This window comes from Cavia porcellus, unplaced genomic scaffold (genome assembly GCF_034190915.1).
Source record: "Cavia porcellus strain 051 isolate PalLab524CR breed Dunkin Hartley unplaced genomic scaffold, mCavPor4.1 scaffold_13, whole genome shotgun sequence".
In the NCBI taxonomy this organism is placed as follows: domain Eukaryota; kingdom Metazoa; phylum Chordata; class Mammalia; order Rodentia; family Caviidae; genus Cavia; species Cavia porcellus.
In genome coordinates, this window is record NW_026947496.1 from 15364229 (window position 1) to 15435038 (window position 70810).

General features: G+C 48.6%; 1 protein-coding gene across 4 annotated transcripts; it reads right to left on the reverse strand.

Moving 5' to 3' along the window:
* Positions 1–34967: 34967 nt before the first annotated feature.
* Positions 34968–57412, reverse strand: Tfap2a (transcription factor AP-2 alpha). Of its 4 annotated transcripts, XM_063259864.1 has the most exons (8): positions 57190–57411; positions 48298–48355; positions 47921–48158; positions 44800–44851; positions 42677–42908; positions 40709–40827; positions 38679–38820; positions 34968–36917 (listed from the first exon to the last, which is right to left on the reverse strand). In XM_063259864.1, the coding sequence occupies exons 1-8, from the start codon at positions 57260–57262 to the stop codon at positions 36629–36631; spliced, it is 1203 nt and encodes a 400-aa protein (XP_063115934.1). In that variant the 5' UTR covers positions 57263–57411; the 3' UTR covers positions 34968–36628. The 4 variants fall into 4 exon arrangements, with proteins under 4 accessions (XP_063115934.1, XP_063115933.1, XP_003468768.2 ...); XM_063259863.1 differs by having other exon boundaries at positions 47921–48355; positions 57190–57412; XM_003468720.4 differs by lacking the exon at positions 57190–57411 and adding an exon at positions 52945–53222 and having other exon boundaries at positions 47921–48355.
* Between the last annotated feature and the right edge of the window lie 13398 nt (positions 57413–70810).

Consider the following 70810-nt stretch of genomic DNA (forward strand, 5'->3'; position numbering starts at 1 on the left):
GAGGTAAGCAAGGAGGAACTAGACACAGGTCCTGGCATTTTGCGTAATAATCTGGGTATTTGGCAATTTGGAGAGAGTTGACGCTTGAGAGAAAAGAACAGTTTTCTGTTCCCAGAATTTCTGCCCCGTAGCTTGGTTAATGAAAGTGAACTTAAAGCCAGGCATGGTGGTGCACCCCTGTAAGCTCAGTACTCAGAAGGCCAAAGCAGAGGATTGCCATGAGTTTGAGGCCAGCCTGGGCTCCAAAGTGAATTCACGATCAGCCTGAAGTGCATAGTGAGACCCTGTCTAAAAAACAAAATCAAACATACAGAAGTGAACCTGAAGTAACCATCCCAGCGCTGGGGGAGCCACACCCATCTCATGGCCACGTCTCTGCTCTGCCACTAGAGGGAATGGTGGCTGGTGGTGGCTGGTCATAGGCGAGCTCCAAACACAGCAGTCTTTTCTGTGGTGGATTTACCTTTCCTCCCTTTTCTACCCGAGAACCAGCCCGTCCTCTGTGTGGGGCACAACAGCACTTCTCGGCCCGGAGCGCCACCCACGAGGAACAGCTCTCCCCTGCCAGGAAGCTAGTGTCACTGCCGCCCTGCCTGGGGAGGAATGTTTATGTTCGCCTCCTGCAGCATAGTTCCCATGGGTGCTGATGGGACTTCCCCACAGACACATGAAAGAGGGCTTAGACTTGGACAGATAGGCCCTCCTGCTGAACCAGACGGTATCTCATTAACTACCTTCGCATCCCTGTGCTGTGACTAGGGGCCAACTGTTATGGGTGTCTGGTATCTGCATAAAGAAACAGAACTACGTCATCCAGTTGGTATTAAGCATTCCACAAAGGAGCTGGGTTGAAACTCCATACACTCCAAGAACCCGCAGCTGTGTGTCCTGTATTGTGGCCATGTCAGAGCACTTTGAAATGAGGCTGCTAGGGATGAGACACGCCACAAGTATAAAATGCACAAACTGTGGGCAGGGGAAAGAGCTCAGCGGCACAAGCACCTGCCTGACAAGCGCAAAGTCCTGAGTTCCATTCCTGGTACAAAAAAGAAAAAATACATAATAGCTGGGCGTGGTAGTGTATTTCAGGGATCCCAGCACTCTAAGAGGTTGAGGCAGGTTGGGGTGCACGTTTGAGTCTCAGCTGGGCAACTTGACATGACCCTATCTCAAAATAAAAAATTTTAGATAGGCTGGAGATATAGCTCAGTGTTGAAGGTGCTGGGTTCAATCCCCAATACTTTAAAAGAAAAAGACAATTATTCAGGACAGTGTGCAAAAGCAAAATATCTGATTCATAATTATATATGGATTACACATACAAATGTAATACTATTTTGATAAGTTGATTTACATGAAAATATATTATTAAATTTCATTTCATCTGTTTCTTTGCTTGGTATTATGTAGCTACTGAAAATGGCACATTTATACCTTATGTTATTTTTCTGTTGACAGAGCTGATTTTTTTAACCTTTACATGTAGTGCCTCAGTTAGACAGAAAAAGATACACATATATAACCAAGGGTTCTGAGTTCGATTCCTGTCTCTACAGCTGACCATCAAACTCTGTGACCTTGGTTAAATCGCTCTCTCCATTTCTACAGGCTTTGACTTCCTGGTAAAATTATTTTGGGTGATTGATTTCAAGGAGCTCTCCCAGTGCTGACGGAGAATAACTTTAAAACTCTTCTACCTCCTCATGTCTGGAGCCTGTCAAATTCCATGCAAGCCCACAGGTAGTCATCTTGGGCCCAGGTGCAGAGGCCTCTGTTGTTCAGGGGTCTGCACTGGCCTGTTGGGCATCACTTCCAGGAGGAAGGACTGACTGGCCATAGGGATTGTGGCACTAACTTTTAAGGGTGCAAATATGTCTGAGGAAGACAGTTTGGTTACATGACATACTCAGATTCAGCTGTCTCTGTCCCTCAGGATGGACATGCCACATAACAAACAACCCCAGAGTATCCAGGGAGACTTGAGAAGGATTTATTCCTTGGTCATGCTGTGTGTCATCAGGAAGGTCTGTGTTGTAACCACTCAGGAACTCAAGCCAATGGACAAGTTATTATCTCAAACATTGCCAGTGGCTGTTTGAGGAGGAAACTCAGAAAGCAGGGTCTCACAGATAATGATAAGGTCTGGTTCAGAAGTGACTCAGGTCACTTTCACTTCCATGGTCAGAGTCGTCCCTGGGCCTCTCCACCCCCAGCAGAGCAATCCTACTCTTAGTTTGTTTTTGGTTGCTATAGCAAACTGCCTCGTGGGATTGGAGATACAGCTCAGTGTTACAGCATGCGCTTACCATGTGTGAGGCCCTGAGTTCAATTCTCAGCACCATCAGAAAGCAAACTACCTCAGGCTAAGTACAGGCCAAAGAAGAGAGGTTAATGGAGCCAAAAGTTTCCGCGGTGGGAAAGCTCAAGAACGTGGTGTCGGTTCTGCTCAGCCTCTGGTGAGAGCCTCACACCATGTCACAATACAGAGGGAAGGAGAGAAGAAAATCTGTAGCATACGGGAAGGTGGGCAATCCTACCTCATTCCCCTGAGAGCTAACCAAGCCTAGGGAGCTCCCCCTGTCTCTGGAGAGGGAATTAACCCCTTCGCATGCAGTGTGCCCCATGGCTTCCCCTCGGTCCCACACTCTGAAAGGTCTCTCTGTCTCTCAACACCATTACACTGGGGCCCAGGCTCCCAGACACAGACCCCCGGGGACACACCATGTCCAAGCCGTCACACTGACTGGTGCCCAGAGGGACATACCTATGACCACCACTTGCCCTAAGATGGTGCTAAACTTGTCCTGTCTGAGCCTGAACTGGCCGCGCAAGTCACAGACAGTTCGAGTGTCTGCCCAGGCTCCAAGCCAGGGGGAGATAGGGAGCTAAAATGTATAGGAAGTACCTGATCTCTCTGTTGCAACCTTTCCACCAAAAACAAATGAAATAAAATAATTTTTTTTTTTACTAGTCATGGTTCGGTTTTTATTTGCTTGGCATTTAGGAAGGAAAATCAGTGATCTTTGTGCATGCTTCCCATTTTTGCCAAGTTTATCTTTATTCTATAAAACTGTCCTCCACTAACAGAAAACTAGTTTCTCTAATTGTCAATGGCCTCGTTGATCTATATGCAAGCTACCTTTAAACAAATGTCTCACCGCCATCAGAAATGCCACCAACCAGTTCCAGAGTCACGCTCATCATGTATCCCTGCTCAGGGCAGCTCAGATCCCCTTGCTCAGACGTCCTCTCTGTGGAGGGTTCCATTCCAAGCAAACCACTGTGCTCTCTACAAACCTGCACTGAGAACCCACCCCCCAGTGCAGCCCAGGGGACACAGATCTCTCCAGCGGCTTTCACAAGCACCGATGGCACAGTCCGGACACTGGACTTTCTCATTCAGCTAATTTGTGCCACACAGACTCTTCTGTACACTCCGAGCATATACACAAACAAATGCAGCAGGTTCACCAGCTGGATAACTCAGCTGAATGGCTCCGCACAGCACGTACATTTGCTGGGCGCCTCTGCAAAGCGCTCTACTCCAGCCAAGGGGTGATGAAGTGGAGGAACCTTCATGTGTTCTGAGACTGATGGTATTTAGGGCACCGCCTCCTGCCTCAAGGCTACACATGCAGTGCTTTGGTCTCAACAGAGCCCCAGTGTGCACGCACCAGGGTGACCAAAATATGTGGTGAAAGGTGAAATTTTTTAAAAATTTATCACAAAGACACACTGCCATCAATTCCCCTCAAATCACTCCTCCTTCTTACAAATAAATACATTCATCCCATCATGCTTGCCACTTTCTGAGACGTTCCAGAGTCCTCTTTCATGACTGTCTTTATAAGATATGATCAAAAAATACAGTGAATCCTGCTGCCAAGGGCCGTCTAATGGAAAGAGAGGCTCATACAAACATTATGGTATGGGGCTGGGGATTTAGCTCAGTGGTATAAGTGCCTGCCTGCCTGGCAAGCGTGAGGTTGTGAGTTCAATCCCCAGTATAAAAAAAATTATGGTGTCTTCATCAGCTTATTCACCAGACCTGGAACTGTGTGACTTTTGGCTCTTCTCCAAAATCAAAATGACCACATAGAAGTAAACGCTTTGAACTGCTTCAGGACATCCAGGCTGCCATAACAGTGCAACTAAAGACACTCAGGAAAGAGGACTTCCAGAGCTGCTACAGAAAGTGGCAAGGATGATGTGATGTGTTTGAGGTGTGTGTGTGTGTGTGTGTGTGTGTGTGTGTGTGTGTGTGTTGGGGATTGGTATTTTAGGGAAGGTTAAGAGCAATGTGTCTTTACCTGTGATAACCTCTTAATAACTTAAACATTCACTGGACTTTTTAATCGCTCTTCGTAGTCTAAACTCTGAGTCACTGCAGTCAACAGAGCTGACGCTCCCCACATCCAGACTGTTCTTCCCAGAATCATCATCCCCCTGCGGAATGGCCCACTTTACTGGCTCAGTAGCAGCTACAGAACAATCTTGTGGCTGTTCATACAGCTTTAGAAAATACTGGGGCAAATGTGATGCTTTGTCCTCCAGAAAAACAAAAGCTAGCCTGATGCACAAGTTTGTATTTCTTCCATGCCTCAAATAAATTAAATTGAGGAACAAAACAGTAAACTAACATTAAATTGATACCTTTCCTTAGCCCGTAATAGGCAATTTGTTAAGTGCTTTCAATGCATTAATGCATTTCATCCTCTCAGGAGAAGAGTCTAATGATTCTCATCTTTCCCTGATCCAGCGAAATGCTTGAAGTATCAATTGATCAATTAATCAATGCTGAGTGTTACAGTCTGGATAAGAGGCCTGGTCCTCAGTGTGGCACTGTTGCAAAATGACAGGCCCCTTAAGAGATGAAGCCTATTGGGAGGACATTAGGACTCTGGAGGCAAAAAGAAAGAAACGACATTAAAAAAAACAATGCAGTAAAAGGGTACAAATAATACAGTATTTCTAGAAAAAAATATATACAGTACGAAATCACCAGGTAATAGGTTATATAGTGATATAGTGGGGGACTCTGGCTCCTTCTTATTGTTCGAGTTCATCTCCTGGCTGCTATGAGGAAAGCAATTAGAAAACTGCCATGTGTTTGCACCATCGTTTACCTGCCCACCACAGACCCAAAAGCAATGGAACCAACAAACCATGGACTGAGCCCTTTGAAACTGTGAGTCAAATAAGCCTTTCTCCCTTACGAGTTGATTGTCTCATGTATTTTATCATAGTAGCAGAAAGTTGACCTCTGCACTGAGTTACAACATGGATAAACACTAGCTTAAAACTTGGCAGGATTTCTGACACAAAATAAATTGCAGAATTTTCAAATCATGGATCTTTAGCTTTAGGTCCTTCTTTCCTAGCCAACTGGGTTCCTGGATTGGCTTCAGGAAATCTCCAGGAAACTCCAATGCTTTTGTGCACAATTTTGTAAGCAAAAGCAACTACAAGTTTTGTTTAGAGGTTAAGAATTCTAAAACTGATTACTTCTTCAGACAACCTCAGCTTGCTCCACGGTAGTTTAAGGCATTATTAAAAATTGCTTTCAGGGTTCTTCTCACTCTCTAAAGGATTCTGGTAAACACAAAAGTAAACCCCATCGTAGAAGACTTTGTGCATCTCCCTACCGATGGCTCTGAGATTTGAAACATCTGAACCAACAAGAAATTTTTTCCTAGTCTAACCCTGCTCTGTGTGTGTGTGTGTGCACGTGTGCATGTGTGTATGCACGCAGCTGGTAGCAGCCTCTGCTTTGTACAGAAGTTGGTTCTCCACACAAAGCTTCAGACCCAGAAACTTCCACCCTTATAACTTACCGGCCACTGATCATAGGCAAAACCAGGTCAGTTAAAGAATCAGTAACATCCCTGAAAATCCATGTCCTGCAGTCAGAGCATCAGCAGAAACCAATGCAATCCCAGTTTTTAAAGGAGGAGACCTCAGGCTTTTCTCTGGAAAAACCTACTTTGATAGGTGATGAGAATGCTCATCACCTTCACTAACAGGAGAGCAGGCACTGGTGTGGACCGTCGGAAGCACAATGCCCTGTGAGAGGGAGGGTATCGGCTACCACAACTGACTTGGAAATTGGCGACCAACCGCTCGATCAGTATTGACATATTGGCGAAGTGTCTTTGATGAGGTACCAAGATCATGTTTTCTGAACCAAAAACAGAGATTCATGTGTTAAGAAGTGTTCATGGGAGGGGTAGGGGCTGGGGATTTAGCTCAGCAGCATAAGCGCCTTCCTTGCAAGTGTGCAGTCGTGAGTTTGATCCCCGGTACCGATAAAAACGAAAAAGACAAAAAAAATAAAAAATAAAGAAGTGTTCATGGGGAGAGTTGGGACTGTTTGCCTCAGACCAAGAGCTCGAGTTTCCAGCTGGAGGGTAGCTCCAGTGGTGGAGCACACACCTAGCACAAACAAGCATTGCATTCAATCCTCAGCATGGCAAAAAAAGTTCTTAAAAAGAACTAGATTTTGCAAGAACAATATAGAAAAGCTAAGCATATATTAATTCATTAATGCATTTATAGAAAAAGCACTCAAAAGCAAAACTAACTAGTCAAAATAAAATTTAAATGGACTCCCTAGAAATTGGTGAGACAGATGAGGCAAAAATAACAAAACAGATAAACAGCCAAGGAGAGAAGCATCATGAGAATTCATCCAAGACATCAAACTAGGGAAACACCAGTGGACGTTGGTAGGTTTATGGATGAGATTATGGGATGGGGGATGTCTTTTGAAATAAGCACAACTCACACATGCGGAGAGAAATGGAAAAGGAACATTGTCAGAGGACATTGCAGGCTCTTACTTTGTCATTGTTCATGGCAGCTAGAGATGCTAAAGGTCCACCCGAGAACCGGGTAGGGGAAGGAAGGGGGAGGGGGGCATTTCTCTACTGTCACCATGAGTCGAAACAGCCAGTCACCCTCAGCCACAGGCAGGGAAGTTGCCCTCACTGGCTGCCTATGTTTCTCAAGACTCTGAGGAGTTTATCTGTCAAGATCCTCAACTCTTCCAACAGATCTCTGGGCATGTGATTCATGTCCTTTCCAATTCACCAGGGGGTGATGGCTATCACTTCCATTTCCCCCGTGGTATTTACTCTTGTAACAACTCACTTTGCAGCCTCTAAGAGACTGTCACTTTCTACCAGTGAAGAATAAAGTCTTTGTTGCTTGCTGTGATCTGTCATCTCAGGCAGGAGGCTATTTCAAGGCTTATTGGTCAATGTTTCAGTAACTTATTTTATCTTTCTGCATATTACAGACTTTGCATCTTTTAAAACGTTAAATGATAATGCTAGAAAATTTCTGCAGTTTCTGTAGTTCGTATTCTCACTAAATGTCTGTCAATCATTCACTGGTTCCTTGATCCCTTTTTTCTAGTGATTTTCATGCTAAAGTTGTTGACCTTGAAAATTATGATCTATTGTTACATCTTGGAACCTCCTTGCCTGTAGGTTTTCCAAAGTTGCTGCCACTGCTTTCATATCCTAAAAAAGTAACACTTATGACCAAACATAGTTTTTATAAGGAAAACAAAAGACATATGTTTTGTGATAAAAACAAAAGAAAGTCGATCATAAGAGTAAATCAATAAGGCATCATATTTCAATGAGAAGGTGGAAAGAATATTGGAAATCCAATGAGATTCTGGAAGATCAAATCAAAATATAGCTTGGGATTTTACAGAAGATGACTGCTGGGGTCCCCCAAGGCCACTTGTTAAAGGCCTGGGCTCCCTGGGGGGAGGCACTGTTGGAAGATGACAGAAACATTAAAAGGCAGGGCCTCATGGAAGGTTTTTGGGTGCATCCCTGAAGGAGACAGGAGACTCCCACCCTGTTGTCCCCTTCTCTTTCACTTCCCAGTTTTACTCTTGAGATGATGTCTTGTCTGGGGCTCAAAACAATGGGGCCTACCAATCAGGAACCAATCAGGAAACCTCTAAAACCAAGAACCCAAACTAACCTTTCCTCTGTGAACTGACTGTCTCAAGTATTTGTAATAATAACAACCAAAAGCTGACCAACACTGGCTACAAACTGTGGAAGAGTGGGCCTGACATCATTTATTGGCAATATTCTAGAAGAGTGAACAAAGGGAGAAAAAGCTTGCAAACATGAGAGGGAAGGCACAAGTCAGCACGAACCCACTGGACACCTTTAAGAGAGGGCTAAGTTCCCTTCCTCTCCATGGAAGAACCAGCCTAAAGAACATTCTGGATGCCAGGATCTCAACTATTCAGATGTTTTTTGTAAGGTCTGTTTGTGATGTTGATGGAGGGTGTTTGTTGGATGATAATATAGTTCTAGATGGACATAGTCTAATAACTTACCCTAGAATACTTACTTCTTATGGTAGATGGTCCTTGGATATATGAGACCCTCTGCTCACCAGTCACCTGGATTGTGTGTGTGTGTGTGTGTGTGTACACGTCGCATGCTGGGAATCAAACCAGGGCTTCAGCTTCCTCTTGCCTTAACATTATTGCCCACGGAGAGGCTGGACCTTCTTATTCAGGACTGGACTCCTGTCCTTGTCATCTCTGCTGCCCCTTCACAGAGGTTCTCATGTCACGAGATAAACATGACCTTATCATTCCTCCGGACATGTGTAATCTTCTCTGAGAGGCTGAGGCAGGAGGACTGCAAGTTCAAAGGCAGCCTGGACAATTAACAATTTAGCAAGATCCTGTTTCTAAATTTAAAACAATTTAGAGGGTTCTGTGTGAAGCTCCTGGATTCAATGCTCTGCCCTCAGGAGGCCTATTATCTGATAAAGAAAACAAGCATAAACAACTAATCAGACACCCAATAGAATGAGAGGATTCCTCATGCTTTGTTACATAGGGCTTTGTTGTACCCGAAACATGTACAACACCACATTTTATTAACTTTAAAGTAAAGATAAAAGATGTTCTGTATATAATGATGATGGCTGTAGGTTCACAACAGAAAGTTTGAACAGAATTAAAGCAGGGTTAAATAAAGTGACAAGTTTAAAAAGAGGTAAGGATGAAGTTCAACGTGAAGGCTCGTTTTGACAATGTATCGCTTAAGCATAATGATTGGAGTTGTCCAGTGCCCTTTTTATATACAGCTGTCTACTTGAGAAGCCTGCCACGTACTGGATATTTAGTTGAACAGTTGTTAAACGGACAGGCCAATGGTTGTATCTTTCTTGCTACGCCTTCATCACCCTGTTGTTACACAGTCCAGGCTGGTCTGACTCCCGATGTAGCCCAGGCTGACCTCGAGCTCAGTTTTTCTCCTCCCTCAGCCTCCCAAGTGCTGGCCACCATAGCCAGCTGGAGATGGACCCTTTCCTCAGCTTGATTTTTCCAAATATCTGAATTAAGAGGTGTTTGCCCGAAAAGAGAGCCGAGGAGAACCACTCTGCAATGATCTCTGAAGGGTAGAACTCCAATTATGTGCAACTTTAATGGGGATTGTGCAGTGAAACCTCAAGGGATGCTTTGAAAGTTGTTAAGCATATGCATTATGAATTCAACCTCTTCTCAGTCATTTTGCTGCTGTGTTTTAAAAGGCAACATATTTATTAATTTATGAAAAGCCATATAACCAATTCAAGAAAATGAGGAGGCTTACAAGGGCAGTCAGGATTGGAGCAAAGAATAAATATGGAGACAGTTACCCTGCGCTTGCTAAGACTGTTGGTACAGACTGATGGGGCCAAAGAAGGTCAAGGGTGATGCTTCAACCCGGGAGGGCAAAGATCAAATGGCCCGGCAAAGTGTAGATGTCAAGACTGCAAAAGCAATGCACAATCCTGACAGAAAATAATTGCTACTTATTTGCATATAATTTCTTATATGTTTTATAAGTTAATTGAGGTCACAGTGAACATAAATTCCCCTCGTCCCATTTATTTCCATTGTGGGCATCCTCCAGGCCTCCAGCTTCTGCAGAAAGAAAACACACCCCCACCCCCACCCAGGAAAAGAAAGGAGCTGAGGATGGGGTGGGGTGAGCAGTAAAGCCCTGGCTTAGCATGCAGGAGGTCCTGGGTCCAGTCTCCAGCATCAACAGAAGAAAGAAAGAAAGAAAAGAAAAGAAACCCTCCTTGGTCCAAGCTGGCTGTGGCTGAATTTTTACCTTACAGTATTTCTAAATGTGGTGCTCAATCTCCGGTGCCTGGAGTCACCCACTGAGGGGTGCAGTAGCTAAACAAGCAGAGAGAAAGTGGTGCTGCAGGAGGAGCTGGGCCACAGTGGGAGTGTCCCAGAAGGGCATTTTCTCTTTCCTTTCCCAACTCTTCCTTTCTGTCACCACTTCCTGACCTCTGTGGAGGGAACAGCTTTCTCCGCCATTTCCTTCCACCATGCTGACCTTGGACCCAGCTGATCAGAGACTAAAACCACGGATCAGAATAAGCCTCTCCTCCTTCAGGTTGTCAGGATGGGGTGTTTTGCCCCTGAAATGAGACAGTAGCTAAGCCAGTCTGAAAGTTCGAGTCTCAGGTCCCCACTCCTCAAGAACTGATCGCTCCCAACGTGGGAAGCCACGCTCCAGGCACCCCCAACCTTGGCTAGTGTATTTCTTCTACAATTTCTGAGCCCATAAGTGCCAAGAACTGGAAATTAAGCCTAACTCTGATGCTGAGATGATGGTGACCCAAAAAATCCACGCTTTGCTCGCTCTCCCGAATCATGAAACGAAAACAATACATATTCATTTCTCCGCTGGATAACTTCTGACTGGAAAATACTTTTCCTATGAGGAAAATAAAAGCATAAAATGAATAAAGGACAAGGTGATGAGCGATGTGTATTATAGATTTCTAGTGTGGAGAAGATGACAATCTGAGCCTGGCATGTGCATAAGTTTAACTAATGACACAAATGACCACAGTGGACAGACGAGGTCAGCTGAGATGTGGAATGAGCAGAGGCAAGGTGCACAGAGACTTTCCACCATGGGATAGTTCATGTATTTTTACTTTTGAGCTATGTGAGGGTATTACCTATTCACTAACAAACACATTGATTTTTAAATTAAAATAAAATGCCACCATAAGAAGTATTAAGCACCCATGGCCCCTGGATGGAGAAATCCAAAGGGTGAGAGGGTGGTGTCTTTATTTCCTTGGAGCACCGTGGTCAAGTGCTTCAAACTGAGTGGCTTAAAACAACAAAAATGGCCACGTGCGGGCCACTGAAGGGAAAGCCAGACGCCTGCCTTTTCCTGTGAGTCGGGGCCATTCGCAGACTGCAGGGGAGGATACAAGAAGTCAACAAGAAGCCAAGCCTTCCCTGCAAGGTGGCACCATGTGTGGGCAGCTAGGGGGAGAACCAGATGCCAGACCCTTTGGGCACGTGGGCTGGGAGATAAGAAAAGCCGTGGCCTTTACCCCCTCCCATAAGTGACCAGCTAATCCAGAGAAACACAGGCTGCCATGATAACAATTGAGGTAAAAATACAACTTAATGCTCATAGTGTTTCACTGACTTTGCAGGTCTAAAGCCGGTGATCTGATCATCTATTCAGAGGATAACAATATGCAATGTAGCATCTATGGGGATCTCCTTCTGAAGGTGGTGGCCAGTGTTGATTCCCTATTGTCTTGTTTTGAAGTCCTGTATCATTGTCATTATTTGTTTGGCTGGGTTTTATTCTGTTTTGTCTTGTATGATTTTGTTGTATCCAATGGCATGGACAGCTTTTTCAAAGATAACAAGGTATGTTATGGGAGCCATTTGGGACTTACTATTATCTTATTTTGAAGTCCTTTACTCCATTCATTGTTTTGTTTTTATTGATTCTACTCTGTTCTGTTTAGTTTGATTTTACTATGTCTGAGGGGATAGGCAGCTATTTTGAAGACAACAAGAGGTATTATGTTGACCATTATTGATTTCCTATTATCTTGTTTTGAAGTCCTGTGTCGCTTACACTGTTTTGCTTTGATTGCCTTTATTTTGTTTTGCTTTGCTTGGTTTTATTCTATTTAAAATAAAAATTACCAAAACATTATTCTTTTACAGTTCCCCAATATCACCTCTTTGATCTCAAAATCGAGTCATTCAAATTCAAAATCGAGTCATTAGCAGAGGGGCCACGCTCCCTCTAAAGCTCTGGACAGTGTCCCTTGTGGCCTCTTCTGGCTTCCGGTTGTGACTCCCAGTCCCTGATGTTCTGCGGGTGGCAGGTGCACCTCTACATAGTGAGGTCTCTAACCCAACCACACCCCGCCTCTGTTCTGTGTCCCAATTTCCCCTTTTTGAGATGGGGTTTCACTAAATTGCTAAGTTTTATTTTTCATGCCTTGTGCAAAAAAGAAATGCATGACGTTCAAAATATGAAATGTCTACCATCTCAAAGAAATTAGTAACAGGCTGGGAAAAGGGTGTTCTTCATTCCGGATGTATTTGCACCTCATTGTGTGGCAATTCTCCCTGTTGCTTGTGTGTGATTCCTTTAGGGCTGCTATTTGGTGAAGTTTGCTTATTTGTTTGTTTATATTCCAGCATTCTAAAAACGATTTTTCTTAAATATCTGCGAGGGAAGCCAGTGTAAGCTTACCTCAATGCCTGATCTTTCACTGCTTTGATCACAAGTCGAGAAACCCACCCACCAGGACGGCTGTAACCATCTCTCAGTTTGGGTTTACGTCCTGTCATGTAGATTCACAAAGCAGGAAAATACACAGCACCATGAGTCCTGCCCCAGCATTTATTAATTATCCAATAAAACCTAGTGACTCCATCATTAATTCAGAAGCTACCCTTCAACAGAAAGCCTTGGAAATTCCAGTGCAGAACAGACCACCGTCCACCCTACAGTGGCTTTTTTAACTGTGCTACCCAAATGGAGTTGTTTATCAAAATTAAAAAGCAGCTGGATTGTTCTTTTGCAACAACTCTAAGAGATTTAGGGAAGGTTAACTGCAAGAAACTCTCTACACAGGGATGACCCAGTGATTACAAAGTCTCCCCTGACAAAAGAATTCAACACTTGGGTTTCTTTGAAACAAATTCCTATCCATTCATCTGGTGGCGACAGACTGGCTATTTCCAAGATTGAGCTGTTATGAACTGTGCCGTCATAAAGACAGGGACAGCTGGATTCAGTAGAATTTCTATTTTAGTTTTTTGAGAAATTGCCACACTGCTAGTTGGTTACATTTACTAGTTTACCTTTGCTACAGAAAAGGAAGATGTGTGCTATTATCTGATGTTTCTTTTGTTTTCCTAAGAATCTTTTTGGTTCATGTCTTGTACTATGAGTAACTACTTTGAAGATCACAAGATACACAGTGTAGTAACATTATTCTCCTATTGGATTATGAAATTTCATTTTATTTTTTCATAAAATTAAAAAGTACTGGGGAAAAATCTCCTGAACTGAAACACCAGCTCTCATACACAAAGAATTCAGAGAATTCCTGTTTCCAACAACACATTTCTCTTAATGCACCTACTTCTCAAAATAGTTTGATTATTCTCCTTAATATTTTTCACCCTAAGAAATGTAATGCCTCATAAAGTATAACTCACTGATGAGGGTGTGGCTCAGGGCTGGAGCAGTTTCCTGGCATGTAAAAGGGCCTGGGTTCAATCTCCAGCACCTCCCAAAAGAAAAAAATGTATAGATTTAATTAACTCTCTCTCTCTCTCTCTCTCTCTCTCTCTCTTTCTCTGTCTGTCTCTGTCTCTCTGTCTCTCTCTCTGTCTCTCTCTCTGTCTCTCTCTCTGTCTCTGTCTCTCTCTGTCTCTCTGTCTCTGTCTCTCTCTCTCTCTCTCTCTCTCTCTCTCTCTCTCTCTCTGTCTCTCTCTCTCTCTCTCCCTCTGTCTCTCTATCATACTGGGGATTAAACCCAGGACCTTGAGCATGCTAGCATGCTAGGCCAGTCTCTTACATCCTAGTCTTTAGATTTCTTTTTAAAACAGAATCTCACTAAATTTCCCACATTGGTCTTAAATTTGTGATTCCCTCGTGACTCCTGAGTAGCTAGGATTACAGTTCATGCACCATCAGCTCCAACTCGACCTAACTTTTTAGTTGCTACTATTAAACCAAGGCCCTCTGACAACACTATGGAGAACAGAAATATAAATAAAACATACAGGAATTAAGAAGATATTTAAATAAATAAACAAACAAACATACATACAGGTGACAAATGCCTGTATTCCCAGTATCTGGGAGGCTGAGGCAGGAGGATCTCAAGTTCAACCTCCCACTCCCTTGGCATCTTGGCCATTTAATGAATCCCTGTCTCAAAATTTAAAGGAGTGGTGGAGGGACTGGGGATTGTGACTACCTTGGGTTCTAGCCCTAGAACAAAAAAAGTATGCCCTGTCTCACTGTCCTCAGTATGCATGTTATCCAATAAAGAAAGCAGATATAGCACAAGTATTAGAATTGCGATCAGATTGTCCCAGAAAGGCCTCATTGATAATTAGGAGTTTTTAATGTAATTATTTCATGGAGAGAAATGCCATAGTTACATGAAGAGTAGATATGAGAGTGCAAATTTAATTTATTGAAGAATAAAGTGTTGCAACTTTTTAAAAAGGAAACAGACACAATAAGCAAATATAAAACAGAAAATATTCTGCATGTTTTATTACACAGGACTTCCCTCTACCTGACGCATGCATGGCATTTATATTAGCTAACTTTGTGATAAAGATACTCAATAAATAACGATGATGGTTTAGAGGCTCACAGCAAGAGGTTTTAAACAGAATACAGCAGCGTTAAACAACGTTATAAGACATCTGCCATAAAACGTCAGGAGAAAAAGCAATTTCTGTTTTTTTCTCAATTGCTATTGGTCAGGGCATTAGCTCAGTGGCATAAGCAGCTGCCTGGCAAGTGTGAGGTTGTGAGTTTGATCTGTTCTGTTTGCCTTTAGTTTTTTGGGACAGAGTTTCAGTATGTAGTTCAGGCTGGGCCTTAAACACACTACATAGTCCAGGACTGCCTTGCACTGGATCCTCCTGCTTCAGCCTCCCAGAGGGCTGGGATTTCAGGCAAGTGCCAGCATGCCTGGTTTAAGTATCTTTTTTTTTCGCATTACAAGTCCTTCACTCAAAGATAGTTCATATTGTAGCTAAAAAGATTGAAATATTTCAAAGCTTAAAAATAATTTCCTTTAAACAAAACCGCCCCCTCCGTCTCTCCCTCCCTCTCTCTTTCTCTCCCTCCTTGCTGTCTCCACCAAAAACTTTCAACACGAAGATTTAGAGGGAAGCAAATGTTAGCAGTCAACTTTTAAACTTTTGGAAATGGTGTCATTAAAGGAGTAACACTCACAATAACAAGACTACAATAAAACAGTCAATACGAATGTAGTGTGAATGAGAAGAATTGTTTGCTCCCCTGCTGAGGAATGCGGGTTGGCCTTCTGGGCCTCCGACAGCCTTGTCTGGGTCTCAACAAGTGGCCCTTGTGTCTCTGTCTGCGTGCCTGGTAAGCAACTGGGAGGGAGCTCCTCACACAAGAAGGGCTCCTGTGAGCCTCGCGTGTTCCCAGCCCTGCTCTGGGGAGTCACCGCCTCTGTCCCGGGCTGGCTGTGTGTCCTCTGCCCCGCTTTTCCAGCACGCTCTTCTCTCCTCTCTCCCCACTATATCTTTAGGGTGATGGGGCTTTTGATTTTTTTAAACTTTGTTTTTTTTTTTTTTAGCGGTACTGGGAATCAAACTCTTGACCTCGCACTTGACAGGTAGGCACTTATGCCACTGAGCTAAATCTCCAGCCCTGATTTTTTAAACTTGGGCAAAAAGAGAAACAAACATTTCTATTCTTTGTAAATGAGGTCACTTCAAGTAAAGCAAATTTTGAGAGCATTTTCATGACCACGTACTCCCCAAGGCCGCCTTTCTTCCTCCTCTGCCACACCCTTCCTCAATCATCACCATTTCCCCTTTTAAAAGTCTAACCATTAGTATATTTCCCGTCTCATATTCTACCACATACATGTCTCTTTACAGTGCAAAATTTCTACCAATGCTTTTCCAAAATACCAGATCTTGGGCTCAGCAATTTCTCAAACTGAGCTTCGGGCAAGGTATAGAAGAGATAATTCCAGTTAGTCCAACGACAAAAACTGCTCACCAGAAGAATGAAGGACGTGCCACCTTGTGAAGGGCACTGAGTGTTTTCTTTGTGTAGAAAAATTTGTTCCTTTAACCTCCTTGGAAATGGAAGGACGCATGTTTGCCAGTCACCAATCGTCTGCTTGTGACATAAAAGTCCTTCTGTCCCAAACGTCACCCTTGCAGGAGCATCAGTATTATCCATGATCTTTGCTTTGCTCTAGGGAAGCGAGGGCCAAAGTCAATCAGTGTCTGGAGAAGCTAAAACCCAGGGCCCAATACATACTAAGCACACGCTCTACTACTGAGCTATGCCCCCAGGCAGGGTATCTTTCATTGGTAAATAATCACCAGTTTTTGGACAACTCAACTATAAAAGCTGGGGCTGCTTTTTAAGCAAATGGTTAAATCGGCCATGAGAGCTAACCTGGTATGTTGATGTCTCTAATGTTGCTACTGATGCGGTAGCATCTGGGGTTCTGGACGTGGAATCCAGCCTGTCACACCTTCTAGGCCAGCATCCAACCCCAGGGCCACACCCCCAGCCCCAAGCGGGTCACCTTCAACAGACTGGGGCTGCAGCCTGTGTTAAATGAGCCAAGTCCTTCAATCTGCCCCACTCATGTCCACCTTTTCATCCTCATTATCACCTCCCAAAGGAGAAAAAATAAATTAAGTTAAAGTCCAACAAGTAAAATTGAATACAAAGGCATCAAATTTTGTCAGGTAGGGTTGAACTGGAAGGGCCACAGATCATTGAAGTATTTGAGGTTTCTGGCCCCCCACAAAATTCATCTTTGCCCCGTGGAGGGCATTTATCACCCCAACTGAGAATAAACGCCCAGCCCAAGTCCATATACCACAGTGGTTAACAGTCCAGTCCTATTCTATCCCTAAATCTTAATAGAAATTTAGTTTACTCTTTGGCAATTATATTTTTACTCATCTTCCTCATACTAGCCTAAAAGCTGGGCTCAGTAGAATTTTTTAAATTCCAAGTAATGATGCATCAGTGGTGTTTTGAAAAAATGCATGGCCTGACACGTGAGTGAAAGACTGATTGCCGTAACCATTAGGAGGCCAGTGTATCCCCAGTAGCTCTGTCTGGTTATCCCCTGAATGGCTGATGTGAATTTCAAACATTAAAGGCAGCTCCAGGTGTTGCCCCAGACAAGTGACCGGTCTACTAAGTCTCCAAACATTTTCAAAGCCCATCGGGTTTTGCCCTTTTTTTTTTGGAAGGGTGACAGGTGCAGGAGGCGGTGACAGAGACTCGGGGCTTGTTTGATGTCTTTGTGACCATTTCTCTACCAGACACAATAAGGTTGGGAGGTAGTAATTATGTTGTCTCAAAGCAGCATTGCAAATTTACGCACAAAAATGAACACTTAACCTTTCTCACTCTTGTGCCTGGACTGGCTGGCAAGGGTGTAGCCAGCAGCGGGGTGAATGGCCCAGGCAAGGTGGAACACAGCACCTTGTAATTAGGAGGGAGGATATCCCCAAGGAAGATTGCGGAGGTGGGCGGGGCTCCCCCACTCCTGCCAGACCCTGAGACCCCACAAGATGCTAGGAGACTGGGCCAGCAGAGCTAATTCTTCTCCAATTTTATTCCCTCCATTAAATCTACGGTCTCCTATTTCACTCTTATCAAATCTGTGACCACCCACATCCCAAACCAATAGACAAATTCAATTTCAGCAGCAGCGACTGCAGAGTAGATTATGGTAGGTACTAGCAGTTATGAACAGGAAAGAGCACATCATAATTTTTCTGAGATAGAGTCTTGCTCTGTAGTTCAGGCCTTAAACTCACAGTGTAGCCCAGGCTGGCCTTGAGCTCAAAGCAATCCTCCTGTCTCAGCCTCCTGAGAGCTTGGATTTCAGGTGTTGGCCACCACACCTGGCCCAATTATATATTTTTAAAACTGCCATATATTCATGGGGCAAGTTAACATTTACAAGATGTATTCATAAATGCATTGGTGTTTATCTTCACCACAAGGGAAACACAGACTAGACAGGTACTAGCTGCGTTTTAAAAGGCTGAGGTCACAGGAACTCCTTTGGCAATGCCCTCTCCAGCCTGGCAATGTCTCTCACAGCCAGACCCCTGTGGTCCCCATGGGACACTGTCAATCATGTTATTCACCTTCGTCAGCTCTGATTTCCTCTTTTCTTTTCTTTTCTTTTTTTTTTTTTTTTTTTTTGTCTTTTTTCTTAATTGGTATGAGGATCGAACTCATGACTGCACACTTGCAAGGCAGGCGCTTATGCCACTGAGCTAAATCCCCAGCCCCTGATTTCCTCATTTAAAAAGGAAAGACACAGGAGCTGGAGGTATTATTCAGTGGCAGAGTGCTTGTGCAGGCTGCAAGAGGTCCTGGGTTCCACACCCAGCACTGCATAATATAAAAACAAAAACAAAAAAAACACTAGTGCCTGTCTTTAAAAATGCCTTGGTGTTTAAATGATGTGAAGCCTGTGAGGCACTGATCACGGTGACCGACAAAAAATAAAGACAAAAAGATATTTTAGTACAATCAGTACTTGCATTGGGATTCTATGAAATATTAAACAACACTCGGAGAGCCAAAATGACTTGGTTTTGGGGATTCCCAAAGGAACGGAGAAGTGTTCAACTTTTCCTCAATAGTTACAGAATATACAATTATCTCCTTCAACAATAAAGCCCTAAGACAAAATGGTTCCATTACAGAAACATACATCGTCCTTAAAAATATCTTCTTCCCACAACGGCTTTCACCAGTAACTTCACATCTCTGCTCTAAACTCCATGTAATAAAAAGAACTCGGGTGTGGAGTGTAGCTCAGTGGTAGAGCAGCTGCCCAGATGTGCAAGGCCCTGGGTTCAATCCTCAGCGCCACCAATAAAACAAAGAAAGAAAATCAGGACGGTGACATTTGAAGTACTTCTTATAGGGAGCCATTTGATAAGCCATGTGAAATACGTCTACCTCTGCCAGATCAAAATGTAAGCTTGGTGGGGAGTTCAGGATGGTAATTTATCCTCTCCGGCTGCTGTATCCCTGTGATATAGATAGATAGATAGATAGATAGATAGATAGATAGATAGATAGATAGATGATAGATATTTGTTAAGTGTTGAAAATGTAGCCCCAGGCATGGTGGCACATGCCTGTGTAATCCCAGTACGTAAGAGGCTGAGGCGGGAGGACCATCATGAGTTTGAGGCCAGCCTGGGCTACAAAGTGAGTTCAAGGCCAGCCTGAACTGCATAGTGAAAACCCTGTCTTGAAAAGATTTTTAAAAAGGCATATCAGTGGGTGAGTACAGCAGTCTTATCTGTATTACAAGTGAATCGCCCTGAGTCATTCAATTTTCTGTCACCAGGCCATTACCATTCACTTATCCAACACACTTACAAAGCTCTGCCTATGTGCCAAACAGCAGGCTGGGCTCAGAAATGCCAGAATACCAGCTGGAGAGGAGGTCAGTGCTAACGCTTGGGACTTGGCTTGTGCCATGATGGTCCTGGGTTCGAGCCCTCTCCCCGCCCAAGCAAGAGAGAGAGAGAGAGAGAGAGAGAGAGAGAGAGAGAGAGAGAGAAAAGAAAGGTTCGAATAAGACTGCTGGATCCAGAAGAGGACAGTGATCTGTCGCCCTCTCTTTCCCCTGGACATTGTCTCTGGGCTCCTTTTTCTACCTTCTTTCAGAAGACTGCGTATATAGCAAGCTTTCAGTTGCAAAAGAAAGGAAACGGAAGTGTGGGTGATTTTATTTGCACCCTGGCGCCCGGCTCCTGCAGCTCCACGCTGCCCTGGTCGTGTTCCTGCTGCCCTGGCTTTGGGCTGGAGGTTGTGGATCCGAGCAGGCTGGCCTCTGACCACGTCGGCCTCTGCATTGTCGCTGCGGCTGCTGCTATTTTAATTATGACCGTGCGTTAACCGCCACCTCCCTTTCCCTGCCTCCCTTCAGCTGCAGTGATGTATGTTACTTTTTGGTAACTGGATTTCATTAACATTTATGAACTCTCATAAAGTAGTAGAAAAAGCAATTTGTGTGGAAGAATTTTCCACCTCATTAAACAGTGTTCTTTTGGGGGTCAACCTGATATTTTTGTTGGTGTCGTTGTTGCTGGATTTTTTTTTTTTTAAACAGGTCTTTCACTGATCCCGGGTGGGGGAGGGGAGGGGAGCCGTCCACACTGCGCCCGGGCTCGCGAGCCCTGTAGAGGGCGCTGGACCGAGGTCGGACCTCGCGCTCCTCCCGCCGCCTCTCCAAGCCCCGGCCGGGGTGCGCGCCGGCTCACCGCAGCCTGGTCACTCCTTGGCCAAACCTGACTCCTGGCCGCCGCCGCCTGCACGCGCTGTCGCCTGGCTGAGGGCCACGTGCAGCTGGTCCCGGGCCTGCATACCGCTCCCATCTGGGCATAAGAGGGTGCCCGGGGCGTTTTGCAGGGCATGTTTGTGTACCTGTGGAGAACAATCCCAGCGCGGTGGCAGCCCCTGGACACCTCCTCGGCACAAGCGCCCTGATGCGCCCCATCGCGCCCCCTCGCCTTGACTCTAACCTCGAGGAAGACAGGTGCGGGAGGCTGCTGAGGCCTCTGCTCAGCGTTCTGCAGCCCAGGCCCGCGTGTGTCCAGCGCAGTGATGAGGATCAGCCGCGGTCCCCCCACCCCGGCCAAAGCCCATTGTTCGCTCTCACACCCGGACTGCAGATGGAGCCGGCCTGGGCGCGCGCGAGCTGCAGGCGACGCGTCCACTCGCCAGCTGCCCCGAGCCCCGCATCCACCGCCTGGGTCCCGGCCCTGCATGGACCAGGGCGCGCCCTGGGGCCCCTCATCTTTCAGGGGCGTCGGTGGGCCCGAGAGCCGTTTCCCCTATCGGGGATGAGGCCTTGAGAGGAGCGCGCTCCCATCTCGCTCTGCCCGGTGCCCTGCCAGCCACCCCGCTCCAGGTCCCCCAAGAGTAGGTGAAAACCGCATCCTGGACCTTGACGCCAGGGAGAATAAACCCAAAGACACTGTGGCCACAGGGAGGGAGCCGTGACAGGGATCAGTGACAGGTGCCCAGCAAATTAACACGCAAAGCCCCGCGCTCCCTTTTAGAAACGTAAACAGGCGAAACAGTAGTTCTAACTCTGTGCCCACCTGGACCAGGGAGGTGAGGGGGTGGGGTGGCTCCCCAAGATTTCGGTCATTTGAGACTCGGGACTTGCTGTTAAGCCAGACAGCTCCCAAGCCAGAGCTCATGAAGGGACACCTCTAAGGCCTGGTAGCAGGTGACCCAGGCCGGAGCAGGAGCGTTCAGTATCCCCGTCTTGGGAGATGCTGTTGGCTTGCGCCAGTGTAGACCGGGACTCGGAATGTAGACCCGTTTTTCCCATTTGGTGAGTGAGCCGCGAGCATCGCCGCTGCCAACCCAGGCGACTGAGCCTCGCTGACTGGTGTGTGGAGTTGGTGGTGTAATTATTGTTTTGTTTTTGAATATGTAATTACTCCTTGTCGTCGCTAGTATGAATCCACCGAGCTTCCCTGCAGCAGCAAGATGGATTCAAGTGTGGGATTGGGATTCGATGCGTGGGAAAAATCGGCTTCTGCCCACTTGGAGGACAACACGGGGCCCATGCGACTCCCCCAGCTCAGGCTAAAAAAAGGGCACCCGGGGTCCCCCCACTACAGGAAGTCCTCCAGTCTGCTCCCCTGTCCACAGACCCATTCTCTCTTCCTGAGCGCCTAGAGTTTTTCTTTCATCTCCTTCAGATTTTTTTTCTTTTTCTCTCCCGCATATCAGAAAAGGGGAAGGGAAAGAGAGAGGGGGAAGGAAGATAAACAGAGAAAGAGAAGGAGCTGGAGGATTTAGAATAGAAAAAAAGAGAGAGCACAGAAGGAGAAACAGAGTCAGGAAGGCCAAGGAGAGCACAGGTAAAGACATAAAAAGGACACACAGGCCGGCTGCGTGAGGTCAGTGAGATGCTTGGCTGACAGGCCTGAGGCCCAGGGTTCGAGCCCAGCTCCCCGAGGAGGAATCTTGCTTGTGTCCAAGAGTTTTCTTCCAAGGTTTAAAAAGAACTGAAAACTTCCATGGTGTCCTCTTGTTTTCCACGACCTGCTTAGCCCAGCCCTAAGCCTCTCGAGGTTCGGGCCCCAGCTCCAAGTTCCGACGCACTGTCTGGGCCTCCCGACCAGAGCAGGTGACCCCTCGACCCTCCCCAGAGGCACCCCAATCCCAGGTCCTGAGAACCCAGGACAAAGAATCATCGACGACCCTCTCACATGGCCCTTGTCGCAGGAACCACTTGTCCTCGACCCCGGGGGCAAACGTGGACCTTGGGTCCAGCGCGGCCCCAGGAGACCTCAGTCTAGGGGACCCCAGAGAGCTCAGCCCTGGGCAGGGCACCGCAGCACCCGCACCCAGGGCTCCGCAGGCCCCGCCCAGCTTCTGCCCAGCCCTGGCCCTGCCAGCCTTTAGGAGACTGAGTGGTGCAGAACGCAGCGGGCAACCTTGCTGGAGGACTCCAGGCCGGGGGCCAGGAAGGGAAGGTGTTCCGCCAGCCTCAGAAAGTGATCCATTTTCTCTAACAGTTTGCCCCAGAGCCATCGGGGCCTCCTTTGCCTCCCAGAGAAGAATGCGTTAAAAATTCTTTGCCCTAGCCTCTGCCTAACCCAAATACACCCTACTGTGGCTTCCGTGGCGCCGACTGCGGGTCCCTAACCTCGGCTTCCTCCGGTTGAAATATGCACATCGCTCTTCAATAATTTAGACACCTGGGAGACTGGACAAGTGTAATTTTTTCCCCAAACACACCAGCGTCCAAGTTACCATCAATCATGCTTTTGTTTTATGCGAGATGGGCTTTGTGTGTTTAACTAGCCGGCCCCATCCCATTTGCATGCGGCTCTTTAATGGGCATTTATTTAAGCTTTGAAGACCTGCTTTAAAACCTAAGCCCAGAAAAGGGGGACGAGGCGCCCCCTCCCCTTGTGGCTCGGGTGGATTTGCCTTTGAGAAGCCGGGCCCTGCGGATCCCGATTACAGATAAATTTTGATTCTGAGGTGGGGCCCGTCCTAGAATCAGAAAGATACGTTTAGTTCCCTAAATCTCAGGCTTCGCTTCCCCCCTGTCAAACAATGCTTCAGTCTGTATTTGTGTACCAGACAAGTAATTGTGCTCCAAATGCTTAAATAAATCATTGATGGGTGAAATTACACATGCTCACTTAAAGTGTAATGTGATTAAGAGATTATGAGATTGAAGCTAATATCTTGTCTCCCAGCTCCTGGCCCCAAATCTTGACATCAGAAATGTATCAGTCTCCAAATGCACAGATACAATAGGTTTTCCACGGCCAAGCGAATCAAAGACAACCTCTAAAAACCTAAAGATAGGTGCGTGGGTGCGTGATGCCCATTGCGTTGGTCGTGCGGCTTTGTCACAGAAAGAGCTCAGGAGCGCGGAGGCGCTGAGCGCCTTTGATTTGGGGAAGGTAAGGGCGGAGGGGGCGCAGGGGGCGCGGCGGGCGCCGGGGCTGCGGCCGATCGCTCCTGCTCGCAGGGAGGGCGGCTGGCGGCGTCTCCGTCTCGGTCTCGGCTGGGTCTCCGTCTCGGCGGGCGCGGCGGGTAAGTCCTTTATCGGGGGAAGCCCCGGCCTCGCCCGCAGCCATCCCGCCTCGAGGCGCGCGCTGCGCAGGGGCGCGGGAGGCGCGCGGCGGCTCCGTAATGACCCGGGTTCGCCGCAGCTGCGCCCTGACCCTTTGTGATGGCGCCGATAGCGCTGGCTGAAATTATGTCCTTCTCCGGGTGTGAAATTACCATGTTTATTAATTGAGCCAGACATTAGCTTTACCTTTTCTTCCTAAGCCGTGAAAATGTGCGATTCAGGGCAAATGATTCTCCGACAGACGCGGCGCCTGGCCTCGCACCCCGCGCCCCCTCCTCCTCCCCTCCCACTTGCTTGTCCCCCCCTTCCCTCCCCCCAGCCGCTCGCAGCGCGCCCTTCCCCCACGACCCGGGCCTTGCACGGAGCTTTCCAGATTTCGCGACCCGGAGCCTACGGAGGGGCAGTCAGCAGGCCTCGGAGCATGCGTGCGCGCGCGTGTCAGGGCGCACGCGAGGGGGTGCCTGTCTCTTGGGCTAGTGCTCGCCAACAATAATAACAACCACCCCGACTCCCTGCACCCGCCGCCTTTCCCCCAGAATTCGTGATCAAGTAGTACCCAAATCGTTTCCAAGACAAAGGAGCATCAATCAGCGACAAAGACAGATTTAACGTATTAAATCTTTATTAAAGTGAAGTCATTCTTATTGAAATGATGTATTGGGTTGCAGAAGATTGGATTTTTTTTTTTTTTGACGGTGCCTAAGATGGAGATGGTGGGGGCTCGGAGCTGCGAGTGGGCTGCGTCTCTAGCTGGGTTCGCTCTGGGCCGGGACCGCGTTACTGGGACTCAGCCCAACGTCCCGGGTCTGGGAACATCGCCATGGACTAGAAAGGAGAAGTTGACCCCTTCCTTCGTCCGGCTTCTAGTTTGATTTTCTGAGAAACAAACCCCCAAGAAACTTCTCTGAGTTGGGGTAACTAAGGTACTGCAGGCTAGGTTGTCCCTAAGTTGGAGAAATCAGAGACTTCTGGGGCCTAGAAAGGAGAAGGAATGGCTTGTTTTCGGGAGTGAAACTCAGTTTTCTCTATAGCCCAAAGCGAGTCCTTGTGCCCAGAGTAAGACGGGAAGGGGGAGGTCTGCGTGCTCCCCGAGGGTGGCGGGCTGTGTCCACGACCCTCCCTTCCTCCAGGCAGGACCAGGGTCGGAGGCTGGAGCTGGCCTCCTCCTGGCCTCGGAGGACACTCGGTTCAACTGGCCCTCAGACCTCGCGTCCTGTCAACAGGGAAAGCAGGACCAGGAATGAGTCCAACTAGGCATCCCCTGCCCCAGGGATGGGCTGCCCGGAGATCTCTGCAGTGCGTCCGAAATGCCTCTGATTCCTAGCTCAGGAGCAAGAGCAGGAGGGGAACCTAAAACCGAAGGGGACTTTTCCAAATGGCAGCCTCAACTTCAACAAGATGTATTTGTGTCTCCTCCACCTTCAGACACACAGACACCCACGCAGCCTCAAAATCAACTGTTGGAATCAATTTCCTTGGATTACTCAACTTTTTTTTTCTATCATGTTTCAGCAACGGGCTGAACGTTATAGCCAGTTGATTCAATTTAGTATTTGCATAACCACCAGAAGAAGGTGGCTTTGCAGACTCAATGAATAGGTCTCTTGTTTGTTGTTCGTGCGTGGTGTGTGTGTGTGTGTGTGTGTGTGTGTGTGTGTGTGTGTGTGTGTTGTGGGGTTGGAGTCTTAAACACACGTTGGCGGGGAGGATATCTCTCAGGCTGTACTTCTGTCCCGCGCCCCTGCCAAACTGAAGACAGGGTTTTGTTTACCTCTTCCTCCACTTTCTCTTTCCCTTTGGCCCTACCTCATCCTAGAATCCTCTACCACCCAGCATTCACTCATAGGACCCTTCTTTCCTTCACTGGGGGCATCCTTGCTCCTATAGATAAATTGCTTGGGTGTAAACTACTTGAAATCGTTCAGTGGCAAGGTGGTAAGTTCTGTCCTATACCTTGCACCTAGGAAAGGAACAAGCAAAATGATCAAAATTTAGGGCCCATTTCAATAACCTCAAGGATCCCCACCAGTGCACTAATTAAATATTTCACAGCTCCCCAGGTTCCTGCACTAGCTAGCGCTGGGAATCTTTCCCCCCACCAAGTCATACAAACTGGTCTCTGTAACAGCGTCCCCCAGACCGCGACCCCCTCCCCCGCCAACCCACGCACGCACACGCCCTGCCACGAGCTCCCACCCTCCTTTTCTGAATGGCATCACAAAGAACTTTGTTAAAGAAAAGTCGGGCTAATTGCTGCCAGAAGACCCGTCTCTCAGAAAAGTCTGGTTTTCATAAGCCAGATTCAGTAAAGGTTGTGGTTAAACCTAAGCCTCATAGAAGGTTCTTAAGGTTTTCTCAGCTAAAGAGGGAAATACAAAGAAACACTAAGTTCAGCCAAAATACTGTGGGGGTGGTGATGAAGATGGGGTTGGAGGGAATTCGGGAGTTATTTCCTTCTAGGTTCTTCTCAGAAGACTTTTCTCAGACTTACACCTAGTGACCATTGCTTACCTGAGTGGCTCTAGCAGCTCACCAGCAATGGGATTCTCTTGCTATGACATGAGCTTGTTTCAAACCCTGTTTTATTGGTGCCTGTTAGTTCTATGAAACATGCACGTGATTGGATCATATTCATCCCTCCAACAACCCTCCTTTGCACCCCCATTTCCACCCTCCTTATGCCCTTCTTCTTGGATGTGACAGATTTCTAAGGGCTGAAAATTTAGAGAGGACAGAGAGGTTTTCCACACCCAGAGCCCCTACTCAGTAAGCTCCTGACTTTCCTCTGTTGGTAGCAGAAGACCCAAAAGAAAGGAAAGACAGACAGAGAGAAAGAACCAGGTGGATTCTCCCTCCCCTAAACTATGTCACTGAGAAGCCCAACTTTCTTAGAGTGGTCTCAGAGTAGGCCCAGGCATCCCTTCCAGCCCTCTGCTTGGCTCTCTGAAGCTCTACCTGCAAGACCTGCTCAACCTCGCAACAGAGTTGGAAAGCAGTGATGTAGGTGGAGTTTGGTGAGAACCTGACCTCCTTCAGGATTTGGTAAAGGAAAACTCCTCTAAGAATAACCTCCTTATTAATAGGCTGGTTTTATTTTAGATTTTCCAAGTCAGAACTTTCCTGGCTCCAGCGTTCACAGGTATAATTCCCAATGCTGGAACAAAGCTCCTGGAACTCAAACTCCGAATAATGCATTTTCCCGCAGCCCACCACATCTGAGAGGTGGAGCCACTCACCGCATCTCTCCAGGATAACAGGCTGTTCCCCAGCCTCTGAATTCCCCAGGACATTTTTGGCTTGGAAGAAACATCCTCAGCCTTAGCACTCACCACCCACTCTTTCTGGAAACCTTATCTTGGGTCTTTCTTTCCAGTTGACTATGCAAAGTAGAATTGGGAAAGGGAATAAGCGAGGACTGTGTTTTGTTTCTTCTGAATCTGCCCCTTTACCACCACCAGCATGCAGATGCAGGAATGAAGGAAAGCAGGACAGAGGTCTTAGCATGACTGAGTCTTTCCTTTGTTTTAGGTTACAGAAAGATACATAAGCAAATGAATGAAAGCATAAAAAAAACTCTCCCTGTGTTTCTCCTGACATCCTCAAAGGGTTTCAAAGGATTTTATCCATCTCCAGTCTCAGAATGGTAACAGTGATTTCTTGTTACCAAAGACATGAAGCTAATTAGCTAGGAATGTGTCTCATTTTCCAGTCGCTAGAATGAGTCAGGGCAGCCTTTCCCCCCAAATCCTGCTACTTCCCATCCCATGGCCTAAACAGGTTAGAAGACTTAATGCAGCGTATCTTCAATCCAGTATGAAAACTCTGGCCATGGAGGGCCAAGTTGAACACCTACACCTTGACATAAACCGTGGTCTTAGCTCATCCACTTGGTTAACCTAGGAGACCTCAGTGATCTCATCTGGCTCTGGAAGTGGACCAAGGCCAGAGGGTTGGACTGAGGGTCCCTGCAAGCAGGAAGCACTTAAATCACTTTCAGGCACTTCTGTTTTCTTCACCTGGACACCAGAGCAGGAAGAGTCACGTCATCTGGGGTCTGCTGTGGTCTGAGACTGCAGGAAGGGGACATCCCTGAAATTGCCATCCTTTCCCCGCCTCCATGCATATCATGAAATAAATCGTTCTGGAAAGAAAACTAGACTACCTAAGCCCCTGACATCAGCCTCAGCGAGAGGTGATTTGGGATATGAGGAAAACTGTTCATTACCCCCACGTTCTCATTTTATAAACAAGCGCCAGAGCTGTGGTCTCATCATGGAACTACAATCTCCTCGGTCTGTGTGGATTTGCATAATAATTGCTACACAAAAATCAAACCTCACACTTCCTCTTTTACATTTGGTTTACGTTTTTCTGTCCAATCAAAAATATTTCGACATCTGCTTCTAAGGCTTTCTCTAGAGTTCGCCCTTTCACCCTGTCTTCCCCACTCTCCCTTCTTTTCTCCTGATCAGTGAAAGTCTTTTCCTCCTGAAGAGTCTAATCAACATTCTAAATCCAGAGTGTGCCAGAGACTTCCCATTTGCCAAGAGTCACCTAAACTGAAGAGCTTCAGATCCAACTTTTATTTATGCCTGTGGCCAGTACAAAAGGGAGGCTGGCGATGTGCAGGGGACCTGCGTGGGGAGATTTGTGTCCTGGTTTCTCGGGGCAGGGCCCACCAGGAACATCCTTCTGGCCAGGCCTTTGCCTGAGCTCTGCCCATGGTGGCTGAGCTTGTCTCTGCCTGTCTTTTTATCCCTCTGGGCTGCCCCTCAACACTCCAGAAAAGCAACCGATTCCTGAAGCTTGGATGAAAAAAAAAAATCACCGAGATGAAGCCTGTTTTCGCTTTGAAGGTGACCTTTGACCTTTCTATCCCATACACCTGACACCAGGGCTTAGCTAGAACCTGTTTGGGTCTGGACTGCTTCTGGCCCTCTCTTGCTCTCCTCCCTCTCTTTTCTCACCCCTTCCCGGAGCCTGAACTCCCTAAAGAGTTGTCCTAATAGCTGCTCCCAGCTCTCAGCCGGGGCCTGGGAAGGCGGGCGGAACACGCAGGGTGTTTTGTCAAACGCTCCCGCCGTTCGCAGGGGCTGGGACCTGATAAAAGGAGACAGTTTTCTGAAAAGATTTGATTGAAATGGCGTGTGCCAGGGCTGATGGGAGCCAGCGAGGGACAAAGCGCAGAGAATCCGTGGACACTGGAGCAATTATGCCTCCACGCTGAAGGTGGATTAGCGCGCTGGAAAGAAGCATATGTTTGGCCCGGGGCGACGCTTCCCCCCGGCTGAGCTTAGAGAATGAGAGCGCGGAGAGCGGCTGGACCCGGAATATCAACGACGCGCGCCCCTCCCCAGCCGGCCCGCAGCCTCCCGCCCGCCCCCGCCCCGGAAAGTCGCAGTGCATTTTACAAAGGGGAGAGGAAAGGGGGCTGGGAGGGAGGGGAGGCCGGAGATGCAAATGGGCCTGGGATTGCGCCACCCCAAACTGCTCAGGAGTCGCCCTACAGGGACACCCTTGCTCGGGAGTGGACGCCCCGGGGTGGGGGCAAATAGTCTCTCCCCTAAGGAATTCCCCACTGCTCTCACCCACGCGCATTGGAAGGTGACCAGAATTGTTGCCAGAAAGCAAGGTCCTCGCGACTTTGGAAAGATCCGAGGGTAGTGGGGCACTTGCAGCCCTGGGGGCGGGGGTGCCGAGTGACCGTAGCCAGTGCAAGGCCCCCGAGGCTGCGGGAGACGCGTGGGACAGCACCGGTGACGTGGGTGGAGAGAGAGGGCGCTCGCCGGAGTTGGAGAACCCGGCGCAGGACGCTGCAACTTCGCTCAGTCCCGGCTATGGGGGCGCCCGGGGCGCCCCAGACCTTGCCTCGGGTCCTTACTTAAAACACCTTTCCGGTGAAAAAGGCCCTTAACCCTGGTCTGAAGCCTTCAGGCCCTCGCTACTGCACCCCAAGCGCACAAGAAGAGATGCCAAGCGCGGGATAGCCCCAAACCCCCTTTCCAGGGTTTCACTGCAGGTTAATTGGGTCTAATGTGGACGCTAGGGCTGGTGGCCGCACCCAGTTCCCTCTGTGCTCTCTCCTCCGCAGCGTGGTCCCCTCCGGATCCCCCTGGATCCAAACCCAGGCGGGGCTGCAACCTCTGACCCCTATACTACCCCCAACACCTGGCCATCAAAATCAAGTTGCGAATGAATCGCTCTCGAAACAAAGGGTCACAGGGCAGGCCTCCGGGATGGAAGAAGGGCGGTGCCTGGGCCGCAGGTGAGTCCAGGCGACCCGGTGAGACTCTGGCGCAGGATTCCTGCACCTCCCAGGTGGGGGCCCAGGAGCTCAGAGCGCTGGGGACCGGTTCCAGGCTGTGCACAAAGGCGACGCAGCCCAGACATGGGGGCTCCAAAAAAGACCTGGGGGGGTCCAGAAATAGGATTTGGTAGCTGAGGAAGCAGAGGGAAATTTGATCCTAGCATTAACTCAGTGCCTCAGGAGAAAAATAATTTTAAGCTATATTAGCTAAATTTAGTTTGACCATATATATATATATATATATATATATATATATATCCCATATCCCCAGGATAGGCTGGATTTTCAAACAGTGATAAGTGAGAGCACCTCCAAAGAAAAGCTAGGATTCATTCCCGGAGGAAAACAGGTCCCACTACTGACTTGGAAGACTTGAAGATCTTGATGGAATCACAACTTCCGGCCATGATGGATGCTCAGCGCTGGGCCACGTTGGGTGGGGAAGCTTGTGTTTGTATTTAGAGTTGCTATTGTTTTCTGTGTTGAATTGAACCCAGTGCCTCCCCTTCCCACATGCTAGGCAAGAGCTCTACCACTGAGCTACACTCCAACCCCAGGACCTGATTCTGATTTCCTAGAAAAGTCATGGTAGCCTAAGCATAACATGGAGTGGGTAAAAAAAGATGCCATCTCAGAGTCGAAAATATTCCTCTCTCCAAGTGAATCTAATAGGATGTTAGCAGAGGGAGTCCAGGTCAGTCTACAAAATTCACCCTCAACACACACACAGACAGAGACAGAGACCTGCCAGAAGTATCCCCTGTGAAAATGCCGCTTTTCTGGGCTTCCTTATTCTCTGCAGTAGATTTCTCCAACAATCTGCTAAATAGTTTTGTTCTGTTCAGAGATAAACTCTGTGAAGGCTAAGCTGGTTCTGTTGTCCTGTTCAGACTCAAAGATAAAACAGTAATACAGCCTTTCACATGGATAAAACTTTTACAAATGAGACCTCCAAATTCATCCTACAATCTCTCTGCTCCTCCTCCTCCTCCTCCTCCTATTCCTCCTTTCTCTTTTCCTCTTTCATGATTGTGAGCAGTGGATTGTAATGTTTAAATACAGGATCTTCCATAACCATGGATTATGTCATTTTCCATCCTAACATTCTTCTCTCTTGACACTCTGGTGATGACCAGTTAATTCCCAGAAGGTAAGTACACAATCTGGGAAATTTTCTCATTTACATGCACACAGGCACATAGGGTTGGCAGCCACTGCTTTTGGAGAAAGAAATCAGTGTCTCATTCAGTCCTGTAACTCCTCACTTTCTATAGGTGGCCCATCTCCAACTAAGCCAGCCCTGTCTTTGGAGAACAATTGACTGAATGGGGAATTTTAGTTCTGACTCATGGCTAACATGGGGAAGAATTAGTTATAGACAAGCTTCTCCTGAAAGGAACCCGTGGAAGGGTCACACCTTCTGGGTTTCTCACCCAAGGTAGGCCACGGGGAAGATTATCTTTGAGGACTAATAGGAAGCTGAAATCAGAATACCTGTGCATGGCAGGTTCTATGTGAAGTTTAACATAGACAACAACTGTTCATTGAAATTCCTAAGGAAAAAATATCCCCAAGCATAGTAAGACCAGATGCAGAGGTGTGGGAACTGATAGTACCTGTTGGGTTCTATGGTTTTATTCTTCTGGGAGGCAATGTTTGGGTGATACCAGGAGTTCAGTTGAGTTTATCTTTGCTGTGGGTCTCTCTCTCTCTCTCTCTCTCTCTCTCTCTCTCTCTCTCTCTCTCTCCCCATCTCTCTCTCTCTCTCTCTCCGTCTCTCTGTCTCTGTCTCTTTCTCTCTCTCTGGTACATGAATGTTTCTTCAAATCTCCAACTCTAGTAATCCAAAAGGAAATTAAATAACAAATTTCAGGATTCTTGTCCTGAACCGCTGTGCCTGTGCACCTGTAATTCACAGAATGGGAAAACCCTGGTTATTTACGGTGGACTTTCTGCCTCCCAGATCTCTCCCGAGTTGACCTGATTCTTACAGCCCCTTTACCCCAGCAATGAAAATTCTTCCCCCACAGCACCCACCTCCCCTCGGCCCCACCACTAGAGCAGCTTAGGAGATCTGTAACTGGGATGAAGCAGCTGTTGGCTTCGTGCCGTCCTCTAACTTGATTATTCTTTGGACACATTAGGCAAGCATTAGTGATTGATAATGACGCTAATTAACCCCTTTCCTTTCCAAACAGTAAACTGCTGCCAGCAGGATGCTACAAACAATAAATATAAAACACTGCATACATCAATATCTGTTTAAAGCACAACTTCATTTAGGCACATTTAACTGTACTGCTCTCAGTTAACAATTCCGTATTTATTCAAGCACTTCTTTAAAAGCCGGAGAGTAGGAGCCAGAGGAAGACAGAGGGTTAAGAAAAAGGGCCTGTGGCTTAAGACCACAAAATGTTGTCATACCTGTCAGTTGCGGCAAAGTTTAGCTCTAATGGAAACCATGCGGGTTTTTTTTTTTAATTTCCAGTCTATAGTTTTTTAAAAACTTAATTAATCCAGTTTTCTCTTAACCTACTTAAACTTAACACAAGGCTAGTGACCGCATATATTTTCTTTGAGGGAGGGGAAATCAGCTGTCCTCTTTGAACAAAAAAATAATTTCAGATTTACTTTTGGTTGAAAAGCAAATGGGGAGAGATTGTTTCATAGAGGGCAATATTTGGGCTTTAAACAGGATTTGGGGGAAACCAAGGCAAATCAAGTCTGATCGTACAGTCTAATATAACCTGAGTTGTAAAGAAATATATATTAAATTTGGAATTTTGATAAATGAATATTCCTAGCAAGTGAATAAAATGTATTCAATTAACTAAAACCCTGTGCACTTCTGAACTGAAGTGGAATCGACTGTAATTGATTTATTTGAAACCAGAGGTTAAGGACTGAATTAGCTAAGTACAACTGGGTATTTCAAACCACTGACTTCTCAAATGTCAAATCCCTTCTATTTTAAATATTATTTCAGCTGCGGGGCATTGCAGGCCTGATGCTAGTTCCATCAAAAACGCAAATTGTATTAATACTTGATTTTGGGGAGCAATGGGTTGGACTGTGGTTTTTAAAGGCTGTTGGAGGGTAAAGGGGTAATAATGGATACGGACCAGAAAGGGCATTGTGCTTCCATAAAAATGGGTGTGGTAATTAGCATGGCCCATCAGCATTTCTATAATTCAACTGTGTCTCCTAATTTGGCTTAACCCAAAGGGAGTCCCTGCTGTTAGGATACAAACACCTGCACTGCCATGTAATCACCATGTGATTCAGGAAGTATATACAATGATCAGGAGAAAATCAAAACCCATGTAGCCTTTGGTTAGCCCAGTAAAAATTATTTCTTATAATAACCTCCCTAATCCCCCACTCCTTAACATTGTATTTAGCCCCCCTTTTATGTTAAAACAAGAAAAAACAAAGAATGACAATATCACGATCTTCCAAATGCCCAACGACAGGATAAAAATAACTAATTCCCTGCATTTTGAAACCATTGTTTATTATGACCTTGTAATGTTCTAACCCACCATTTCCTTTCTGTCTTTCTCAGGATGCAAGGATTATATTGGGTTCAGGTTTTCCAACATAACAAGCATCTGTAAATCCAGATATGAATGAATGGTATTTAATAAGATCGTTTTCGTTTTAAAATGAGTATTTATGTGTCATTGGAGAAAGAGCCGCAATGTATGGCTGTTTATGAATGCTATTGTGCCCGAGGTTAGGATCCCCCGCACAATCTGAGAAGCGGCCAAGAAAAACAGCCCTGATAGACAATGCTTCACTTCACCTGCTACGACGCTGTGTGCATTTCATTTCTGTCAAGAGTATGTACAGTTAGGGTTCATTCGCCTCATTATTTTGTTACATCTACGTTCCAGTTAACCAGTCTCTCTAGGAAATAATAAATAACCGCTTTAAAACACAATTGCTGCGTGGCGTTCTGAGAATACACTTTCCATTAGAATTGTTTAAACCCACCATTGTTATGAATTCTCTGGCTTTGGAAAATAGAATTTAGACTCCACCAACTCTCGTTCGTTTGTGGAGATCGATTTTCCACTGCCTTCCATAAGGAGATTAGAAAGCCAAGGGCTGCAAAATGGATACTCTCTAAGGCTTTGCTTCCTAGGTCCCCGGGAACCTGCAGCCCCAGGAACAAATGGGAAAAGCCCACCCCGGCATGTCACCTGACACCTTTCCTAAGCCCCTCTTATACAGTCTTCCCAGCCAGCCACCTCCAGCCTGTACTGTCCACCTTCACTTTCAAAGCAAGAAATTTCCAAATCAGTGTACAGAACGCACAGGAAGCCCTTCCTCTCCTCAGAGCTCTGCACAGTCCTGCAACTGGGGCAGGCAGGGGTGGTGTGCTGGGGCCTCCCTGCTCCTGCCAGCCCCCAGTTGTGTTTCTAAAAGTCCTAGGAGGAGCCCTGTGGAGATGGGACAGGGTGGGCGGGCATTTGGGGGGGCAAAAAGGAGATTCCAGGGCTCACAGTCATTTCCCACCCTGCCCTGCTGCCTCTAGAGTGACTTAACAACAACAATGTCATAAACTCATGTCTAGATAAACTATTACACTGACAGTTTGCCCCGTCTTACTGTGCTCCATGCATACATCTATCAGTGTTTTTTTCCCTCTTCCCTGAGAAATAGAGCTGATTTTAGCTCACTGCTATTTCTCAGCCACAGAGAACCCTAAGCAAACAAGTGAAGGCGGAAGCAGGGATTTTCTTTCTGCTAATGAACTAATCATTTAAATTCCAGCTATCTTGAGACAGACTGGGAAGCACATTATGGGCTGGGGGTCCTTGGTTCTTCATCCTGCATCTTCTTGGCGTTCTCAGTGTCTGGCTCAGGAGGTTTTATAGTTTGACTTCCAAAACGCAAATGAAAACCTAAAGGATCAACATAAATAAAATAAAACTTTATTTTTAATAATAAAATTAATGCTTCTGGTAAGGAAAAGACAGTATGTCATTCCGTTAGCAGTACAAACAATCTTATCCAAAAGAATACATTGGGTTTTATTGTGTCATTTGTCTGAATACAGACTCGGTGGAATATCTAAATGATACCCTGCTCTGAACTCCAAGTTGAAAGTAAGTTTTTATTATACTTGAGGGAAACAATGAGTTCAGCTGCTTATTGCAAGGAGCAATTGCCAAGGGAGAGTTAAACTCAATTACTGTAACCATACTGAATAAAAAATACTGCCAAGAACAAAAATACGCCTGGGTAAAGACAGCCACTGAATAAAAAAAATCGACATAAAGCGTATCAAATATTTATTTATCTGGGCAACAAAGGACTATGATACATTGACAGGCATGAAAACTAGTGCCGGCACAACTCAATACAATACAACTAGAACTGTTTCCAATAGGGCCAGTGAAAACGCAGGACGCCAGGTGGTGCCAAATGTGGGAAGTTCTCTGAATAAAAAGAGAGAGAGAGACAGGAAAAAGCCCTCACCCTTGGTGCGAAGTCAATACTCATTTATTGCTCAAATGATGCTTTTAAGGGAGGATAGTGGAATAAAATAAACTTTTTTTTTGTCTCCCCGCAATACAGAGAAGGGTTATGAAACCACTCAAGTTTAAAAAAACCTTTCCAAGGTCCCAATGTCACTTTTTGCTTTCAGTTCAATGAAAAGTTAAAATGTACTACTAATTATATATAAAATTTTATTTTCCTTCTTTTTTTTATTTGTCCAGCTGTTTCATTGTTGCCTTTAACATGCTACAACAGGGCTAAATTCATGACTCCCAGAGGAAAAACAAAATTCCCCAAAGCTTGGATTTCTAAATAAGTACCGTGAACCACATGGAGAATAGGAAAGATTCAAAACCCACTAAACAAGAGGTAAACGAGATCACCAGATAAATAAAAAAAAGGCTTAAAACAGACTCACCATATTTACAAATCCCATTAAATTACACATAAATAAATATATACAGAGTTGTGAAACACTGATTCCCTTATATGACTGTGAATCGTGTCGCCAGAGAGTTCAAGTTGGTCACTTTACCTCGGAGAGGGGAAACGTCTACAACTGAAGACATGACATGGAACTTCGTGTGTTTGTGTTCAAGTTTATTCACAATACTGATAAAAATGTCATCACGCTTTGCCTTTTTTTTAAGGTATGGCTACAATCTGAACTGAAGTACGTAAGGGGAGGTGGTGATTCAGTCCCATGAAGCTCATAGAATTTTTTTTAAGTTTTTTTACGTTCTTTTTCTTAGAAAAAAAGTTTTTAATGTTTGTTGGTGATTTGTTGGTTAAAAAAAAAAGATTCACAAACTCGACAGAACGTTTCTGTGCTGGCTTCACGGCCGGTTCTGTTCTCTTAGGCTCTACAGGAGGGCGAGGGGGTAAGTCGAGGAAGGGGGCGGAGTCGGCGGCAGCAGCTGCCCCTTGGCAGTGGAGAGAGCAGTCCCGAGGACTCGGGGGACCGAGGGCGGCGACAGCGACAGCGGCAGCACAGCACAGCAGCAGCAGCAGGAAGGGCGGCTGGTCCCCGAGCTGTCACCTGCCCGAGGGCGGGGAGGGCGGGAGGACACCTCACTTTCTGTGCTTCTCCTCTTTGTCACTGCTTTTGGCGCTGTTGTCCGTGTGGCTGTTGGGGTTGTTGCTGAGGTACATTTTGTCCATGGCCTTGAGGGCCTCCGTGAGATAGTTCTGCAGGGCGGTGACCGCGGCGCACACGGCCGGGCTGCCGAAGCCGTGGGAGATGAGGTTGAAGTGGGTCAAGCAGCTCTGGATGCCGGGCTCCAGGATGGGGTTGGGCCGTGAGTTCCCCAGGGGAGATCGGTCCTGAGCCAGCAGGTCGGTGAACTCCTTGCATATCTGTCTGCAGCAGAGATGGGGAGGAGAGAGAGACTGAGGGCGCTGTGGGCACCAGGGGCAGAGAAAACCCCTTTCCCTGCAGCTCCCTCTGGCCCCACCTCCAGCGTCCACTAAACTTCTCCCTCCATAAACCTGTGTTCTTCGGCCTCGGCCTCTGCAAACGCCATTCTGTCCTTGTGTCTCCCTCTGTCTGTCTCTGTCTTTCTCTCCCTCTGTGGTCCTCCCTCCCTCTCCTCTAAGATCCTTTCTTGCACCAAGCATCCTACATGCATCGGGCCAATAGGCTACAAACACATCCTTCCCTTCCAGGATTCTTCCGGCTCCTCTAGAGCCAGCTCTAGGAAGCAGTTTGTGAAGTCTCCACCCATTCGCCTTTCAATCAAAGACAGAAAGGCAAAGCTCTGTCTGGGACTATTTGGCCTGAAATGGGGGTGGGGAGGGGTCCAAAAGAAACCTGTTCCTTGGAGATAATTTAAGGTGGCTTAGGGGAAGAAGAAATAGATATTTAAATTTTCCCACTTCCGCTCTCTTGTTTTTTTCCCAAATAAAAATTCTTTAGGGAAATTGAGAATATGGTTGCATTTAGGAAGAAGCCAAGGGAAGGGAGAAAAACTGAAACTTTTTAGAAAGAGTCTTGGGAAGCCAGAAATCCAGGCAGTGAGGCCAGCCCACAGGCTGCCTGTGCCTGCTCTGAAAGCCAAGACTACAGGGACCTTTCCGAGGTGGCGCAGCCAGGCCTGGGGTGGGGTGGGAACCGGAAAAAGGGGCGCCTTGCCTGGCCCCTTCTACCGGGGCCAGCTGATGTCCCGGGCCAGAAACAGTGTCCCACCCAAGGCCTCCACTTCCACCCTCTGGTTCCAGGCCCTTCTGTGACATGGACGTCTGATAATTACGGGCTTCCCAACAAGCCTTTTAATTTCCAGAAAACATATCAAAACAGTCATTTTGTCTTCATATTCCACCTGGAGACGTCTATTCAGCGCAGGCACCAGTGGGAATACAACGTGGGCCATTTTGAAACCTATTTGACATCTCGCCTGTAGGCTAAAACTTGTGTGGCATGTGCGTGTGTGTTCGTGTGTGTGTGTGTGTTCGTGTGTGTGTGTGTGTGTGTGTGTGTGTGTGTGTGTACCACTTCTGAAGTGAGGAAGAGAAAGGAAGGTAAGAAATGGAATAAGGGATTAGAGTTGAAACTAGGCCAGCTTCTGGTTTGCACATTTTGCAGGCCACTTAATCTTTGCCCTTGGAGAGCTGACTGACAGGAGACAAAAACTCACTGGTGACCCTGTTAGCTACCCTTTGAGGATGTGATTCCTGTCCTGCTGAAACAACATGGTCACAAATTCACACTCAGCTTTGCCCAAACCCCTACAACACCTCACTCGCATCCACATGTTTAAAAAAAAATTGTTTTAAATCACAAAGTGAGGGGCTGGAGATTTAGCTCAGCGGCATAAGCGCCTGCCTTGCAAGCAGGCAGTCCTGAGTTCGATCCCCAGTACCCATAAAAAGGAAAAAGACAAAAATAAATAAATAAATCACAAAGTGAGACAGAAGAGAAAGAAACCATGGGACAGCACTCAGCCCCATCTGCCTTTCCCCTTTCACGTAGATCATGGCTTAAAAGATCTTGTTGTAACTTTGTTATGCACAACAGCAAAGCTGATTCACACAAAAAGAAAAGAGGAGAATAAGGAGAGCGAAACACAATTTTTGCTTCTCTTGACAAGGAGATGCAGAGACCCTGCAGAGGTAAATGCCTTACTTTGTAGCCAGGAGCATGTTTTTTCTTGTCACTTGCTCATTGGGATCGGAATGTTGTCGGTTGAGAAATTCAGCTACTGCTTTGGCAGGAAATTCAGTTTCGCACACGTACCCAAAGTCCCTGGCTAGATGGACAGCTTCTCCTGGCAAGAGGACAGAGGGGCAGGGCAGGAGAATGAAACACTGAGGATCAAAACGTCCCCTCTGCTCCCAATGCCCTAATTTTCCTTGACTAGAAGTTGAAGAAAATGCAAACTACTTGTTTTCGGATCCCAGACATTTGATTTCCTCCTCCATAGGATCCGGTAAGTACACTCCTCAGTAAAAATGACCTCTTGTCCTAAAAGGCCAGGATGATTTGAAACTGTGAATCCCACCCACCCACCTCCACTCCCATCCTCTGCCCTGACTGACATTTCCCACCTTCTCTCTTACCCGGTTCTTGTATTCTAACCTCACACCTATCAACACACACATAAATGATATTCATAATTACTCCTTGAGCTTTTCTACAAGGGAACCACTGAGAGTTTACATTTTAACTCGATCACATATAATTATCTGTTCATCCAAACCGATTAACCAAGAGGATTTGAGGGTCACTCCGCTGAGTCTGTCTGTGCAGTTGATTTTCGAATCTTTGGTTTTAATTTCCTGAACCAGTTGGTTTTTACTGCAGGGCTTCCTGCCATTAGCTCCAGCTCCGGAAGAACGCATGCGCCAATTAGAGCATCAAAGCCCTCTCCGCAGAGCTTGTTTCCATAAAATGGAGCGGATCACAAACAATAACAGTTCTCCAGAAACTGCCTGTTTGCCACAGCACTCAACCCCCAGCCCCACACCAACTCTCCCCCACCCCCTCCACCCCCACTGCTTTTCCATGGCATAGAATTCTTTTGGGCATGAATACTGGGTTGTCTGTGTGCTGTTATTATTTTAATATAATGCTATTGTAGTTGAGTTTCTGGTACTAAACAATTGCTGGTTTCTAAAACTGTTATTGTCTTTGACACCATTCCCAAATAGAAAGCACACAATTCCTCCTCAAATATGAGGTTTCAGACCTTTTTTTTTTAGTAACTTAAGGCTAGAACTTGGATTCACTTCTAATATATCTCCTCAAATGCAAGGTGTAAATAAACCAAAATATCTCCTTTAAATATGAAGTTTAGCGTTTAAATCTGCCCAATAATTTAAGTGTCATTTTCACCATTAGCATCAGACATTTTTACAAATACATACAGAAAAAAGCAAGACAGCTATCTATTCATTCCCTAAACACCCAAACTTGTGCCAGTTTAGTATTAGGAAAAAACTTAGAACTCTAAAGGAGGCAGGAATGTGAATGGGTTGTAGGGTCAGTTTATCTAGAGCAGGGAGTGAGGAAATGGTTGGCTTTTTATTTCAGGGAGTCCGGAAGGGGGAATATGTGGATGTGTGTTAAAAACTAGCATGAGAAACTTATTTTGCAATGCTTATATTTCTTTTTTTTCATTTCCGTATCCAAACAATCTGGAGTCCAAAATGGCTTTCTTCCCTTCCAGGAGAGAAGCACAGTTAAACAAGAGATAAGCGAGCATATGTTTGGAAAACAAAAAACCTATAAGGGCATAAAACCCCTCAGTTTTCAGGGACAGTCTTAAACCAGGATACAGGTCAAAGATTCCCAAATTAATTCAGGAAGTAATGGTCACGCATTTCTCAAATGCAGATGTCAGAATAACTTAAGTAATTTACTGTGGAGCTGTTTAAAGGATCCTTGGAGAATGGGCAGCTCTGAAATTTGTGCATCGTTTAGGTCAGCAATAGACTGCAAAGATATAATATCATAGGAGAAGGGCAAAGGAAAGACGGATAGGAGTCCATGCAAATAGGTTTTTCGGCATGCAAGAATTCCATTCACTTCCGGCTATATTCTTTGGAAAGATGAAACCGTCCAGTTGACACAAAATACCCAAACATCTGGCCAGTATATATTACCCGTTGGCCCAGAAGGCAGTTCCTTCCTAGTTATCGAGTGAATTTGCTTACCCTCCACGAGTGATGTGAGCAGGGTGACGTTGGCAGCTTTACGTCTCCCTGCTGGTAGATTTAATCCTATCTTGTCCAGTTTTTCTCTTAGGGATCTTCCTCCATTTTTAGACTTCGCCCTGTTCCACAGACACATACAAGACAGGGATTTAGAAAACACCTGGTTGCCCTGCATTAAATGAAAGTCATTTTGAAAGCTTCCTGAAGTGACCCTGAGACATGTTAAGGAGGGGAACTTAGGAAAGAATGGGATAGGAAGCTCACAAGAAGATACATGGTTTGGAAACTGTTAAGCACCCCCTGTGTTTAGTTATTATTGCAACTATGGTGGCACATTGGAAAGTTTTGATTTCCCAACTCTCCAGAGAACCACAGGCAAATAAACATGGCTCTGATCTCTAGGGCTTCGGGTATTCTCGAGTTCAACTGATTATTGTATGTTTTCTCTGTTCCTACAGTCACACGCATCCCAGTGGGGTCTTTAAACTGTCTTTGCCAGATCTGCTGTTAGCTTTGTTCAGAGTAACCAAAGTTATCAGCACTCTCACGTCTCAGTCCTGCTTCTGCCCTGATGGGAAACTGATTTCACCAACTGTTTACATGCCATGTCACCAGCCTAGTGGGAAACGTCAAAGCCTGATACCAGCCTCTCAAAACTTCGCAGATTTCAGAGACAATAGAGGCGGCTCTAAATAGATGTCTAAATAGACTCCCATAATCAGAAAGTGGTTAAGATACATTGTTTAAATAAAACAGCAAATTAATTAATTTCAGATTTTATTCCCTACTCAAGTGCTCTTTAATTGTGTGGATTAGATTATACTCCCCTAGGTAAACAGTCTCCAATACCAGGGGTGGGGGAAGGGAAGGGAAAAGCAGAGGGCAGAAAAAAGATCTGTGTCAGGAAAGGATTACAAAGAGAAAGCAAAATGACTGTGAAGAGGGAAGAAAAGGTCAGAATCGCTGATGTTAACTGGTTCCAAAACCCTCCTGCAAGATATGCATGGGATATGCCCACCAGACTGGAACTGTGGGCCCATAAATGGATAGCTAAATGAATTAAAGTCAAAATAACGAAGTTCTTGGTCTTAATTAAGCAGGAGGAGGTGGAGAAGGCTAATAAACACCTTATGCTGCTAAGTTCAACACAAGCCCCTCAACACACATGGCCAGGGGAAACCCAGGAGAAAGAAGCCCACAGCAACGGAAGCCTGCACTGGAGGTGGTGCTTTACCTCACAGACCCTATAAAATCTTATCTCTGCCGACCTATAAAATCTTATATCTGTAATGAATTGTTGCCACCTCGCGGGGTGAGAGTCCTCGCCGCGTTAAGTGAACACATGCATTCTTTGGTAGCAACTTGGCCCAAAGCTCCTACACGTGCTGGGCACGCAGCACAGCGCCTGGGCCCAGGCAATGCTGCTTGCGGCCCTACGCTGGCAAGGGGAACTGGTCCCCTCCTTTAGCTAAAAGCTTTTTTGTGAAAACCGCGTTCAAAGGACGGCTGGGGACCGTCGAGACACTACCCGGTGGTAAGGGAGAAAGAGGAGCCATGGAGGAAGCTTTCCTGGGTTTGCAAGGTGCATGCCAACATGGAAAAGACAGCCTCACGGCGCCCCGCGGCTGCAGAGGCTGGGACTGAGCCCGCGGCGGAGCGCACTGCGCGTGCGCGAAGGGTAAAGACGGAAGATCTGGCGAACGCGCCCGCGGGCAGAGCGCGCGACCAAGAACAGCGAAGAGCGCAGGCGCATACTGCCTGGCCCCGCCTTCCCAGGTCCCGCCCACTCGGTTCCTTGCTCCTCTCCCCGCCCCTTTCTTTTCGCGCGAAGGGAGGGCCGTGGCTCGAAGGCTGGGTGCTTTGCCGCCGCCAGCCGGCGCAGGCGCAGAGTTCCCCGGCCGCGCCCGCGCGGCCGCGAGCGAGTACGCGCGGGGTGGGCGTGGCGGGATAGGTGGGGCGGGGCCTCACCTCCTAAGCACTCCGCCCAGCAGCGACGCGTTGAGACACTCGGGCGGCGAGAGGCGCCGCTGCACTTCCGCCACCGTGACCTTGTACTTCGAGGTGGAGCTGAGGAGCGAGAGGCGACCCGGAACTGAACAGAAGACTTCGTTGGGGTTCACCACGCCGCCGAAGAGGTTGTCCTTGTTGATAGGGATGGCGGAGACGGCGTTGCTGTTGGACTTGGACAGGGACACGGGGCCTGCAGAACAGACAGGAGGCCGCGCGTGGGCGTCAAGGGCCCCCCAGCCAGTCCTGCGCCCCAGTCCTGCCCCAGCACGGCTGCATCCCGCTTTTCCCCACGCCCATCTCCCTAGCACTCCCTGCCCCGGCCCTGTCTTCCTCGGAGTGGCGTCTGCACCCCTGCCCAAACCAGTGCTCTGCGCTGGGAGGCGACCCGGTGACCCCTGCGCCCGGGGACCCGGGCTCCTTGCAGTTTAGGGGGCGGGGCACGGGGATGCGTTGCAGACCGAGGGTAAGTTAGGTCCGCTGTGGGGTTTTGCGGGGTGAGTTTGGTGTCCGGGAGAAAGGACTTCAGTATTCCTTTGCTAAAACCAACCGACACTTTAGATGGCTTAAAGCAACCAGTAAATGAGCTTTTTCAGTGAAGGCACCGAGCTAGAAAGTGGTCAGTTAACATCGCACGTCCCGTCCTTTTGATACACAGACCCTATGTTATGGTCCGTTTTGAAAAAGATCTGGGTTTTGGAGATGCACTTCCAAGCCCCGTTTTGAACTAGGGGTTGGGAGTAGGGTGGTAAAGAGCAGGCCTACAGTAGAACACCAGCAGTGTGTCCTTTTGTTGAGGAAATACTTCATGACCCCTGCAGACTTAAAGCGCCTTCAGTGGGAGGGTTAGCAGGTACAGTATTCTTCCCAGTTAAAACAGAAGCTCTTCATTGTTTGGAAAAAATTCAAGACCAGCACAGAGTACACTGTTCATTTCTCAACACCAGTGTAATTCAGATGCACACACTCAACCATTTCAATACACTGTGCATTTGTATCTTAAAATCCCACACGAAGGCATAATAATATGCACACGTTCTCATCTCAGTGCTCTTCGTAGGTTGTTTAATGGGCAATATTCTAGCAGTATGGGGGGGGCTCTAGGTTTTGGATAGATCACTTGTGACATTAATAGCCCTGGGGAGGCTAATAGAGACAATAGGAGTTAAACGAACTCTTGAGAGATTACTAATAAAAGAGCCAATTATCATGTCGACTTGGAAAGAGCATCTCTTAAGATTTATTCCTTGCACATCTAATTTGACGTGACAAAGACTTCGCAGATGCAAAAATGAAACTTTAAACTACCTAACAATATACTGATTGGTGTTAGAAATGAGAACAGTATTATATAGGATAGTCCTCTGGTGATGCATAGAATCCCGAGATGTAACATTGTCACCACAACCAAACAACAACAACAAAAACTGCTACCAAGTGAATAGCCCTTAATCCAGGAAACTTTTATTTCCTACTAAATAATAAAAATCCATCCAAATCACTTGCCACTTTTCCAACAATTTCTGCCCTGAACAAATACACTAATAAGCATAGCATCCTCAAGGTGCTACTTTTAAACCAAGAGCTAAATTTTTGTTAACCTAATTCACAAAGTTTCAAACCCCTTAAACAACCAACAAGAAACTAAACTCAAAAGCATGACTTTTCCCCTGTGTAAAGAGTGCTTCTTAATCATCTGTCCGTACAATACTATGACATTACTTGTGCTATTTTAATGGTCTTCACTCCACTTCACACAATGGATTAGCAAAACTGTTAAACCGGTTCAAAATTAAAATGCTGCTTCCAAGTGAGTTCAACTATTACACATTTCATGTGTTTGCCCAAATATCATTAAACTAAATTAAATGGTCAAACCATGAATCAGAACAAAGCTAGCCTGTTGCCATTACCGTGATACTGAAAGCTGATTATTTAAGCATTGCTCTTCTATGCTTATCTATTTGCTAATTCTGAGCCTTTAGGAAATCCTATTTGAAAAAAATAAATACAGCTCTGCAAGTTCTTTTAAATAGCACTCTGCCTGTAAGGACATGCTTGGAATGCAGAAGGAAATGGCTTACCTTTCTTAATTACAGTTTGATCTGGGATGTTAATACCCGGGTCTTCTACGTGCTGCAACAAAAGGATACACATGGATGTAAGTGTATAATCAAAACAAAAGGAAATGAATATTCTGTGTGAGGTGGGGGAGGGGAACATGTAGAATCAAAATTCTCCCTCCCATAAGATGACATTTATATATAAACATCTCATCTTGGCTGATGAGAATTTGAGGCTTTGTGACTCAAGAGGTTTCACTGCATACCCACAGCCAAATTCTCCTCCCCCAGCAAATAATCCATGTTTGAAGGGATGGGGGTGGGGAATAAAAACTTTCTTTGGAAATTAAATCAAGTTTTGGAGTCCCTAATCTCTCCGAGTTACTTCAACCTTTAGAAATGCTCCTGGCTTTAGTTTGGCGTCTCAGTGGCTTCGGACTGTAGAGCTTGCCGTGTTCAGTAGCAAAAGCCAGAGCAACACAATAGAAATGACAGGGGCCAGAGCAACAGAAGAGGGCTGGGAACCAGGCAGGTAACGTAATAAAGAGTGAGCACACCTTCACTTACCGAGAACTACAAATAATTTTTTAAAAGGCTGCCACCTCAACTGAATATGACAGGAATATGAAAATACCAAAAATAGTAATAAAGAGAAACCTCTGAGGTTGCTTTTCTATTGTCCAAGTAGCAGATTTGTCAATGTGAGGTTTTTTCTTTTTTTTTTTTTTTTTACAGATGGATGGGTATACGTGTGTGTGTGTGTGTGTGTGTGTGTGTGTGTGTGTGCTAGAGTCAAAACGTGATTAGAAAGTAAAATGAAATCATGTTTTCTAATGCAGAAACTGACAGGCAATATAATGTCTGGCTGTGTTTACAAATTAGCACCAGGGCTGCTGAGATAGAAGATTTCGCAATCGTTACCAAACACAGGCATTACCATTTAAAAAACTATTACTTCCTTCTCTAGTCTTTGTCCAACAATAACACTGATTCGAACATTTTCCATTCTGTCTTGGATTTATGCTCCTGTTAATTGTGTCTGATCGCAATGATTCCGGGTGGATGGTACTAAGTTGCTTTATTACAGGTTTTATTATACTCAATGCTCTCATTTGTAACTTGCCTAAAGTGCTTCTGGATTTAAGTATAATTAAATTGAGAAATGTTCAGAAATGACTACTACTGCAGTTCTTGTGTTTTAACTATATGGGGAAATATGATCCCTTTATGTATGCACCCTAAACCCATAAAGTAAATGTAGTGTGGCATAATACTTTTATTTGTGTTATTTCTAGACCTTGTCCATACAGGGAAGACTATTAAGTTTAAAGCCCCACTGAGATATTAATGATTAAATAATTTTCACCATCTATTTGATTTTCTTAAATATTTAGCAGTCATTGTTACTGAAGGGTAACTGTTGCAGCAATGGGAAAATTGAAAACAACCCTTTTCCTGACCCAAATTCCTTTGAAAGAATTTTTTTTCTTAAAAGGTGGGGGAGGGAGAGGGAAGAGCAGCAACTGGGTTTCCTCGGTTTTATTTGATCTTTTGGTTAATTTCTCCTACAGATCGATTTACCCACAAAGAGACTGTACAGGTATCAAGAATGCCCATCAGCCACCTGAAATTTTTGCATAGTAGAGTGGTTCCGATTCACAACAGCTCCAAAAGCTTACGTTATTTTGCAACTGAAGTATTTTTTAAAAGCCAGCAAGAAAAAGACTTCAAAGACTTTTCAGGCAAAGCAACTAAAATGCTCAGATCTTTTAAAAAATTACTCTGTTAAGTCCTCATTTTACTTCTCCCCAAATGCAGTGTTAAGTAACACTTTCTAAAAACATATAAATAGGAGCAGAGCATATACACAATGCTTACTAAGCCTTACTCCGGATCAAAGTGCCTACTTTTCTGATATCCATACAAGGCTGCTAAACATAACCAACAAATTTCGGTAATTAAGTGGGCCAAGTGAAAATGTAATAAATTTTCTATAGAACTTAAATAATGTTTTAAATCCACCAAGCAAGCAGGTAAGTTCACGTGACCGTTTTCCTTACAATCTAATGCAATAATCATTAAACTGTCAACGGACATGCTGCCATTATATTTGATGCAGTAATTTGAAATAGCATTTTAGCAAAAATCACATCCAGATACATTTCCTCTCCAAAGAAAAGCAGCTTTAACAGAAGCCTTTACAGCTTTAATAAAATTATTGGCTTGCTCTAATTCCATTTCAGGAAGGTTGTGAGGAAACCATAAATATATAGAATTGCAACAGTGATGCTGGTTTAAATTTAATTTCAGAAAGTATTTTCAAATTATCAATAGCCTGGTTTGCGTTGTAAATAGTAAATGTGCTAATGCCATGCTTATTTAGAAATCATTTTAAACTGCATTTATTGATAACTGAATTAGAACTCAAATAACATATTACCCAATAGTCTCGAAACGTTTAATTTAATATAGGGTGTAGCAGGTTCTGATAGGCGTTGGGAGCCTAGCTAATGATTTATGAGGTCACCACTTAGCACCCCTAGGAGGAGAAGAAAGCTGCATTTTAATGTCTCTCTGCCTGGGTTTGTAACTGACTTCAGTCAGAACCGGGTCTATATAACTTTTAGGTTTCACTAGTGCTTCTAAAATCCGGTTTAAATGCTCATCTCAGCGTATCCTTCACACTTTTTAAAAATTTAATAAAAACATAGTAAAGGGATCAGACGAGCTCTTTGGGTTAAATTTAATATCTTTCCCAGGACGGGGAGACATCCTCCTAGCCAGTCTGAGCGTGGAATGAGGTGCTCTCGCCATCAAAACAGTCTACTGTCGTCGCGGAGAGGGGCAGAGTCTGTCCGTGGTGACATTCGTCTGATTTATTTTGGGTTGTGAAAATGGTAATGGTGGCATTGTGTGAGGAGCTCCAAGAACCATTGTTCTGGGGCAGGACTCTCCATCGCCTTCTAAGTTTTCAATATGGTAGTTTCTGTGGGGTCCTCAAGGCACCCCACAGCACCACCACCATCACCAAATGCACATCTCGGCAGCACCGTCCAGGAGGAAAGCCGGCCCGGCCGCGGTTCCCGGGACTCTGGGCGCGGGCAGCGGCGCCGCGTCCCGGCCCGTGCGCGCGGCCTCTTACCGGGACGTCCTCGATGGCGTGAGGTAAGGAGTGGATCGGGAGGTCTCCGAGTCCAGAGCCGAGCCCGTGCGGGCCGTGCAGGAGGTCCTCGTGCCGCCGGTAGTCCCTGCGAGGATCCAGGCCCGACAGCTGGTGGGGCAGCCCCCGGTGCGTGTGCAGCAGCCCAGAATCCTGGCTCTGCCTCTGGCCGGGCCAGCCCGGGTGCTGCGGCTGCGGCTGGGCGTGCAGGGGGTTCAGGCTGTAGGGGTCGTTGACGTGGGAGTAAGGATCTTGCGACTGAGGGTAGATAGGCTGGTAGGGCGGGGGGAAGTAGGGGGGCTGGAAGTCGGCATTGGGGGTGTGGGACAGCGGCGGGGCGCTCGTGTAGGGAGATTGACCTACAGTGCCCAGCTGGGGCAACCGTGCCGTCCCGTTGCTGGTGCCGTCGTGACGGTCCTGGAAGAGGGCGAGAGCAAGGCAAAGGACAAGAAATCAGGCGTCGGTTTACTTGGTCCCCACTAAACCCACGCGCAAACCTGTGCGGGAAACTGCTCTTTCCGCGCTGCAGGCCGCTGGAGCGAAAAAACTCAGCTCTGCGTGAATCATTTCGGAAAACCCCCCAGAAATCAAACAGGCCGTTCCAAAAGCGCAAAGGAATCAGACTGCGTGAACAGGGGCGCGAGATTCTCCTTCCACGTCTCTTTCAAAAGGAGAAGAGAACAGAAAGGGGTATCCTGGAAGACAGCCCGTTAAACTGCTGCGTGAAACCTCCCTTAAGCAAAATTAAAATCCCTACTAAATATTAAACAGCAGAAGCGGCCTTCTCTTTTCCCCGGATTGGAACCTGTCTGTCATTTCGTTGTTTACTCTCTTCCACTTAGAGAGGGGAAAAAATCATAAACCTTCAAAGCCATTACCATTTCATGAGTATTTAAATAGAAACATACTTCGCACAGGGGTTGCAACGAGAGCACATGTTTAAATTACCAGCTTAAGGAAGGTTTTAACTGCAGGATCGGGGGTCTGTCTTTTCTGCTTCCTCAGTTAGGAGCCTTTTTCTCGACCGAGTGGATTTACAGGGTATGAATGGGGAGCATCAAGTTAAGGTTTAAAATAGGAAGGCTCAGCCCTACTAGGTTTAACAGACAGAGGTGCACCCCAGGGCGGAGGCCCCCGCCCCTTCCACCCCAGCCCCAAAGGGCAGGAGAAACGCCTGACTTTAGGTTCCTGTATTGTAATTCGCTTGCAAAACAAGCAAATTGGATTCCCGGGTACATGAATCCTGCACGGTTCAGCCTCAGACCCTGATGGAGGGTTGGGGGCACTCCGGGTAGGATTTTTTTTTCCTGGAGACAGATTTAGCATCAAATATTGAGAACACCTCGGAAACAAGTGGAGACGCAAGGAAATAAAGGTGAACGTGTCCAGAAACACGCCTTGGGCAGCAGCTGCGGGGTAGGTCTGAGGGCGCGGGAGCGGGGGGAGGGGGGCAATGCATTAGATTCGGGGTAGAAAGGAGCAAAGGAGTGGGAGAAAGGTGGAAAGGGGGGGTGCAAATGGAAGGAGGTGTCTGGAAGGAAACCCAGGCGCGGAAACCCGAGGTCGCGGGCAGCTCCGCCGGCCCGAGGATTCCAGAATCAGAATTCCTAAGGAACCGGGGATGGGGGTGGGGGAGGGACTCACCATAGCTGAAAAACTGTGAACTAACATCTGCGAAGAGTCTGGGGTAACGAGTCAGGGTGGAAAAAAACAAGCAAGCCCGGAGCACCCGGCTTGCCCCGCCGCCCGAGCGCGCCCCACACAAAAGGCGCCGAGAGCCCCGCGCCACGCAGGACTCGAGTCACCGCGCGGACGCTCCCGCGGACGCCGCAGCCCCGCGCGCATCCATCCGGACGTGGACCACAGATTCCGCGGCGGCGCCTTCAGCTGGTCGAACCCACGGTCTCTATCCTGCCGCGATCGGTTAGGATTCAAAGTTCTTTAGAAAAAAAAAAAAGAAGAAAAAAGAAAAAAAAAAAAAGAAGAAGAAAAACCCCCCAAAAAGAAAAAAAAAGTGTCTGCTGAGAATGTGTGTGCATGCGTGTGCGCGCGTGTTTCTTAATCCGTGTCTCCCCTCTTTCCTTAGCGGCGGCTTCACTTGAGCTTCTAATAACTGCGCTCGCCGGGCAGCGTTCCTGGAGCCTCCTAATAGCAGATATTCATGACTATTAATATTACACGAATACTTAATAAGGGAAGAATGCCTGGAAATCGAGCGTGAAGCGGAGAGGCAACTCGCGCCGGAGCCGACTCTCAATGCAGTCCATTGACGGGAGCCTCAGTGTAGCAAATCGGAGGTGGGGACGGGGAGCTCGGGAGACAAAAAGAGGGCGAGCTAGGGAGCGGGCGAGCGCGCGGGGGGCCGCGGCGCGGCGGCTGGCGAATCACAGGGAAGGGGCAACATTTTAAAAGGTTGCAGGGCGTGCAAAAGTGAAAGAGAAAGAGGGAGCGAGGGAGGCCGAGGAGAGAGCGCGGAGAGGGAGAATGTGTCTGCGTGCGTGTGTGAGAAAGAAAGTGTGGGCGAGGAGAGGAGCTCGGAGTGGGGAGCGGGCGGGGCGGGGAGGGGAGGAGGGAGAGCCCGGGAGGAGGCAGGGCGGGGGAGGGGGAGGGGAGGGGGCCGAGCCGGAGCGCGGAGGGGGAGGCCGCGGGGGAGGGGGAGGGGAGAGGAAGCCGGCGAGGACAATCAGACCTAAAAGGCTGGGGCAGACCTCAGGATGTGGCGGGGGTCGCGCGTGGCGGGCAGGAGCCGCGGGGGACCGCGTGCGGGCGCTGCTCGGGCTCTGCGCTGCGGAGGCGCCTCTCGGTGCTCTCCGGCCGCGGGCTTCCCTGCCGCGCAGGCCGGCCTGGGACTCGGGGTTCGGCCGCCCGCTGCCGCGCGGCGCCTCCATGGCCCGGCGCCCCGTCTGGCACCGGCCCCCGGCTCGGCGTCCTCGCGGCTTTTCTCGGACACCCGCGCGCGCTCCTCCCTCGGGCCTCCCGCCCGGGCCTCCGAGATGGGGAGCCGGGACGCGGCCCGGGGCGCGCACAGACACGAGGCGGCCCAGCCCGGGCGCCGCTGGCACGGGCTCCGGGCTCCCGGCGTAAACCCGTCCGACTGGCCGGGTCACTCCCGCCCGATCCCCCACCCCCACCCCAGGCCGGCTCTCCCCGCGCGCCGCCGCCGCCGCCGCCGCCAGCCAGCCTGCCGGGCTGTCACCACGGGAGGCCCCGCGCCTCCTCCGCGTCCCCGCCGAAGCTCCGCACCATCCGGCCGCCCCGAGCCGGCCGGCAGCCCAAACCCCGCCGCCGCGGCCGCGCGCGCGCGCCGTAGCCAAAGTTGTGGGCGCAGCTTAGACTTTGTGCAGCCTCCTGCCCTCGCGTTGCTCGTGCTTCTGCCTCCCTCACACGCACACGCCCCCACGCACCCTGGCCGAGCCCCTCCGGGGTCGCAGTTCATCTGCCGCCCGCCCCTCCCGGCCCCTGGCGCGCGGGGAGCCGCGCTGAGGTCCGGAACCCGGCCGCCAACCGCGCCCGAGCCCAGAGCAGAGTCTCAGCCTCCGTGAAAGTGAAATGATCCAGCCTCAGGCCAGAGCCGGGACCTGCACAACGTGGATTTGTCCTAGGCGGAGGCCGAGGGCTCGCAGTCATCCCAGCCTGCCCACAAAGAGCCCCCTGGTCCCGGAAACAAAGCGACCTCTCCGGGTGCTGTCCCCGCGCCCCTCTCCCGCGCGACTGAGGCTCCCGCAGCTGCGCCCGGTGCCCGTGGGATGTCACCCGGTGCCCCGTCCACGAGACTGAAGGGAAAGCAAAAAGGGGAGCCTGAAAACAGAAAGATGTATCATAGTGTTGAGGGGAAAAAGGAGGAGGGAGAGGGTGACATGTCGTTCACAGAAACCCAGTTTCTGATTTCAAGTAAAGGCAAGATTTCCGCCGCTGCGCGGGCACGCAGGCGTCTCTGCCTGAGACGCAGCCGCTCCAAACGCCAGCAAAGCAAAGAAAAAGAAAATGGTAAAAAAAAAAAAAAAAAAAAAAAAAGGAAAAGTAGAGGCTGCTATGTATTTATTTGGATAATCTACGAGCTCCTGCTTCCACCCTCTCCCCTAGACTGATCAGCTCATTTCAGGGGAGGTGTAAGAAAGGTGGCCGCAGGTTCCCAGCGCCTCCCTCGGGCCGATCGTGCGCTCTCTGGCCTCCCCACCAGTCCCGAAAAGTCGAGCTCTGGGGACCCTGAGTTTTAAAGAGGGGCGCAGAGAGGCGCGCCCCGGGGGCCTTGGGGGTTCGACACACCGGAGGCGGTCGGTGGATGCGCCAGGATTCCCACGGTGGAGCAGCTAAGCGCCGGCCGGGGTGAGGGCGGGTGCCTCGCACCCAGAGCCCGCAGGCGCAGCGCCCGAGATACTACCACCGTGGGGTGTATCCACCCCGCAGCTCTGCGGGAGAAGCTGCTCGGACCTTCAGGAAACGCAGAGGTCTGGGAGTGAGCCGGGCAGCCGGGATGGGCGCTCCCAAGCGGAGGTGTAACCGAGCTCCGCGCGGAGTGCGCGAGTCCTCTCCAGATGAATCCAAGGGAAAGGAGCGAGGAGAGGGGAGGGAGGGAGGGAGAGCGCGCGCGAGAGTATAAAAGAAGGAACATTAAATATCAGAGAGGAAGTTGTGATTGGGGACGCCAGAATCTCGCTATGAGACACGCGGAGTGCACAGGCGCGTGCCCGATGGCCCGCAATTGTTAAAAAAAAAAAAAGTCCACGCTCGTCTCTTCGCCCCACTCTTAGACACCGCCAAAAAGTGACGAGAAAGGCAGTAAAGTGAGACACGGGCTTCGACCAGGGAAACGAGGGAAGGGGCGTCTAGATCCTCCAGATCCAACTTCTCCCCCGCGTTCTCCGGGCAAATCGGAGGGGCGGGCGCTGCGCCGGCGAAAGTTTGTCCCACCCGCATTTCGCAGCTGGCGGCCAGGAGAGGAGGAGAGGGAGGGTCGAGCTCGGAGACTGTGGTCGCAAGGGTGACTGAGCCGGCACCGGGCTTACCTCGCAGTCCTCGTACTTGATATTATCCGTCAGTTTCCAAAGCATTTTCATGGATCGTTGTGAACGGATTTGCCTGCCCCTCTCCGCCTCGCACCCAAGTGGAGCCACTCTCTGGGTGAGCGCAAAGTGCCGGCTGCCGGCGGTGAGCACAAGAGGAGGAGGAGGGCGAGGAGGAGGAGGAGGGCGAGGAGGAGGAGGAGGAGGAGGGTAAGGAGGAGGAGGAGGAGGGCGAGGAGGAGAAGGGCTAGGAGGAGGAGAGCAGGGAAAGAGCTCCCGTGTGCGCTCGGAGATCTCCCTCTAATGGTAGAAACTTTTCCCTTTTCTAGCTCTTTACCAACAGCCTAATCGCCTCATTAGCATATCAACAATAGTCCAATTGCTCGCCAGTACCCCAATCTGCCGCCGGCCGCTCCGGCCCAGGTATAAAGGCCTCTCCGAGCCGAGATCTACTCCTAGAGCGCACGCCAGCCAGCTGGACTAAAGCCTCTCGGAGCTCCACCTCGAGACCTCCAGCTCCACCGCCCCCACCTCACCCCAACTTCGTCCCATTCCTCCCTCCCTGTCCTTCGGCTATCTCCTCGCCCTAGATGCTTTCTGCAAAGCTCCGTACTGCGCAGGGTCCGAGAGCAGTCGAGCTTGGGGACCCTCACCCCCACCCCCGCTGCTGCCGCTCTCCGAGCTGCTCTTTCGACCCTGTCCAATTTTATTAGAAATCATTATCCCTTTCGCAATTAAACATAACCACCAAACCAAGACCAGCGATGTCACTCCAGGATTTTTTCCCCCCCAATAAGAGATCGCCTCTGCCAGCGGCCGCTACCCCCTCGGGCCGCAGCGCCCTGGGAGTTTTATTGGCTGTGTGCTTTCCTCCAGGTTGGAGATTTTTCGGCTGGGGTTTGCGATCTCTTAATTGAGGCGTGTAAAATAAAAGTGTACCCTGAAGAGGTTACTCGACAGCTGTTGGGCTAAATGATTTCCCTTCCCTATCTAGGAAGCTAGAGCCAACTGACAATTCAAGTTTGACGTTTGGGCTAAGATTTCCTTAGCGCAACGTGGACAAGAATACAGGACTCCCGTGGAGTCGCACTGCTGCTCCTGGGGTTCAGCCGCAGCACAGGTCGGTGGGCGCCCGCAAATCCAGATACTGTGTCACATCTGCATCCAGATAAATCACTGGGAACCAACTCTTCTCCGTGCTCATCTCCTCCAGTTTTCCCAAGATCCCCCTTTCTAATTAAAGAAGGTTGAGTTCCTTTATGATCTGATGATACTAACGCCAGCGCGCTGGCGGTGGCACTGCCCGGCTGAGGAGAAATCTGGAGGCCCCAGAGTCGCCCCCTTGTCGAAGTTGGCCAGTGTCAGTGTGGCTCCCCTGAGACTTCCTCCTTCTGTTTTAGTGAATGTTTTTTTTAAGAAGAAAAGAAACCTAATGTGATACTTCCAAATACAGAGCTACTTCTCTAAGTGAACTTCTCCCTCCTACCAAAAAAAAAGTTGTCTTCTCCCTGTTAAGTACAGCAGACTCCAGGACAGTAGGTTTGGCCTCAGGGACTTTGGCTCCTCTGGGCCTGTTTCCCAAAAGTTTGCAGGCCTCCCAGGTTCTCACAGTGCTCCTTGTATGGGAGAAAGCTGCTTCGAATCCAAGCATTTCTTTAACAGGTGGAAGGAAGGGAAGAGGAGGAAAGAACCCTCCCTACCCTTCACCCCTACCTCCCACCCCCACCCCAATCTAAAGCTAGGGGGGAGGAATTCTCCCTCCAAAAGAATTCAGTGATGTTACAGACTCCCAAAAGAGCTAGGGAGAACACTGGAGCTGTGAACGGAATTCAGCGCCAGAGGGATGACCTCCTGGGCTCTCCCAGAAAAGGATCAACTTCCAGGACTAGACGCTGTGGGCTGCCCTGAGGCCAGCACAGCAGCTGGAAGTCAAAGCAGGTCTCGGGGAGCTAGGGTACTGACACATTCCCAGGGCCAGCCACCACCCAGTGTACGGTGGCCTGTAGGCCAAATTCTAGGCCCACAAACCGAGATCTGTACACCCGCAGTGCAACACTGTTTGCTGAGGGGAGCTCTAGGTTTCGCTTTCTTTTCCTTCAGTTTGGTGGGTTGGGGAAGGAGGTTAAGGACCTTTCACCCTCTTCAGCCCCACCCCCACGCCCCTGGCCGGTCCCACTGCCCACACCATCAGGGTTGCTACACTGTTGTTGTATTCCTGCTGAGGGTGCCATTGAGATGCAGACTGTGGCCTGCCAGATCTGAACTGCCACCGAACTGTGGGTGCCTGATGAAAGGTCCCAGAGAGCAGGCCGAGAGGTCCCTGGAGCCAGCAGAGCTAGGTCGGTGAGAGCTTTATCACCACAAATCACTCCCTTGCATGTCTCTAGCTAGTCTGTGATCCCAGGCCCCAGGACTACAGCGTCCAGCCTGCTGTTAGGGCTGTGGGATAGACTGGTCTTGAGGTATGAAGCCCAGGAGGGAAGAAGAGTTAGAATCTGTATGAGACAGAGATAGAAACAAAGAGACCCTGGGCCAGAGTGACCTATGTTGTCTGATTGTCACTAACTACTGAGACCCCAGAGCCCCAGAGGTGAAGCCTGCTGGATTCAGTCCATTTGAACACTGAAGCTGCTCACCCCACCCAAGATTCAGACCTCCTGCCACTTGCCAAACCATGAGCTCACAAGAGCCTGGCAGCCCTCTGTCCCTCTGTCCCCTTTTCCAAAACAGTGCTCGGTGCTTCCAAACCATTGTCCGGCTCTGAGCCAAACCCAGGCCTTGGGTGAAAAAGGGGCCTCGAATTTTGCAGCAAGGTTTGCCTGAATCAAAGGTGAAAACCCCAAAGACTGCTGGTAAAGAACCACCCCAATCTTCAGCCTCTAGAGAACAGAGTTAGAAAGGGCCTTAGGCCCGCAAGGGTGCTAGGATACGGCTGGATTCTAAGATTTGTTCTGGAGTAGGATTTGTATCCTTAAAAAACAAAGTGAGTCTAACTTTGGGGATAAATTTCCATTGTGTGAGGTTTAACTGGGGAAGGGGAATGTAAAGTGCTCATTTTTAGTAAAAGTAACAAATAAAAAGAGAAAAAAAAAACGAAAATAGGAAACTCTTTCCTTCCTCCAACTCTAGGGAATGTAGTCAAGATGGGACTTCTCTGAACTTTACTTTTAATGGCCTAAATTGAAACAAACAAACAAAAAAAAAAAAAACTTGCTCTCAGAGGAACGGCGCTCCGATTTTATTTTATTTTATTTTCTTGGGAATACCTCGCGTTTGGTTCAAATTGTCCTGCAAGCTTGTGGCCCACTGAATCTGGCTGTAACCAGGCCTCAGTTGGGGTGAAAACAAGGCCCCCGCGGTTCCAGTTATGAAATCGGCTGCAACCTCCCCAACCTGGGCTGAGCCGCCCTCGTTTCCCGCAGGGAAAATGTCTGGAAACTAAAGGGAGAGCAGTGGGGGATCGTCCCTGCGGCCGGGCCGGGGTCTGCGGCTCGGGATACTGCGGTGCGGCTGTGCGGTGCTGCCCGGGGCCTGGCACGGTCAGGTTTGCTAGGAGCTGATTCCGCAAATTCGCGACCCTGTTTCATCACCCACAATCCGCGGCCCGAGCGGCGAAAACCCACTCCAGGAAGCGCGGACGGGTGGCTAACTTCGGGCAAACTCTTTTTCAGTCTTTCTCAAAGGGACGCGAGCCCCGCCGCGACCCCCACTGTCCGAGCCCCCTTCCGATCTGCCCAAGTTCGGGCTCCCCCAAACCCGGGGACGCCAGAGAGACAGGTGCACCCGAAGCCCACCCGGGCGCAGCCTGGGGTCCAGGGCGAGGCCGCAGGGAGGCTCGCGGCCGGCAGCCTCCCCCGCAGCCTTGCACCCCAGCCGGTGATCTCCCCCAACTCCGGATGAGTCATCCGCCCAAGTTCTCTCCGGGGTGGGGGTGGGGGTGGGGAGGGAGCCCCGGGGAAATGGCTGTGGCGCAAACCGCAAGTGACCCCCGGGGCCACCTGTGGAGCGCGCGCACGACTTTTCCCGGCCCGGGGCCCCCGCGGGCGGCGCGCTCTTGCCCGGAGCGCCCCGGCCGCCGCCGCCTGCCTCGTTTTTCCGGTCTTCTCTGCGGGGAGCGCCCTGGGCGCTGCCGGGCGGCCGCACCTACGGCTCCGGGCCCTGGGCCACGGCGCGTCCTCCCGCCTCCCCCTCCCGGCCCCCTCCCGCGTCCACGCCCGCCCCCTCCCCCGGCCCGGCGAACCCCCATACCTGCCAGTCCCCCATTTTGGCAAGTAAGGACATCGCGACTCGGCGCTCCTGGCGACGGGGCCCCGCCGGGCATGGGCTGGAGGGCTCGGCCGGGCGCGCTCCCTGGAATCGCTTGGGCAAATCCTCCTTTTTTACCTGCTCACCAACATCTCACCTGGTCCTAAAGAGCTGGGTTGCTACCTGCCGACGCATGCGCGCTGGCCCAGGAATTCACTCCCAGCCCCAGTCCCAGCACCTCGCCAGGCTGACCTGGAAAGTGATGGATTTATAGCCGCGGCAATCTCGCCATCAGCTCCAGCTTTTCCCAACAGCCCCAACCCGCTTTCCCGGTCAGTCCCTGGCTGGGTAGTCCAAGCGGACCGACTGCTGGGCTTGCTGGGCGCAACGCGACGGAGAGGGTGGTTTCGCACTAGGCTCTGGGGGCGTCCACGCGCGCGCGCCCCACGGCTCCCCAGCCCTCGGAACTTTGGGGTCTGGGGTCAGAGCGCCGGGTAGAGGGTGGGGGATGGGCAGGCCCGGAGGGGGGTCGGAGCCCGGTGCACCTGGCCTCACGCGGTGGGACCAGGGCGCTGCGGGCCTTAACGGGTCGGGCAGGAGTCTGCCACCCCCGGGGCCACTTCTGCGCTGGATTCCAGATCCTGCATTGCTCAATACGTGAAGACGTTCGTGATTCTGTTTCATTTTGATCGTCTAGATTTGGTGGCTTCCCCGCAGGGAGAGGGAGAAAAACCAGTGCACACACACACACGCACTTACACACGCGACTGCACGAGGCTCACCCTGCTCCCCACTTTAGCAGCTTCGCCCCGCCCCCACCCCCTTAGGGCGCCCCGAACCCTTATCTTTTCCATTAAAAACTTTTTAAAGGAGAGAATGAGGGGGCTTTGGTAGCTCTGCGCAGCACGGCTGAGGTTCTGGGTTGGGGTTTGCTTTCCCACGACCGATAAGATCACTCGGGTGATTTCACCGCCGCTTCTAATTAGGGGGAGCTTTCAAAGAAGCCGTAGGATTTGGGGCTCCACAGGCGCCTAGCCGGGCCACAGCCACTCCTGACCCGAGGGAGGTAGCCAGGCGAGGAGCTTCGCCCCGGGCCAGGCCTTGCTCCCCTGCGCCCTGAGCGCCTCGTCCTGAGCTCAGGCCCGGAGCGGCCGCGACAGGTCCAGTCCCCGTCCCTTACTACCACCTCCAGGACATGGAGACGAACAAAGAACCGGTTTCAAATCGTCTCCCTGACAAGTCAGGCGGATGTGTGTCAGAGGTCAGGTCTGCGGGAGCCAGGAAAAGTCCTCAACTCCAGAATCTCCTCCTTCCAATCCTGCGCTGGGGTTTCACCCCGCGAGCCCCCCGACCTCTGTGACCTCCCCCCGGGGGAAGTGTGGGTGACTGTGAAGTGGTCCCTCCGGGGAGCACCTGCTTCGCTGCACTGCGCTTGGCATGTCTAACCCGCAGCGCCTTGAACTCAGTGCCAGGGTTGAACCAGAGGCACCATGCCCCTGAGCTACACCCCCAGACCCTTTTATGTTTTATTTTGAGACAAGGTCTTGCTAAACGGCCCAGGCTGATCTCGAACTTGCGATCCCTCTGTGTCAGTCTCGCAGATCGGTAGGATGGCAGGCGTGCACCTTCGCGGAGGGCTGGAAACGTTCTTGGGCCGCAGACCTTGCTCAACAAGTTTGAGGTCTGTAGGTGTGTTTTGTGCCTTTGTTTTGGCGAGCATCTAAAATAATCAAATGGCATTTTAACTCCTAAGCGTCTGCGCTGCACCTTCCCTGACTTTTTGCAGACGACAGAAATCAGGGTGGTACAAATCTCAATTTTCCGCTGCTGCCGGGGAGCATGTGGGGGTGGCGGCTGCAGCTATCTGGGTGTCCGGCGGGGGGCGCTGTGATCTTAGGAGTGAAAGGAGGCTCAGGTGTGGACAGCCGCGAGTCTCCCAAGGGCCTGGGCGAAACTCCCAACGCAACTGAGGGGGTGGGCTGGGTCCAGCCCAGAAGGGTACACCCGCGAGTGCCTGGCTGAGGCGGGATGCGAGGGGCGACCCCTCCATCCTGGTTTGTTTGTTTGCTTGCTTGCTTTGGTCAGGGGCTACACTTGTGGGACTCGCAAGCGAAAGCTTCAGGTGGCTGCGAGGCCAAGTCGCTGCGCGGGATGGGATGAGAGTGAGCCTCGGACTTGGGAGGAAACAGCACAGACCCTGCTCGGACGCTGCGGGGAGGGGGGATTAGGGAGAGCCTGAGCTATGATTTGCTCTGATGTAAAAGCTTTTGGGGGGCTGGCCGCGGTGGCTCGCGCCTGTAATCCCAGCATTTAGGAGGCTGAGGCAGTAGGATCTGTACAAGTTCAAGATCAGTCTGGGCTACAAAGTGAGCTCAAGGCCAACCTGGACTGCATAGTGAGACCCTGTCTCAAAAAAAGACAGGAAAAAAAAAAAGCACTTGGAGTCCACAGCTGTCACTTACATGGACTCACTGTGTGATGTGAGGTGGGTCACTGAACTTGTGTAAACCTCAGTTTCCTCCTTTGGAAAGTGGGCAGTGGGTGAAAACATCAATAGAACGTGGGTAAATAGCTTATGCCTGGTGGAAGACCTGAGCTCGAGGCTCCGGAGCTAGATATCTACCAGCTAAGACTGAGTCAAGATGCTGCCCATCACAAGTGCAGGCGGGACACTGCCTCACCCAGAGTTAACTCTTAACTCTGCAAAGCCAGGGCTGCCAGGCTGTGCCCTACTTGCGCCCCAGATACCTGCTTTGCTCCTCAGAGCCTATCAGGCCATTTACTGCTCCATACCAGTGGACTCAGCCTTCCCGGGAGCGAGGCTTGCCCAGCTGGGAGCTGGAATTCCTGCAGCTTCGTGGCACCAGGCTCTGCCAGCCCTCCTGGAGAGCTGCAGCACCAGCAGCCTGGCCGGCTCAAGGCCACTGACATCTTTGGCGACCCTCCTCAGCACTCCAGCGGGCTCAGGCCACCTTCCAAGGAAAGACCTGTGGCTTTTCCAGCAGGGATAGAGGAGGGAGAGCAGTGCAGCTCCAAACCATCACTGCCTGCACCAAGCAAGTCCCCGGCCAACAGGGCCTGAGATTCCACACCTGTGGTCACAAACTTCCTGTGTCCACTTCAAGAAGGGAGCTCCAAGCAGCCAGGAGGGGCAGGGTAACCTGGTGGCAGATGGAAGGGAGCTCCCAACTTCCCGTGCAGCAGCACTCCAGCTCCCCAAGGCCTGGTGTCACGAACTCCGGTGGAACCTACTGTTTTCCTGGACCCCTCCTTCCACACCATCTGCCCCAAAACTGCAGCAGGAAGCTGATCTCCTGGTGAGCCTTACTTTTGACCCACCCTAAAACCTTTAAGACTGTTCTTCACCCTTCTTTAGAGCTCTGTGAAGGCTCAGGGGAATGGAGACCCCAGGCTGAGCAATGCATTAACTTGGGAAATTCATTGGGGAGGTGGCCTCTGCTCCCAGGGGAGTCCAGCGTCCCTGGGAGGTGGATGACAGATCCGCGAGGGGTGCCTCTTCCTCTGCGTGGCCTGATAGATCTTCCCAAGGCCCAGAGTAACCTCAACTGCACTTTGGTTCTTTCTTGGGGCCCTCAGAGTAATAAACGGCCTCAGGTCGGAGCCAGGAGGGGAGAGAGCTGGGATCCTCAAAGGAAAGCAGGATGGAGGCTGGGGTGCGTGGCTTTTTGCCTCTCTGGGAGGAGGCCTTCACTGGCAGGGTCCCAAAGCCTTCTAAACTCTCCAATAGGATTAAGGCGAAAGGAATGGGATTACCAGTAACCACAGGAAGAAGAGGCCGAAGCTTTTAGCAAAGAATCCCAGGCAGAGACGGCAACCTTACGTGCATCTGAGAGGTTCTGCCCTTGCGCTCTGGGTGTGTAATTCCAGCTAGCAGCCGGTGGGAAGAGAAGGCCCGAAGGGTGCAGCCTTCGGGAAGGCCCAGAGGCCAAGCGTGCCCTGGAGGCCACGGGACCTTGTCACCACTCTGGGCACCCCCTTCCACGAGAGTGACTTCCCTCCAGGCCCTCTCAGCCCTAGGCGACAGGTGCAGAGGCTCCTCTGGGCCACATGCTGCGCCAGGGCCGCCGCAGCCGCGCACTGGTGCGGAACCACTATCGGAACTGGTTTGTGCTTCTGTTTACAAAGCAATCCTGCCAGCCAAAGAGAAACAAAATCGCCACTTATCACACCCTGTCATAAAGTGATCTGCCCCGAGGGAAACACTAGGAGAAAGGTGCTCGGGAGTGTGGGGACGAGGGACAGGAGGGAGTGGGGAGCCAGGAAAGGGGGACTCTCTCAACCCTCCTGGAGTCAATGGCCTGGCCTTGTCTTGTCCCAACAGGCCGAGAAAGACACCCAGTAGGCCGGGCTCCCGGGCGGGGGTGTGATAGCAGAGCCCATGCATGGCGTGAAATCCACTCTTGGTCTTGGTGATCTGTCCACTGTCAGCCCTTCACTCCGAGGTCTAGGTTCTTAGTCTTCAAAGATAATCCAAAGGTCATCAGCAAAGATGAAATAAGTTGGCAAAAAGTGGAAAACACACACACACACACACACACACACACACACACACACACATCCTCACCCTTGAATTCTTGAAGACTGTGGGGTGCCTTTGGAGGTCTTAGGTGCAGGGCCACACAGCGAATTCCTGACCCATGGAGGAGCATTTTGCTTCTTCCAAACCCTCACCCTCAACCTCACTCTGGGTCCTTGTTCCAGGAGGGACGCCGGCTTGGGTAAATCCAGGCAATGTGCACAAAATGGTTTGCAAACTCAGGAAACTCAAGTGTCCTGGGAAATTATCAGTGATTCAGCTCCGATTCTTAGCCTCACGCTATCCCCATGCTATCCCCTCCGAGTCCTGCCCGGACTAAGGTGCTAAGGTGGGTGAAAAGGCATGAGAATCAACTCCCACCTGGTGGGGGGGGGCCCTCAGGGTTCTCCCCAGGGGCGCTGCCCTTGCCCAACAGAAGGGCCAAGAGAAGGAGCCCTTCCCACAAGACGCCTGCTGTGAAGGACCACTCTGCTGTGCTCCATATCATCCACTCGCCACCTCTGAGAGCCCCCAATTCCTTGCCTGCCCTTGGCCACACCAGACCCCAGGGTCTCATGTAGCGCGTGGCAAGGTTGGCCCGAAGTGTGTGTGAGCCGGCATGAGTTTGGGAATCTCAGTCCCCCTCCAGTATGACGACCCTGCAGAGATCACCGGGACTGCTCACCGATGTCCCCAGCCCAGGAGCAGGCAGGCTTTTCAGTGTTAAACTATCATCTGAGCTGAGTGTGGTGGCACTCACCTATAATTGCAGCTGTCGGGAAAGGCTGAGGCAGAAAGACTGCAAGTTCGAGGTCAGCCTGGATAACCTGCTCTGTCCCAAAATTTTTAAATACAATAGAAGAGTTGTGGACTCATAGTGTAATGGTACAGTGCTTGCCTGGCATGCAAGAGGCCTTAGGTTCAATCTGTGTAACTGCAATAAGTAAGTAATTATAATCTTCATTGTCTCATTTGTGTGTGTGTGTGTGTGTGTGTGTGTGTGTGTGGTAGTGAGGGTTAAACCCAAAGCCTTTGCACCGAGCTATATCCCCATTTTTTGATACTTTTAAATTTTTGACACAGTATTTTGCTAAATTGCTGGGCCTCGGGTCTCGAACTTGTAAGCCTTCGGCCTCGAGCATCCTAGAGTGCTGGGATTACAGAAGTAATGTACCTCTTTATCCCGGGTCTGAAAATTGGGGGCGTGAGGAGGGGCAGCTGTGGGTTCACTGCAACGTGAGAAGCATTTCGGGAACTGCGTGCTTTGGTCTGAGGCAGTTTGGGGTTGACTTTAAAACTCTGTGATTCTCGAAAACCTGGAGACACCAGATTCCCTCCTGAGTGTGGCAAGGTGCAAACCTCTCAAACTGCACTGCATTCAAATTAATCAATGGAAAAACAAGTCCAACGTCGCACACTGCCGAGAGCTACGAAGGCTTCACAAGTCAGTTCCTGACATCTCTAGGTCTAGGCTCCTCTCCACAGGGACTTGCGGGATAAAGGCTTAGAAATGCACCTTAAATTTTGCCCACGTCTAAGGGATAAAGGCAGTCCTGGGTCATAGTAAACTGTATATGGGGCTGGATGTAACTTTTCTTTCACATCTGGGCTTTTTTCTTGTCCCAAGTTCCCCCTCTTCTGCCTTTCCTCTCCCCTCTTCCCCCGTCCTAGTGCGCACATCTTGACATCTTGGGCTCCCTGGCTCGGCCCATGCGCTGGACACCTGCAGTCCGGATCCGAAGCTCCAAACCGAACCAGTTCTCTAGCCTCCGACCCCCTCGGGCTGCATCAGGGGAAGAGGTGTTTCCGAGATCTGCTCCATCCTAGCTCCAGATAAGTTTGCTGAGGAGGACCGCCTCGGGTCACCGCGCACCTTGGACACTGTCCCCTCCGAGCTCGGTGCTCTGCGCCGGTACCTCCAGCCCCCGCGGCTGCTGGGCGGAGCAGCAGGGACGCCTCTCCCTGGGCGGCTGCCAGGCGCGGCGGGGAGCGCAGCTTTACGCACGGCGCGCACCTCGGAGGCTCCACGCCACTCCCCGCCCTGGGCCGGTGCATCCGGGCAGCGTGATCTACCAAAGGACGTGTGCCTGGGTAGCTCTGCCACGCCTCGAGTGGGGCCTGGACGCTACTGCGGGACAAGCGTCTTTGCCTGGAAATGATGATATCTGTGCAAACAGGTGGGCGTCGCTTCCGGGGGTGCAGAGGGGACCCGAGAGCCAAAGGGCACGGTGCGCTCAGGCGTGCCCTGTGCTCTGCCACCGCCCGCTCCCAGAACCTGTGGGATGGGGGTGGGGGGCTCAGCCGCGACAGGAGTGAGGGTGCAGCCGCGTCCACTGTAGGTGGCCCCTTGGTCACTGAGGGTCCCCGCTGGGCGCCCTGGCGCCGAATCCCGGCGGGCCAGTGGGCGGGAGTGGATTTGGCTCATTCTCATTCAGAATTTAGAGGCGGGTGCAGACAGAGAGTCTCCGAATAGAAAGAAGTCTCCTGAAAGTCTAGGGAGGAAGCCTCAAAGGTCTGCGCCTTGCGAAGCCAGCGCAGTCTCCAGGGCCGGGCTGGTCCCCGCTCCCCCCTGCGCCCCGGTGCCCCCCGCAGCAGGTGGTGCCTGGTGGGGGACGGGCGCGGCCAAGACTCGGTTCACTTTCACTTCGACTTCCTTAAGGAAGGAACGGGATGTGGGGCGTATGTAGGATTTTCCCCGGGATGTCACGGTCGTCGAGAGTCCCGAGGGCTGGTTTGAGCGCTCTCACTGCCTTTCGGGGCAGGCGCACCCAACAGGACCGCAGCGGGCCGCAGAGGAGACTCACTGCTTTGTCACCAGACCTCAGACTTCACAGGAGCAAACACAGCTTGCGGTGAAAACCCCCCGGACTTCCACAGTCCGTCTCTGGTCATTTCTTAATAATGGAGCCCAGTGACTTTGCCACATGCTGCTAAGGGATCCCGCTGCAGTCAAAGCGCAGGCCCAAGACGACCTTCATTTCCAGCCCCAGATTCGAAATTCAGAGATGTGTTATTTTGCTGCCAGGAGTCAGGAGAGGATTTTTTTTTTTTTTTTTTTTTTGTCATTCCGTCCCCCTCCCCTCGAATAAAACAATAATTATCATGGCTCCAAACACTGGGGGAGGCATTGTTCAAAGACATTGTGTTTTCTGTATTTATTTCAAGCTGGCAAGTTACACTGAGAATTTAACTTGACAATCTAACAAGGCCAGATCAAGTGTACGAGGGTTAAAAAAAAAAAGCAAATTAACAGAGCACACACACACACATCGCTTCATCTCCTTCCAAACTGAATGTGCTTTTTCTCCCTCTTAGAATGTAAATTGTTTAACCTTTGTAATTAGGTAATTTCAGCCACGATGTTGTGAATATAAGAATTATACAATTTTCCTTTGAAGTGTGATGTTCACAAGAAGAGAGGGAAGTCTCCTCTCTGGAAGGGATTGAAAGCAAACACCAAAACCTGAGAATTTATACCCATATTTCCCTTTCTGACTTGATGGATTCCTTTCAGAATTACTATTTAAAATACCAAAGTTAGAGGATACTGAGTTAACTGTGGTCTTCAGCCTAAATATTTTATTTCTAATCCTGAGAAATTGGTTTTGATTTGCCCCTGGAAGGTTTGAAGGCTGCCTTGTCAAGTAAGATACTTGGTTGAAAAGAACTCAGCAGCATTTGACTGCTTTGAATTTCTGACTACTGGGAAGTTCTTGAATTTTAAAATACAGCTTGAAGGATGCTCAAAGAATAAATACTTAAAATTTACTTAAATACAGATTCTTTCCTTTCATTGTTACAGCACTCAAACACCATGATATAGAAATCAGGTTAAATATAACGTACAAAAAAGTACACATCTAATTTACATGTACTTACATACAAATATTGATGCAACCTTCCCCATTCCAGGATATGAGCATAATTTTGACTATCTTTTTTCTTTGACTTTTAATAGTAGAAAGAGAAATTAGCAAAGCAAAACTTCTTCAAATGATGGGATTTTCTTTGGGGGGCATTTTCTTGATATTGGCATCTCTGATGTCTTCCAGTGCCAACACTAGACAGGAAAAGTCTGACTGGTGATGTTGGAGATTAAATAGTGCCCTGGCTTGACCATCCCAACGGACAGGATTTAGCATGTTTTCCAGTCTTGTCCTGAGGGAGGAACTGCCAGCACCAACACAGAATTCTACAGTGCGTGGTCTCTTGGCCATGTGGTTTTTTGGGGTTTTTTTGTTTTTTTTTTTTTTTTTTTTTTTTTGGTCTTTTTCATTTTTACCGGTACCAGGGATCAAACTCACGACCGCCTGCTTGCAAGGCAGGTGCTTATGCCGCTGAGCTAAATCCCCAGCCCCGGCCATGTGGTTTTTTGGGCCAGAAGTAAGGCAGTACATCATGGCAGGTGTACACTGTGGAACAAAGGTGAAGGGGGGCTCGCAATGTCGGCTTTGTGGCCACACCCCCAGTGACCTAACTTCCTCCCACTAGGCCCCGCCTCCTAAAGTCGCACCACTTCCCAATAGTGACTCAGGCTGACGGCCAAGCCTTTAGTGTGTAAGCCTTGGAAGGACACTTAAGACCCAGATTTTAAGAGTGGCTGAAGGGACAGGACAAGATGTCCAGGCTAGTAGCTTTCTCCTCCCCATACCTGTCCCAGCTGAATTTGTCTAGGATGCTGGGTAGTGGGTTAAGAACTTGACAAAATCACCTTTTCCGTTAAAGCAGGTTTGCAAACCTGAGCGTCCAGTCTTCTCAGTATCTCCAAAGCATTAGTTTTGGGGAAAACCAGGGAAATGACTTTAGTCTGATGCTGATATTTTCCATCCATGAGCCCAACCTCACTGCAATCTGTAGGAAACCAGAAAGTGTCAGGGTAGAGTCTGAATCTGCCAACTCTTACCTGTGTCTTTAGTGGGTTTGAGCAGTTTGGATGCAGCACTAATTCTGTGGTATTGAAGGCCCAGTATAAACACACTACTTTTAATTAATATTGGTTTTACTATGTTAGTATTTACTTTCCTCATTTAGTAAATTCCTGAAACTTCTTGGAGTATGTTGTCCTTTTTAAATCAACGGGTCATAGAAGAAGTGGGACATCACTATTTGCCTGGGAGACCTCAGGGAGTGATAAGAAACTTAATGGGAAAAAAAGCAAGCTTAAGTAATGAAATAAATAAAAGTATCTACCCAAAAGAATATCTTGTTGATCAATAATTATTATTCCAATAGGGCTGGAAACACAGCTCAGTGGTAAAGCATTTGCCTGGCATGTGTAAAGGCCCTGGGTTCCATCTCCAGTATTGCAAAACAAAAGTTTAAAAATTACAATAAAATGAGTGATGATAACTAAAGGAATTCTTTGCCAATAAATGTGACTGTACTTGTTCTAAATTCCGTGACAGCAAATCTCATTAATTTCTATAATGACAACTAAGCAGTCTCAATACCATCAAGTAAATAAACCCAAAATAAACAAATAAAAATCAATGTCAAACGTCCCCTTCTCAAACATTCGCAAATGTGTACACTGTACATGCAGCAGATCCGAGTGAGAACTGAATTTTGTTTTCCTAAACATTTGCTGCCCCCCTGTGTCTCCTTAGAAAATTGGATGTTGCAACTATTCCTCCAGTGAGTGCAGAGAAGCGGGAGGAACTCTGGTGATTGCAGGCGAGCAGGTGTAAGATGCCTGCCTGTAATCCTGCCACTCTGGGAGGCTGAGGCAGGAGAACTGAAGTCTCGGGCCCAAGATTCTGTAGCAAGATTCTGTCTCAAGAATTTTTAAAAGGGCTGGAGCTGTGGCTCAGTACAAAGCCTCTGGTTCAATATCTGCATTGAAAAAACAAAATGAAGCAAAAACAAACGAATAAAATCCCAAAACTCAGGAAATGGACAGAGGAGGGAGGACTGGACTCTGGATAATCTCAAGCCCTCACACCGCTGGGTCTTGGGCTCTTTGCAGTTGAAATGTGATTGAAAGCTGTTGGGATGAAGACTTTGAAAGTCTAGTTGTAATATTTGATCATTCTTAGGAGGGACAGTCACAGAGGCCAAGGGAAATCCAGTTACCCTATCACTGGCTAAGTTGTCAATTTGGAGGCGTGCCAGAAACTCATGATTGAATTTCCTGTTTCATCGCTGGAATCCATGACCACGGTCCTCTCTCATTTTGACACACTTGCTTCTTGGTGTCTAAGTAGACAACAAGGGATTCCTTTTCTCTACTGTCCAGTGATTATGAAGCCTCCTGGGGGTGACTCAGAGTGAGAATCCTCTTCCGTGTCTGTGGTGTATGTTACAGCCGCCATCTCTCCCTTCTTCCCCGATGACAGAACCCTGGCTTTCTTTAGTTACCAGGCAACCAGGTGTCTAAAGAGAGGCTAGAACCCTCCTTCTCCCAAAGGGACAAATCTTGTGTCATCTAAGAATTACACATTCACTAGTTCTTACTCCTGACTACCACTCAGACTCTCCAAGAAAATCCTGAATCGCAAGGGCCACCTCCGGACATTCTGGTTTGATTGGTGTCATTTGACAGATGTTGAAAACACTGCAAGTGATGCTAACATGCAGTCTAGGTTGTGAGTCTAAGCCAGTGGTGATCGTTCCATTCTTCCTTCTGATTGGTGTAGAAGAAATAAATGATACAACTTTTGGCCAATGAAATAAAAAAGAAATCTGACTTCAGGCAAGATTGAGCAACAGCCCCAGTCCCTAAAAGGAGTGTTTTCCTTCTTTGTCTCTTTTAGCTTTTGTTGTCATTTTCATCATTAATGGACTAACCAATTCAGGTATCACCAACCCCTTTAATACTTGTGTTTTATTCTTTGTGAATATGAAGTAGTAACATAATAGATACATATCTAACACAGGATCTCAAATCATATTCATGTTTGTGAGCTCATATGTCTGTACTAGAGTTCACAGACCAGCATAGTATGATAAAATGTGATCAGTGATCATAAACTTAATTGCTTGGAGAAACCTGACACCAACCTTTGAGATTCATATACTCTCCCTGAGCATACAAGCAAGTTAGTAAAACACAGCTCTTGCTATATGAGTTATAACTTAAACATGTATGCATACCTGATAAAACTATAATTTTTATTCTGATCACCATCTATTACAATATGAAATTTAAAAACTCAAAGCCCTGAAGGCAGGAAATGTGACATTTCAGGTTCACCTGGATGGATTTCTATTATCATGTGGCCTAAGGTTTATCTGAATAGAAAACAGATTTATAGTGCAGAAAATGTTCATGTGTCATTGTCTAAATAAGGGACCCATTATTTGCTCCTTTTTGATGTTTGATGGATACTATTACAAAAATATTTGGGAGTATCTGTGGCGAGAAAGAATGCTGATGTGTATTGCTGGACCAAACTGCCCAACGACAGCCCTGAAGTCCCTGCGCCTAGGGCCACAGCTCAATTTGGTGCAAGAGCAGTGTGCCAGGAACTATTTGTGGCCCATGCCACATTCCGTGTTTTTTGGTTCATTTGTTTTAGTCCCATGATCTTGCCTCTGCTGCAGTGATTCCAAAGGCCAGTCTGTCCTGTGCTCTGTCCATCCTTCCCCAAACCTGCCTGGCCAGTTTAAACATAGTATCTACCCTTCAAAAATGGTGAGCAGTCCAGGTGAAGCACTGCTCAGCATTTGGGAGCATTGATGAGTCTCCTGACTAGCATGCTACTGCACATGGAAGACGTGGATTCTAATGCCCGCCTGCCACACCCTGTCTAGATGTCTTTGAGCAAAGTTTCTTCTTGTCTCTGACTTGGAATGCGAAAGTACCAGCCTTCATGATTTCTGAGATTCTTTCCAGTAGTGAGAACCCCTTCAGTCAACTTCATACATCCATCAGCTGAGATTCCCCCAAGAGCAGGGTCTAGAAACAGTGGTTCTAATAATGAAACATACAAGAAAGAACCAAGGTCACAAGACGGGAAGATGCCATCAAAGTCACCAGCACCTTCTGAGAACTTGAGTAAACACTTCAGTGCCTCAGTGAGTTAGTGCTACCTTAATTTTGTGGAGGAAACCACTTACATTAACTTGAATCTCTCTGTATGACTTTACTTACAAAATCCAAATAACTTCTGCCGATGTGTGAGGATTTTATGCCATTTCATCACATTATTGGCTTTGTTGAGGCAGCTGCATGAATATAAGCCAATAATATTCAGGAATATCATTAAAATTATGACATTTCCTTAAGGGGACTGAGTCATACAATCCTTGAATGAATTATGTAGAATGATTTTTCTAGTCAAATTCATGGTATATTTTTTGAATTTATTTTTGCCGTTATTTTAAAAAGCATGATTAAATGTAAAATATTATTCATCTTCCAAACATATAATTATGTGGCATTTGCACATTTAAGTGCACAAAACCCAGGTTAAAAATGCAAAAATGCATGTATTTTAGCCATAGACACCTGGCTAAACCATGAGCAGCTGGCCAGTCCTTCCTCTTGCATTTGTGCAGGGATGGGAAATATTACCAGAGGATTTAAAGTGGGTGCACTTTCCAGTCTCTCCAGAGGTTTGCCTGTTCTTTCTTAATAGCTTATTGCAGCCCTTAGGATTCCGCCATGCTTCATCTTTAAAACTTCACCAAATCTTTCACACAGTGACTTCTGCCTCATTTTCCCTGTTTGCTCTGAGAGGTAGACAGCTGTTGGGACCTTTTCACACCGTGTCTTCTCATTTTTAGAGATGTTTCTCTGCATGGAGCAGTATGGTAGGCTCCTTCCGATCCCTCAGTGCCAGGCACTCGCCTAGTTCTAAGTCCAGAACAGTGAAAAGAAAAGACTGAAATCCCTGCCCTTGTAGACTTTCGATGCTGGAGGAGAAAAAAACCAGACGATGAATGAAACTGATCAGCAACATATATAGAACGTTAGATTGTAGTAGGGGCTGCGGGAAGCAAATGGAGCAAAGAAGTTGTGACCTAAAAAGTACATGGATGGCAGTTTGTGTCGGGGTCGCTCCCGGCCGGCAGGAAAGACACACGACAAAGTCTGGCGGTGTGCAACCTTGCCTTTATTTGTCTCCGCGTGGGCCCCGCGAGGCC

Bases quoted from the DNA above. Each gene is read 5' to 3' on its own strand.
- Tfap2a (XM_003468720.4), bottom strand. From the start codon at position 52,995: ATGAAAATGCTTTGGAAACTGACGGATAATATCAAGTACGAGGACTGC. The intron at 48,356-52,944 runs GTAAGCCCGGTG...GCCCTCTTCCAG, and splicing joins TCAAGTACGAGGACTGCGAG to GACCGTCACGACGGCACCAG. The intron at 38,821-40,708 runs GTAAGCAAATTC...TCCTCTTGCCAG, and splicing joins GCTCACATCACTCGTGGAGG to GAGAAGCTGTCCATCTAGCC.